Source organism: Scyliorhinus torazame, chromosome 7 (genome assembly GCF_047496885.1).
Source record: "Scyliorhinus torazame isolate Kashiwa2021f chromosome 7, sScyTor2.1, whole genome shotgun sequence".
NCBI classification, from domain to species: domain Eukaryota; kingdom Metazoa; phylum Chordata; class Chondrichthyes; order Carcharhiniformes; family Scyliorhinidae; genus Scyliorhinus; species Scyliorhinus torazame.
The window spans coordinates 85,384,903-85,456,991 of record NC_092713.1 but is presented as its reverse complement, the minus strand read 5'-3'; the positions used below and the strand labels follow the sequence as shown (position 1 = coordinate 85,456,991).

The 72,089-nt window shown below is 49.5% G+C and overlaps 1 long non-coding RNA gene across 1 annotated transcript; it reads left to right on the top strand.

Annotated features, from left to right (window-relative positions):
- Positions 1–47,569: 47,569 nt before the first annotated feature.
- On the top strand, positions 47,570–51,938 carry LOC140427298 (uncharacterized). Its single transcript, XR_011948449.1, has 3 exons — positions 47,570–47,627; positions 51,408–51,494; positions 51,723–51,938. It is a non-coding gene; the product is annotated as an uncharacterized lncRNA (long non-coding RNA).
- The last annotated feature ends 20,151 nt before the right edge of the window (positions 51,939–72,089 follow it).

The window sequence follows — 72,089 nt, the reverse complement described above, 5'->3', positions numbered from 1 at the left end:
TGCGGTCGGGGGCATACGCCTGTACGTTGCTTGACCACTAGTTTCTTGGTCGCCGCGAGGTCAAGCGTAGCCCTTTCTAAGAGGCGCTGGCGGATGTAGGCTGATCCTATGCCCGTAATGAACGCGTCCCTCATTAGCAGGTTAGAATGTTCAGCGGCCGAAATGGCCTGGCAATCACAGTCTCTCACCAGGGCGAGCAGGGCACACCAGAAATCTTCGACAGACTCACCGGGAAGTTGGTGCCGAGTGGACAGGAGGTGCCTGGCGTAGATCTTGTTCGTCTGCTGAGCGTAATTCTCCTTCAGTAGCATCATGGCCTCTGCGTAGGTCGGTGCATCCTGGATGAGGGGAAAGACATCGGAGGTCAGCCGCGTGTACAGAATCTGGAGCTTCTGTGATTCTGGGATTAGATCTGTCGCAGATCCGATGTATGCTTCAAAGCAAACTAGCCAATGTGCAAAGTCCTTTTTGGCGTTGTCTGCTTGAGGATGCAGCTGCAGGCGATCCGGCTTGTTGCGGAGATCCATCTTTGTAAAATCTCTGTGTAATAAATTGATGCACTATCAATTACGACGAGACGAGAGTAGAATGTAATCGAGGCTTTATTACACAGAGATGTGTGGCCTCCTACAGCTGCTGCCGAAATGGCGGCCGTTCGGAGAACACGCACATTTATACTCCGCCTACTGGGCGGAGCCAGCAGGCAGGGATCTACCCGCGTAACTATAGTGCAGGGGCCTTACCGTAATACCCTCATATGCAGTGCAGTATATACAATATAATACAACAGTGGTGGCTACCACAGTACCCGAACAGGCGCCATAGTCTGGTGCATAGGGGATTTTCACAGTAACTTCATTGCAGTGTTAATGTAAGCTGTGTGACATGAATAAAGATTATTATTACTTGCACCTTGTAGATGGTGGACAGACTCTGAGGAGTCAAGAGGTGAGTTAAGAATCCCCAGCCTCTGACCTTCTCCATCAACCTACAGCTGGTGTGTGATCATTGGCAGAGAATCATGCTGGAAATGGCCAATGTCCTGGTAACAATCATGATGCCTCCATTCTGCAGCAGTCCAGTGTGCCAGCTGTATTTCAGTATCCACCAGTGGTAGTTACTGGACAACAAGAGCTATCAGCCGAGGACAAGGGTAAGTCTCTAATTTGCAAACCGCACCCATATGTGTACCAGGCATATATTGAAAACCCTGAGTGATAGAGCAGACCATTGACATGCTGAAGCAATGGATTCACTTCCTGGACCACTCTGCAGAGCCCTGCAGTACTTGGTTGAGCAGTTGTCAAGCTGTATGCTGCATTAAGATTGATGATGGCCTTGGAGGATAACCTCCAGCAGTTCTGCAAGGCTTCAGACTGTACCATCTCAGCATGGAAGGGAACAGTCTGGACTGGATGGCTGACAGGACACAGCAAGGGCATTGGTAGAGGGTGAGAGATAGGAATGTTGTCATGCTGAGAAAGAGCAGCAGGGGCTTGTTCCATGAAGCCACGGAATGGTGCTTCAGCGATCCTGGCAGTGTTTTGGAAGACAGATTGTTAGACTACTGTGAGGCACTGTAGCTATGATGACAGCAAGCTAAGCTTACACAACAACAGTCTGAGCGCCCCTGCCACTTGCTGCTGGACTGCAATGGAAGCTGTGACATTCGCCACCAGATACGACATCAGATTGATTCCATGTATGTTGAGTCATTTGGCCACATGCTGGAATGGGACAAGCTCTGTCCAAAATCCTATGCTGGAGCCAGACTCACTCCATGTTCCTTGACATTGACTGCAGGCTTTCTGACAGGCCTGCCGATACGCCAAATGTTTTATTGGGTAAGTCTGTTGGCTTTCTCCTATCCATTGTGGAGCTCATCTCTGTCCTCTGCTGCAGACCCAGGTATGACCTCGTCCTCTGGCTGCAGCTGTGGCTCAGTCCACCGGCTGGAAAATGTGTATGTGTGTGTGTGGGGGGGGGGGGGGGGGGGGGGGTAGTACGCATTAGGGGTCATGTGGGACTGTGAAGCCATGATGTCATTGGCTGACAGATCCCGGGTCCTGGTTGGACGTTGACCTCTAGCTCCGCCCTGAAGGCGGAGTATAATTACCTGGAGTCCTCCCCCGCAGGCAGTCTACTACTGAACTGCGGGGGAACAGTCATGCTTAATAAAGCCTCATTGACTTCACTCTATTCGTCTTTGTGCGCTACAATTTATTAAGCGTGACTAAAGGACTATGGAGCTCAGGATCATCCCGGAATGCCTGAGGATCAGCCCCCACGCAGTGAACGCGGCAGCAGCTTTCAAGTACTGGCAGACTTGTTTCGAGGCCTACCTCAGAACGGCCACCGGCCGGGTCACAGAAGACCAAAAACTACAGGTCCTGCACTCGAGGTTAAGCACGGAGATTTTCTCTCTCATCGAAGACGCAGAGGATTTCCAGACGGCGTTCGCAGCACTAAAAAGCCTCTATGTCCGCCCAGTAAACCAGATCTACGCTCGCTATCAACTCGCCACGAGACGGCAAAGTCCCGGAGAATCGATAGATGAATTCTACGCCGCGCTACTAATTTTGGGACGAGCCTGCAGCTGCCCGTCGGTGAACGCAAATGAACACACGGACATGTTAATGCGCGATGCTTTTGTGGCAGGTATGAACTCCTCCCAAATCCGCCAAAGACTTGTAGAAAAAGAGTCGCTAGGACTCTCAGAGGCACGGGCCCTAGCAGCCTCCCTAGACGTGGCCGCGCGAAATACCCGCGCCTACGGCCCCGACCGCACGGCAGCCCATTGGGCTCCGTACGTACCCGTCGCGACAAACCCACCCCCCCCCCCCCGGACACCCCACAGGCTTGCGCAGTCCAAACGCCAAGTCGCACCGGGGGTGCCCGCTGCTATTTCTGCGGCCAGGCGAAACACCCCCGGCAGCGCTGCCCGGCCCGCGCAGCGATCTGTAAGAGCTGCGGGTAAAAGGGCCATTTCGCGGCTGTGTGCCGGTCCCGTGAGGTCGCCGCTGTCCCGGGAGAACAGGGAGCCCTGCACGCCGTTTACGCTCCCCAACCCCCCCAGCGCCCCATGTACGACCCGCAGGCGCAGCCACTCTGGGTCCCGACCACCGCTGTCCCGGGAGAACAGGGAGCCCTGCACGCCGTTTACGCTCCCCAACCCCCCCCCCCGCGCCCCATGTATGACCCGCCGGCGCTACCACTTTGGGTCCCGACCACCGCTCTCCCCGGAGAAGAGGGAGTTCTGCGCGTCTCTAACGCCCCCCAAACCCCCCCCCGCGCCCCACGTATGACCCGCCGGCGCTACCAATTTGGGTCCCGACCACCGCTGTCCCCAGAGAAGAGGGAGCCCCGCGCGTTCCTAACGCTCCCCAACCCCCCCAGCGCCCGTTGTGCGACCCGCAGACGCCGCCATTTTGGGTCCCGGCCACCACGAGGGGAGGAAGGGCGCCGCCATCTTGGACCACCCCAGACCTGTACGACGCATGGGGGCGGCCATTTTGTCCACCGCCGCCGCCATCTTGTGACCCCCCCAGCCATGTGCGATGCATGGGGGCAGCCATCTTGTTCACCCCCGATGCCATCTTGGACGGCAACAACGGACCCCAGTGTCGACGGCTCCACGGGGTTCGAAGAAGACGCTCAACCACTACAACCATGTCTCGCTTCAATGACGCTGGACCAAGCTCGGCCCCGGACACTCCAGACGACGACAACGGTGCTGATAAACGGGCACGAGACACCATGCCTAGTCGACTCCGGGAGCACAGAGAGCTTCATCCACCCCGACACGGTAAGACGCTGTTCTTTGACCATCCATCCCAGCGCACAAAAGATTTCCCTAGCTGCAGGATCCCACTCCGTACAGATCAAAGGCTTCTGCATAGTTACCCTAACGGTGCAAGGGAGGGAGTTCAAAAACTACATGCTCTACGTCCTTCCCCAACTCTGCGCCCCCACATTACTGGGATTAGACTTCCAGTGCAATCTACAGAGCCTAACCTTCAAATTCGGCGGCCCAATACCCCCACTCACTATCTGCGGCCTCGCTACTCTCAAGGTGCAACCCCCATCCTTGTTTGCAAACCTCACCCCGGATTGCAAACCCGTTGCCACTAGGAGCAGACGGTACAGCGCCCAGGACCAGACCTTCATTCGGTCCGAAGTCCAGCGGCTACTAAAGGAAGGCATAATCCAGGCCAGCAATAGTCCCTGGAGAGCACAGGTGGTAGTAGTAAGGACAGGGGAGAAGCAAAGGATGGTCATAGACTATAGCCAGACTATCAACAGGTACACACAACTAGACGCGTACCCTCTCCCCCGCATATCCGACATGGTCAATCGGATTGCCCAATATAAAGTCTTCTCCACCGTGGACCTCAAGTCCGCCTACCATCAGCTCCCCATCCGCCCAAGTGACCGCAAGTACACAGCCTTCGAGGCAGACGGGCGATTATACCATCTCCTAAGGGTCCCATTTGGCGTCACAAACGGGGTCTCGGTCTTCCAACGAGAGATGGACCGAATGGTTGATCAACACGGGTTGAGGGCCACGTTCCCGTATCTCGACCATGTAACCATCTGCGGCCACGATCAGCAGGACCACGACGCCAACCTCCAAAAATTCCTCCAGACCGCTAAAGCCTTGAACCTCACGTACAACGAGGACAAGTGCGTTTTTAGCACCAACCGGCTAGCCATCCTGGGCTACGTAGTGCGCAATGGGATAATAGGCCCCGACCCCGAACGTATGCGCGCCCTCATGGAATTTCCCCTCCCGCACTGCTCAAAAGCCCTAAAACGCTGCCTGGGCTTCTTTTCATACTACGCCCAGTGGGTCCCCCAGTACGCAGACAAGGCCCGCCCCCTAATACAGACCACGACCTTCCCTCTGTCGACAGAGGCTTGCCAGGCCTTCAGCCCCATCAAAGCGGATATCGCAAAGGCCACGATGCGCGCCATCGACGAGTCCCTCCCCTTCCAGGTCGAGAGCGACGCCTCCGACGTAGCTCTAGCGGCCACACTTAACCAAGCGGGCAGACCCGTGGCCTTTTTCTCCCAAACCCTCCACGCTTCAGAAATCCGCCACTCCTCAGTGGAAAAGGAAGCCCAAGCCATAGTGGAAGCTGTGCGACATTGGAGGCATTACCTGGCCGGCAGGAGATTCACTCTCCTCACGGACCAACGGTCGGTAGCCTTCATGTTCGATAAAGCACAGCGGGGCAAAATCAAAAACGACAAGATCTTAAGGTGGAGGATCGAGCTCTCCACCTTCAACTACGAGATCTTGTATCGTCCCGGAAAGCTGAACGAGCCGTCCGATGCCCTATCCCGTGGCACATGTGCCAACGCACAAATTAACCGCCTCCAAACCTTCCACGAGGACCTCTGCCACCCGGGGGTCACTCGGTTTTACCACTTTATCAAGTCCCGCAACCTCCCATACTCTTTAGAGGAGGTCCGTACAGTCACAAGGAACTGCCACATCTGCGCAGAGTGCAAACCGCATTTTTTCAGGCCGGATGGTGCGCACCTGATTAAGGCTTCCCGCCCCTTTGAACGCCTTAGTCTAGATTTCAAAGGACCCCTCCCCTCCACCGACCGCAACATATACTTCCTTAATGTGGTGGACGAGTACTCCCGCTTCCCATTCGCCATCCCCTGTTCTGACATGACCGCGGCCACAGTCATTAAAGCCCTGAACACCATATTCACACTGTTCGGTTGCCCCGCATACGTCCACAGCGACAGGGGGTCCTCCTTCATGAGTGACGAGCTGCGCCAGTTCCTGCTCAGCAACGGTATAGCCTCGAGCAGGACGACCAGCTACAACCCCCGGGGGAACGGGCAAGTAGAGAGAGAGAACGGCACGGTCTGGAAGACCGTCCTACTGGCCCTACGGTCCAGGGACCTCCCAGTTTCACGGTAGCAGGAGGTCCTCCCGGACGCCCTCCACTCCATCCGTTCACTACTGTGTACTAGCACTAACCAAACGCCTCATGAGCGCCTCCTTGTCTTCCCCAGGAAGTCCTCCTCTGGAACGTCGCTGCCGACCTGGCTGGCGGCCCCAGGACCCATCTTGCTCCGAAAGCATGTGCGGGCGCACAAGTCGGACCCGTTGGTCGAAAGGGTTCACCTCCTCCACGCGAACCCGCAGTACGCTTACGTGGAGTACCCCGACGGCCGACAGGACACGGTCTCCCTGTGAGATCTGGCGCCCGCCGGCAACACACACACCCCCCCGACACCAATCACCCAACCCCCCCCCCTTCCTGCCACCGCCGCACCCCACGACCGCCCCCTTCCCAGGAGGATCAGTCCGAGGGCCGAGGCGATCGACACGGACGACCAGACCGCCCGACCGACTCGTGGCGTCGATCTAACAGTACAATATGTGGACTTTTAACGAGAACATTTTGTCTTTTCCTGACGATGACTGTAAATAGTTTGAAACAAAAAAAAAACCTTGTACATACTGTAATAACATGCGAAGGTTTTCCTCCCAGGACCAGCCTTGTAAACCCTTACCACCATGCGAAGCATCACCCCGCCGGGTTCATTTTTAACAAGGGGTGAATGTGGTAGTATGCATTAGGGGTCATGTGGGACTGTGAAGCCATGATGTCATTGGCTGACAGATCCCGGGTCCTGGTTGGACGTTGTCCTCTAGCTCCGTCCTGAAGGCGGAGTATAAGTACCTGGAGTCCTCCCCCGCAGGCAGTCTACTACTGAGCTGCGGGGGAACAGTCACGCTTAATAAAGCCTCATCGACTTCACTCTCTTTGTCTCTCGGAGTCTTTGTGCGCTACAGTGTGCAAGCCAGCCTCAACCATTTCCTGAAGCCTTAATGCAATTGTATGCTCATCAGGCAGTTAACTGCCTGGTATCAGAACGTCTGTCACTTTAAAAGCAAGGATCCCACCTTCAAGAGCTACCAGATAATTGGAGGGATTGCAGCATTTCATTCCAGCAGCCTGTACCAGCAACTAAGTCGGAAGAGCTAGAATGGAGCCGGGTGTGTCTGTGTGCGAGTGGGTCTGTGTGCGTCTTACCGAGGCCAGTCAGACAGGACGCAGAGAGCCTGGGGGAGCCATTTTGGAAGGTGTGTGGGGGGGAGTGGTCAGGAACGCCGCCCCACTCCAAGCCCGCGAGGAAGCAGTTGCTTAGCATTTCTTACTTTTCTGAAAGGAAAAATGCCGAAGGAAGGCATGGTCTGAATGGGGGAATGTAAAAGGTGGGTAGACAATCTGCAACTTGTAACTCAGAAGAGATTGTGGAATGAGGAAGAAGATTAGGTATGACCATACCATCCTCTTCAGTTGATTCTGCCCCACCACTGGTCTTCCTGATAATTGCCAGTACTGTTGCCTCCATGGGAGTTACAACATGCAGCCACACCTCCCCCCTTCATGTAACGTTTTGCTGCCATTGGTTGTTTTTGTGACTGAAGTTAAGGACTCCACATGCAGCCAGACAGACAGGATACAACTAGATTTATTCTACTACTCCTCAATATAATACTCTCTCACTCTTCACTCCCCCTCAAGGTCTTCTTCCCCAACCTGTTCCCAGGTTGAGGTTTATATCCTACAGAGATACATACATAGAAGCTAGGAGCAGGAGGAGGCCTTTGGCCCTTCGAGCCTGCTCTGCCATTTATCACGATCATGGCTGATCATCCAACTCAATATCCTAATCCTGCTTTATCCCCATAACCTTTGATCCCATTCGCCCCAAGTGCTACATCCAGCCGCCACTTGAATACATTCAATGTTTTAGCATCAATTACTTCCTGTGATAATGAATTCCACAGGCTCACCACTCTTTGGATCCTGTGGGGAATCCTCCAATTGGGAAGAAGCTCTGCCCCATAATCACCTGGGGTGTTTGCTGTCCAAGGTTTAGGAGGGGAATCTGATATAATATAGGTTCAAACCCCCTGGGGGGTCGGAAAAAAGCAGCTCCCCTTTAAGAGCAGCAGATTAGCCTTAAGTCATGCTGGTGGTTACAATGTGTCCATGGTTGATGCATATAATCAATCATAATAATTAACAGGAAGATGCCATGCTGCCTTTATTATGTACATGGCGCATGGTGCAACTATACATTGCCCTTCCCGCACCCAGTTTTAGGGACTATCAACCTGGGCCCAAAGCGTCCACAAATTTGAGGTTGTTTTGTGGCGAGAGAAGATGCTGGTCGCGACTGTGAGAATTGAAGGGGCTGGTTTAGCACAGGGCTAAATAGCTGGCTTTTAAAGCAGGCCGAGGCAGGCCAGCAGCACGGTTCAATTCCCGTACCAGCCTCCCTGAACAGGCGCCGGAATGTGGCGACGAGGGGCTTTTCACAGCAACTTTATTGGAAGCCTACTTGTGACAATAAGCGATTTTCATTTCATTTTCATTTTTCATTTCAATCCAACCTAAGAAAGAGAAAGAATGACTGACCACGGGAGAGAGAGTTCACCCAAGACTTCTGATGCTGTTGGAGACCTTGGAGAAGAGGCGAGACATTCTGTAGCTGCAGGGAGCCAGGATGCCCTCCAGACCTGAGGTAATAAATGAGCTGATAACTCCAGAGGTGAATGTCAGGAGTGCAGCCCCGTAAACGGCAGTGCTGCAAGAAGTAGGAACGATTTGAATAAGCCAGGTTCAAATGGTTTTTATTTTCAATACAGAATTTTGAGCTGTAGGCCATGAGAGACTAGACGAGTGTGGGAAATGTCCCTCAGCAGGACTGATCGGGTTAGAAGTTAACATTTTTATTTATATTTACTGTACTTTGATTTTAAATGTATTATAATCCAGTTCTTTTCAGCTGTTGAACATTAGGAACTGTTTGAAGTTGCTTATTTGGTGTCTTCGCTGAAAGCTGGTTTGAGACAATAATAGGTCATTAACTGGTTACAAAAGAGTTGTAATTAACTATCCTCTGATTAACAGTTGGTTTCCTGTGGTGGTTGGGTTATCATGCAATTTAAGACAGTATGGGGGCAGTCTTTGTGTGTGGTGTAAATTAGGCATGTGATGGGCGAGCCATCTGCTCCACCTGCCGAATGCAGTTGGCAAGGGCCCTGTGTCGTTGGAGGCCAGGCCTAATTTAAATGCGATTGGTGGGCTGCCAGCACTAATCAAAATCCTTATTGGCAGCACACCAATTAGGAAGGCGGGAAATTCACCAGGGGGCTGCTACTTAAAAGCAACGCCCAGCAATTTAAAGGGGAGGTACGCTGCTGATCATGGATAGTGGACACCTATATTTTTGAGCAGCAAGAAGCATTGCTTCAATCAAGGCCCAAATTGCTGCAAGTCAACAGAATGAAGGGGGGGTCTTTCCAAACTTGCCAGACTGTAATTGTCAAAACGACACCGATAAAGAAAATGTGTGCATGGCCAAAATCTTCATAAAAGGCTGAAAGTTCCAAACGCACTATAACACTTTGAAATGGATTGAGTAACCATAAGCCAAAATGTAATGCAAACAAACTGCCCACCCAAACTTTCCAACACTTTTCTGCAACTACAAATACCTTTAAATATTATTGGAAATGGTTACATCCATTCATGGTTATGAATGGGAGTAGGAACTAATGAAGGAATAAATGCAAGACACAAATGTTGTCAGGGACCATTATGCTGTTTTTTGACTATCATTGGTAAATATTTATTAGGGTTCTGCACGTTTCTGGCAGGAACCCAGGTTGCCTAAAATGAGGCCTGCCCAAAATTTGGAACAGGTGGCCTATGAGCAGTAAGTTGGCAGTTCTGGGGCGTCATTCTCCGCTGGCGGGAGTCTCCGTTTGCCGGCGCCCGGGGGTTTCCCGACGGCGTGGGGCTGCCCCACAATGGGAAACCCCATTGACCGGCCGGTGTTACGGAGACTCCCGCCGGCCGGTCGGGGCAGAAATGTGGCGGGGCGGGTAGGAGAATTTCGCCCCTGAACTCTTGTTTTTCCTAAATTTATAAAAAATAAAATCTGAAAATTTGAAAATTTCCCAGACTATGTTCTTGAGCTTCCTCCACATGGTCCCTTTAAAGACCCTGGGTGGCACGGTAGCACAATGGTTAGCACTGTGGCTTCACAGCGCCAGGGTCCCAGATTGATTCCCGGCTTGGATCACTGTCTGTGCGGAGTCTGCACGTTCTCCTCATGCCTGCATGGATTTCCTCCGGGTGCTCCGGTTTCCTCCCACAAGTCCTGAAAGATGTGCTTGTTAGGTCAATTAGATATTCTGAATTATCCTCCGTGTACCGGAACAGGTGCAGGAATGTGGCAACTAGGGGCTTTTCATGGTAACTTCATTGCAGTGTTACTGTAAGCCCACTTGTGACAATAAAGATTATTTTTAAAAATTATTAGAAGACCATTAATTAGATTGGAGGTGACAGTTCTTGGCACAATTAGAAGAAGAGTTACAAAATAACGCCATCCATTTAGTGCTCAGAGTCTACAATTAGTGTAGGATACTTATTTGCACATCCAAGGAGCAGATGACACTTCAGTGTTGGGGCCACAGCTGTTCTCTTTATATATTAACGATCTAGATGACGGGACTGGGGGCATTCTGGCTAAGTTTGCCGATGATACAAAGATAGGTGGAGGGGCAGGTAGTATGGAGGAGGTGGGGAGGCTGCAGAAAGATTTAGACAGTTTAGGAGAGTGGTCCAAGAAATGGCTGATGAAATTCAACGTGGGCAAGTGCGAGGTCTTGCACTTTGGAAAAAAGAATAGAGGCATGGACTATTTTCTAAACGGTGACAAAATTCATAATGCTGAAGTGCAAAGGGACTTGGGAGTCCTAGTCCAGGATTCTCTAAAGGTAAACTTGCAGGTTGAGTCCGTAATTAAGAAAGCAAATGCAATGTTGTCATTCATCTCAAGAGGCTTGGAATATAAAAGCAGGGATGTACTTCTGAAGCTTTATAAAGCATTAGTTAGGCCCCATTTAGAATACTGTGAGCAATTTTGGGCCCCACACCTCAGGAAGGACATACTGGCACTGGAGCGGGTCCAGCGGAGATTCACACGGATGATCCCAGGAATGGTAGGCCTAACATACGATGAACGTCTGAGGATCCTGGGATTATATTCATTGGAGTTTAGGAGGTTGAGGGGAGATCTAATAGAAACTTACAAGATAATGAATGGCTTAGATAGGGTGGATGTAGGGAAGTTGTTTCCATTAGCAGGGGAGACTAGGACCTGGGGGCACAGCCTTAGAATAAAAGGGAGTCACTTTAGAACAGAGATGAGGAGAAATTTCTTCAGCCAGAGAGTGGTGGGTCTGTGGAATTCATTGCCACAGAGGGCGGTGGAGGCCGGGACGTTGAGTGTCTTTAAGACAGAAGTTGATAAATTCTTGATTTCTCAAGGAACTAAGGGCTATGGAGAGAGAGCGGTTAAATGGAGTTGAAATCAGCCATGATTGAATGGTGGAGTGGACTCGATGGGCCGAATGGCCTTACTTACACTCCTATGTCTTATGGTCTTATGGTCATGGGGACCTGCTTGAAACAAGTAAAAATTGCCCATGTTAACAAGTCATTGAGTCTACTTTCATTGCAATTAAGGTGAAGCAGATCAAAGAATAAAGAATAAAACAGCACAGGAATAGACCCTTCAGCCCTCCAAGCCGGTCATGTACTGGTCATGATATCACCCTTGGCCAAACCGTCAGCACATCCTAGTGCCATATCCCTCTATACCCATCCTATCCATGTATTTGACGAGACGCCTTTTTCACATTGTTAATGTATCTGCTTCGACAACCGCCCCTGGCAACACATTCCAAGCACTCACCACCCTCTGTGTAAAAATATCTGCCTCGCATGACTCCTCTAAACTTTGCCCCACGGACCTTAAATCTATGCCCTCTGGTGACTGACCCCTTCACCCTGGGAAAGAGTGTCTGCCCATCCACTCTATCTATGCACCTCATAATCTTGTAGACCTCTATCAAATCGCCCCTCAACAGACAGTCTGAGTCTATTCAGCCACTCCACATAGCTAACACCCTCCAAACCAGGCAACATCCTAGTGAACCTCCTCTGCACCCTCCCCAAAGCCTCCACATCCTTCTGATAGTGTCGCTACCAGAATTGTGCGCAATAGGCCAAGTGCAGTCTTACCAAGGTTCTATACAACTGTAGTATGACTTTTCAGTTTTTATACTTGATACCCCACAATATGCCTCACAATATGAATCTAACACATCAATATGAATCCAAGCAGAACTAGGGCTGTAGATAGGTCTTTGAACCAATTAAGGGGCAATTTAGTGTGGCCAACCCACCTACGCTGCACATCTTTGGATTGTGGGGGCGCAATCCACACAAACATGAGGAGAATGTGCAAACTCCACACGGACAGTGACCCAGAGCCGGGATCGAACCTGGGACCTCGGCGCCGTGAGGCAACAGGACTAACCCACTGTGCCACCGTGCTGCCCAGAAAGGGGACAACTATGAAAAGAGAGGTGGTCAATGCAGGACTGAGGGCGTTCTACCCAAATGTGCGCAGTATACGAAACAAGCCAAATGAGCTTGTTGCACCCATTGAAATTGACGGGTATGATGTTGTGGGCATCAGAGATGTGGCTGCAAGGGGATCAGGGCTGGGATCGAAATATACAAGGATATATGTCCTATCGAAAGGACACGCAGATGGGCAGGGGTTGCATTGTTAGTACGAATTGAACTTAAATTGAAAGCAGGAAGTAATGTAGGGTCAGAAGGCATAGAATCTGTGTGGGTAGAGTTGAGGAATTGCAATGGAAAAAAGACCCTGATGAGAGTTAAATACAGGTCCCCTAGCAGTGAATCATAGAATCCCTACAGTACAGAAAGAGGCCATTTGGCCCATCGAGTCGGCACTGACCATTAAAAAGACTACCCTACCTATGCCCCATTCCCCTATAACCTCACCCCAAGGGGCAATTTAGCTTCTCCAATTCACATAATCTGCACATCACTGCACTGTGGGAGGAAAACGGAGCACTCGAAGGAAACTCATGCAGGCACGGGGAGAATGTGCAAACACCACACACACAGTCACCCAGGTGGGAATCGAACCCTGTCCCTGGCACTATGAGGCTGCAGTGCTAGCCACTGTGACACCATGGTGCCCCAGTGATCAGGATATGGGGCAGAAAATAAATCAGGAGATACTAAAGGCATATAAGAAAGGCAATATTACAATAATCATGGCGGACTTCAAAATGAGGTGGACTGGGAAAATCACATTGGTCACGGATGCCAAGAAAAGGAATTTGTGGAATGTCTATGAGATGGGTTTTTGGAGCAGCTTGTGGCAGAGCCCACGAGGGAACAAGCAATTCTGGATTTGGTGATATGTAATCAGGCAGACTTGATCAGGGAACTTAAGGTGAAGGAGCCCTGAGGGGGCAGTGACCACAGTATGACAGAATTCATCGGGCAGTTTGAGGGAGAAGCTGGAATCAAATGAAACGGTTTTATAATTGAATAAAGGTAACTACAAAGACATGGAGGGAGGACCTGTCCAGAGTCATAGAATCATAGAATTTAGAGTGCAGAAGGAGGTCATTCGGCCCATCGAGTCTGCACCGGCCCTTGGAAAGAGCACCCTACTTAAGCCCACACCTCCACCCTATCCCCGTAACCCAGTCACCCCACCTAACCTTTTTGGACACTAAGGGCAATTTATTATGGCCAATCCACCTAAGGAGGGGAGAACGTGCAGACTCCGCACAGACAGTGACCCAAGCCGTGAATTGAACCTGGAACCCTGGAGCTGTGAAGCAACTGTGCTAACCACTGTGCTACCATGCTGCCCATCGATTGGAAGGGGAGCCTAGCAGGGAAGACAGTTGAGCAGCGATCCCAGAACGTCAAGAGAGTCAGGGGCAGAGATGAGTGTAGTGGCTATCACTAAGGAGAAGGTGCTGGGGAAACGGAAAGGTCTGTGGGTGGATAAATCACCCTAAAGAGTGATTTACACCCAAAGGTTGTGAAGGAGGTAGCTGAGGAGATTGTGGAGGCGTTGTTGGTGATCTTTCAGGAATCATTGGAGGCAGTGAGGGTCCAGAGGACTGGAAAATGGCTAATGTAACACCCCTGTTTAAGAAGGCGGAAGACAGGAATTTATGGACCGGTTAGTCTGACTTCAGTTTTTGGTAAGATTTTAGAGTCTATTATTTTTTTTTTTACAAACATTTTGTTGAGGCATTTATGGTTTTATAACAACAAAAGATACAAATACAAATGTAAACATAGTTCAGTGCGTAACACACCCCTCCATCCCCCACTGTTCCCGCCTAAGCTAGACAAAAATAACCTAACTCCCCCTGCCCCTCTTACTCCCTCACCCCATCCCCCTTTATTGAATCTGCGAACAGTTTAGTTTTCCCCAAAGAAGTTGATAAATGGCTGCCACCTCCGATCGAACCCTAACGTTGATCCTCTCAGGGCAAACTTAATTTTCTCAAGCCTGAGAAACCCAGCCATGTCGCTACCCCACACCGCTGATGTTGGGGGCTTCGAGTCCCTCCACGCTAGTAAGATCTGTCTCTGGGCTACCAAGGAGGCTGAAGCCAAAACGTCAGCCTCTCTCACCCCTTGGACTCCCGGGTCTTCTGACACTCCAAAAATAACCAGGCCAAATTTAAATTATGTAGCTGCTCCTATCCCTGTGCCGCCTGAATACCCAAGTAACAAAAACTCCCTTACACCACTTTAACCGGCAACTCCCCCAGTCTCCTCTCCTGCCCCCTTGCCTGGATCACAAAAACCTCGCTCTTACCCATATTCAATTTGTACTCCGAGAACCGGCCAAATTCCCCTAAGCTCCTCATAATCTCCCCCATCCCCCCTAACAGGTCAGAAATATACAGGAGTACATCATCTGCATATAACGAGACCCTGTGTTCCACCAACCCCCCCCCCCCAAACCCCCCTCCCGGACTAGCCCCTTCCAGTCCTTTGACGCTCTAAGCGCCATCGCCAATGGCTCTATAGCCAAGGCAAACTCCCAGTGGGGAGAGGGTCACCCCTGCCTTGTCCCCCGGTGCCGTCTAAAGTAGCCTGAACTCACCCGGTTCGTTCGCACACTCGCCACCAGTGCCTGGTACAGCAACCGAACTCAGTCAATAAAGCCCTGCCCAAACCCAAACCGTCCCAGGACCTCCCACAGATAATTCCATTCCACCCGGTCAAAGGCCTTCTCCGCATCCATAGCGACAACCACCTCCACCTCCCTCCCCTCGGAGGGCATCATGATTATATTCAAAAGCCTTCTAACATTGGCCACTACCCACTTCCTAATCATGCTATATTTGCCGCCCAGTAGTAGTTCCTAAGGTTCAGCAGTGCCAACCCTCCCCCCGCTCGGCTCCGCTCCAGCAGCACTTTCCTGACTCGCGGGGTTTTACCCGCCCACACAAACCCAGAGATCACCGCATTAACCCGCTTAAAAAGGCCTTTGGTATAAAAATAGGGAGGCACGGGAAAACAAACAAAAATCTCGGGAGAGCCGTCATTTTTACGGTCTGTACCCTCCCCTCCAGTGACAACAGGAGGGAATCTATTATTAAGGTTGAGATTACGGCGTACTTACAAGTGCATGGTTAAATAGAATTGAGTCAGCATGGATTCATCAAGGGGAGGTCATGCCTGACAAATCTGTTAGAATTCTTTGAGGAGGGAATGAGGAAGTTGGACAAAAGAGAACAAGTGGACTTGATCTATTTGGATTTCCAGAAGGCCTTTGACAAGGTTCCATAGAAGAGGCTGCTAAATAAGGGAAGAGCCCATGGTGTTCGGGGCAAAGTACTGGCATGCATAGAAGATTGGCTGACTGGCAAAAAGCAGAGAGTGGGAATAAAGGGGTCCTTTTCAGGATGGCAGCCGATGACTAGTGGTGTTCCGCAGGGGTCAGTGTTGGGACCACAGCTATTCATGATATACATTATTGATCTGGCAGAAGGAACTGAGGGCATTGTTGCTAAGTTTGCAGGTGAGAGGGACAGGTTATGTTGAGGAAGTAGGGGGGGCTGCAGAATGACCAAGACAGGATTTGAAAGTGGAAAAAGAAGTGGCTGCTGGAATACATTGTGGAAAAGTGTGAGGTTATACACTTTGGTCAGAAGAAGAGTGGCATAGACTATTTTCTAAATGGGAAAAGGCTTCAGAAATCAGAAGCACAAAGGGACTTGGAAGTCCTTGTTCAAGATTCTCTTAAGGTTAGCGTGCAGGTTCAGTTGGCAGTTAGGAAGGCAAATGCAATGTTAGTATTCATTTCGAGAGGGCTAGAATACAAGAGCAGGAATGCACTGCTGAGATTGTACACGGCTCAGGTCAGACCCTATTTGGAATATTGTAAGCAGTTTTAGGCCCCGTATCTAAGGAAGAATGTGATGTACTGGCCTTGGAGAGAGTCCAGAGGAGGTTCACAAGAATGATCCTCAGAATGAAGGACTTGATATATGAGGAGCAGTTGAGGACTCTGGGTCTGTAGTCGATGGAGTTAAGAAGGATGATGGGGATCTCATTGAAACTTACAGAATACTGAGAGGCATAGAGAGAGTGAACTAGAACCCAAGGGCAAAGCCTCAGACTGAAGGGAAGATCCTTTAAAACAGAGGTGAGGAGGAATTTCTTCAGCCAGAGGGTGGTGAATCTGTGGAACTCATTGCCGCGGAAGGCTGAGTGTCTTTAAGACAGAGATAGATAGGTTCTTGATTAATAAGGGTTCAGGGATTATGGGGAGAAGGCAGGAGAATGGGAATGAGAAACATATCAGGTGTGATTGAATGGCGGAGCAGACTCGTAGGGCCGATTGGCCTAATTCTGCTACTATGTCTTATGGTCTTATGAATCAGAATTTGATGTCAATGTTACACTTCAAAACAAGTGTTTGTGAGTTGAATTTACATCCCTCTATTTCTTCTGGCTGGGTCAATGAGTAGGAGTCATCAATTTAAAATAATTACCAGGGCAGTGAAGAGAGAATTTCTTAGGCACAGAGTTTCAGAGAATGCAATGCTTTAACACTGAGGCACCGACCATTGTGTCTTTTAAGGGAAAATTAGATAAATGTTACAAGATTGAAGCATATATGAGGAAAGGGCGCTGGTAGTTTTGGATTGCTCTGACATTGAGCCAGCCAGGCCAGAATGGATCAAATGATCGCCTTCTGTGCTATAAACATATTTGGATTCATGGATTGGCAGGAAAAGGGAGAACTTGATGGATAGTGTACTTAAAATTTGGATAGAAGGATAATCTGGGGGGGCAAATTTCCTTGGAGCCCTCCTGCTCCCCACTGTGACGCTGAAATGCTGTGAAAACCCTATTTATGCATGCAATGAAGTTTATGCCACGCTTCTGGAAATGGTATGTTGCGGCTGGGTGTTGGGGGAGTCGCGGAGTGATCAATGGCGGTGTTCCCACGGTGGTCCCGATTGCAGGAGAAGCGCTCACTGTCTACTACTGCCATTTTTGAATGGTATCTGCTACTGCCTTATGAGATTGAAAGGAGGTTGTATGCAGTCTTCTGGCCAGAGGCAGCAGCAGTGACGTCACATGTCCTGCACGCACACTTGACATTAAGCACCCTCTATGTACGTGCCTGGTCGTGGAGGAAAGCTGCTTCCATTTTCCAGTTGCTGGCAAGCAAGGCAAGAGGATTGTGAAGATTAATCATTTTCTTACAAGAAAGAGACGGCCAGAGCCACAAATAGGCAGGGTACCTACTGGACAGGATCTCACAATGGAATCTGCTGGAGAGAGCTGTTCAGGAGAGTCCAGGGCAGGACAGAGCAGTGCTAGTGTCAGCTCTGTACAGAGCTCCAGGGCTTCTGGCTGACAGCCTACAAAGAAGAAACTTAATTCAGGAATAAAGTGGCATAAAGATGATTCCTTGAATTATGATTTTGTCAATTGTAACAATGCAAATAAGGATGTAAAGCCCATGTGTGTTATATGCAGGGAAGTACTGGAAAATGAGAGGAGGAGAGGTGTCAGATTTTGAAAGAGACGTGGTGGGTGAAATATTCCCTTTGAGTTTGAGACCCCAGAGTCAGTTATTAACTTACAGCTGACTCCAAATGAAAAGACTATGCTGCTGCACCTTGCCTGTGACAGCACAATAAAAACACATCAAAGCTCACGAGGCTGCCAGCATTCTGGAGTAGAATCTCCCAAGAGCATCCAGTGCTGAGTAAAAAATCATTCCATTGCTATTGCCCTTCATGACAACTTACAGGTGCCAGGTTGGATTTTCCATTCACACAAAGGAACTGTCTGCACCTGATATGTGCATTGCCATCTCCTTCTGTGAACCTGATAGGATTGAGATTGTTGAGGACCAAGCAGGCTCCCCTTTCGCATTAAAGATAAGCAAATGTGGCATGGGTCACGAAGGTCAGCCAGCGTGGTCCGCAAAGGCCTGCCGATTGGCAAAAGTGGGTCCCAGGAAAATAAAAGTTTGAAAAACACCCTGTTTGTGTATTTGGACCTTCAGAAGAATAAAGAAGGAAAACTGAGCATTGGGAATTACAGCAGGATTAAACTCAATCTTGGTCATAGTGGTTAAATAGAGGCATGAATTTGTTTTCCAAGAAAATCAGATATGAATATAAAACATACAGTGCAAAAGGAGGCCATTCGGCCCATCGAGTCTGCATCGACCCACTTAAGCCCTCACTTCCACCCTATCCCTGTAACCCAATAACCCCTCCTAACCTTTTGGACACTAAGGGCAAATCAGCATGGCCAATCGACCTTACCTGCTCGTCGTTGGAAAAGACCTTGTGGGTGGAAACAAGAGCACCCGGAGGAAACCCACGCAGACACAGGGAGAACGTGCAGTCTCCGCACAGACAGTGACCCAGCGGGGAATCGAACCTGGGAACCTGGCGCTGTGAAGCCACAGTGCTAGCCACTTGTGCTACCGTGCTGCCCTGGAAAAGTCAAGAAAGCTCAGCATTTTCTTCAGGACAACTAGCAACTGCACTAGCAGGAGAGAAAATTAGGATTCACATTAGCTACAAGACACAATTTGGCAAGCAATCAGATGGAGAGCCAGGTAAACAGTCAGTAACATCATTCTTCAATAAGGTTTCCTTTAGTTTCTCCAATTTGTGGTTTCATTTAACCCAATGTGTGTGTCGGGGGGGGGGGGGGGGGGGTGGGGGGAGTGCACAGTTCCAGATACGACCTGCATTAGCTCTGACCTTGTTACGTTTTTCCCTTACACTTTCCAGACATTTTGCTGCAGTCCTCACTTTTCTCTAAACACTACTGGCAATAAATTTCAATGGTTGGACCAACTTCAGAGCCAGTTAAATGACTTACTGATGTTAATAGAATGGATATATCTACATATTGACTTCCAGATAACTGCTGAAAGTTTCATCAAGTCGGTCTTATTCATTATCTCTTAACCCTATCATTTTTAGACCTCTTGAAGTCAGGGGCCATTCTGCTAAAAGCCGACACAGAAATGACTCCATTAGTTATTTATTGTACATTACTGCAGCGATTTCTTAATAAACACGGTAGTGAAAAAAAGAAGCATTTTTAATGTTCAGAAAATCAGCCAGTGGAACTGATGAAAATGAAAACTGAAACCTTATCTGCGGAACCTTTAAAGAAAAGAACTGTCAGCTTTCAAGTGGATTGCAAGTTGAACATGGGCCAGACTAAGCTGTTATAGCAGTCGCATGATGAAGTCTACAATCATTCTGTCAGAGTTCATCATTGCAGAAAACGCCAAAATGAAATATTTAATTAACAGCAACAACTGCATAACTAAAAATGGCATGAGCTACAACGGTTTTTAAAAGTGATTGGCCAGAAATAAAGGAACAGGAGGAGGCCATTCAGGCCATCAAGCCTTCAATTGGATCATTTTCTCTTCCATTCTATGCTTACTAACCTCTTGCAGATATTGAACCAGGATCCATGGGGGAAAATAAACATTTATTACAGTATGAGTTTATTTTTTCAATACTTTATTATATTGTGTACTTATCATCTTTATTTATTTTTATCTATTGCTCTATCACTGAAATCTCTGAATTGAGATATTCATCAATGCATTCATTTGGAGCTCATACTATCACTCATTTAAACTTCACTGAAAGATGAAAAGAAATCAGGAGAATGGAGCAACCACTGGGCTACTGGGAGGTTTCATTGGAAATTTTACCACATTCTGGTGGGAAAGTAATTGGAGGAATTTACAAGTGGTGAATTATATCAGTTTCTCATTACTGCAAAACATTGGTGTCAATATTTGTTTGATGATGCATCTATGAAGCATGTTGGGATGTTCTTATTATGCTAAAGGTGCTATTTAAATGCAAGTTGTTGTTGCCTAACAAAGGTCTGAAGAGACTTTTACACTAAGGGCGCGATTCTCCAGAAAGGTTTTGATGTGTGGTAGCGAGCGGGAACACCCGCGAGCTTCCCGGTGTTTGGCCCGGCGAGGCCGGCAACACAATGTAACGTTAATTGGTTCACTTAATGAGGCCCCACAGGCTTCATGCCGCAAATGAAGACTCGCCAGCTGATTCACCAGGACCGCGCTCACCAGCCCCCTGCTAATGAGGTCGAGCAGCACTTAAACAGCACTTGCACTGCCAACCCCACCCAACTCACAGCCACGGCATCGAGACGATTGGCCCCAAGGTTTGGACTCGCGGACCTAAATGTGGTCGAAGCCAGAATGGATGTCCTGTTCCCCTGAGGGTCCCAGAGGGTGAGCCACAGGGCAGCCACAGAAGCCTGGGATTAACTGGCAGGGGCCGAAAGCTCTGACAGCGTTACCAGCAGGACTGGTCTCCACTGCCACAAGATTACCGGGCCACATGCGCAAGTTGACCCCCCCACCGAAACATTCCCACCACCACGTGACTAGCCCCCATCTCAACCCTCCAATAATCCCCCTCCCTTCAGCCCTCAACTCTTCCTTCACACCGCCCCCCACCATGGTGAACCACAATTGCCAGCTGAGGGCCAAGAGGGGTGCCGGACATAAGAATCCTCTCGACCTTCGAGGAACGGACCCTGAAGGTGATGGGGGTGGCTGAGGACAGAGCAGTCACCAATGCCGTGGGGATCCACTGGGACCCACCCGGAAGACCTGTCAAACGTGAGTTATTAATGCTATACAGACTGACCCATCCCTCCCACTGACCACATGTTAATTCTCCCGCAAGACCTCCAGCCAACAGCGCTGGCCCATCCAGGGTGGTACCCCCCACATGCCTACCATGAGACCACCTCGGAGGAGAGTTCCAATGATGCCACCAGCGATGCGTCACAGCTGTCATCTCCACCCTGCACAAGCAGAAGGACACTCACATCGATGGACAACATTAGTGGTCAGGCTTCTGGGGCACATTCTGATGCACATCAAGTGGAGGCAGTAACACCAGGACGAGATAGCAGCTGAAGGGCTACTGGATCCCAGGACCCAGCTGGGTCCCAATCAAATGCGAAGTCTCTGGAACAGGGTTATCCGGAGCAGATACAGATGTTAGGGATCGACTGGGACATTCAGAGGGAGACGTCAGTGACACACCAGCAGGTCCATTGCCCGTTGGAGGAGTCCCAGAGGCTACGGGTGCAGGAGATGTCACCGGCAATGCGTGGTACCGAGGCCCCACTGCTAGGGTGGTGACCTCAGTGGAGAGCCTGGTGTACAGTATCAGCAGCATTAGTGGAGGTATCCAAGGCATGGTGCAGTTGGTGACGGTCATGGCTGAGGGCCTCGGCAGAATATCCAACTTGTTGGGGGACATGACCTAGTACCAGACTGACCTTGATGAGATTCTGCGGGACACGTCCTGGTCTGAGATGAGAATGGCCAAGTCATTGCAGAGCTTGGCCCAGTCGCAGGTGGGCATTGCTGAGGCGCTGCTGAGCGTGGTCCAATCACTGAGGAGCATCGCTGAGGGCATCGCCACTGGGGGCCGCCAGGGCTGGCAGAGCCAGATGATGCAGGGGCAGCCCAGCTCAGTCCAGTTGCCCCTCCATTCCGAGGTGAACCCCAGGGCCCTATGGACATCAACCTGGAGGAGATAGCGCAGGGTGACAACCCAGACCCATTCTATGGACCGGCGACATTAGCCACCAGCTCCCCCGAGTTCCACCCCTCTGATAAAGCCACACCACGCAGTCAGCAACCGATACAGGCCAGCATAGCTGTGCATGTGCCACCATCAAATGTACATGGGCCCTCCGGCCCCAGCGGACACCCACCAGAGGCACCGAAGGCCACAGGATGTGGCAAGCAGCTGGCTGCCTCCACCTTTGATGTGCATCCTGGGGAGACACCTAGCCGTAGTGGCCGTGCAAGGAAGGCCCAACACATCAAGGGTGGTGTGCGCGGGAGAGGGCGAGGGTATCGGTATGATATGCGGCTGACCGCCGATCCCATGCCCCATCTCTCCCAGACATGGGGGCCTGCCCCCCCCCCCCCCCCCCCCGGGCCCACCCCACCCAACATGCCATGCCCATGCACACCCGGCCACTCCAGGAAGGGGACCCTGCTCACCCGACTGCACACTCTGCACTCCAGACACCCGAACAGATTGTCGTCAATCCCCTGGGTGTTCGGAAGTTGGCTGCTGCGCCTGTGGTGCTGCCTCCCACAGTGTTCAAGCACAGTGTCCAGGCATCAAGGTGTAATTGGGATGTTTGCCAATGAGCCCCACATGCTACATGGCCTGCCCACCCACTGGGATCCACTTGGGATGTGCAAAGTGCTCACTTAACCACAATTGCCAATTCCTTATTAGCAATAGCCTTTAGCTGCACGGCCAGAGGCCTCTGTGTTCAGTGGGAGTTATGGTTGGTTGTTGAGGGCAGACAGGCAAGGATTAGTTGCCCCCAGAATGGAAACACAAGATACAGGGTTGGCATGGGAAGCCTGCAGTTGACTCCCCCCCCCCAAAGCAGAGCCCCCCCAGCCCTCCATGGCGGCCCACCCCCAACTGGGGCTGCACCCCTCCCAGTTGCACCTCCCCCCTTTCTGAGCACAGGGGCAGCATGTCCAGTGCCCTGGGTTCATTGCTGCTCACCTTCTAGGGTCCCCGCAGCAGCCCTTCTGCCAGGTTCACATTATTAAAAAGGAGTGCTAATCGGCGCCAGCGTGACCACTCGCTGGGGAGGCGGCAGGATCACGGGAGGCAGTTGGATGAGAGTTTGCTCCCATTAAATGTATGGAAATAGGGCTTAAGTGGTGGTTATTGCTCCAACGAGATCCCGATTTCGCCTATGGGAGCAGGTCGGTTGCATCACAAACAGTTTGCCGCCTGGCGAGGTTCTGGTTTTTCGCCTCTCTCGCTATTCACCGGCTTCGTCGCGCTCTCGCTCAAGCAAAACGAGGGCACTGAATCGCGCCCTTGTTTCTTTGGTCAGCTTATTTCATTGCTCATTGGAATAGTGATTCGCACAAATCTCATGGAAAGCATGTGTATCAATGTGTGAGAATTAGAACGCAGCCTTTAAAAGGCCAGTTTATAGATGAAGGTGACAGCAGGTACGACTAGTAAACCTGGAGCTGTGCTTGGCTCCGGCGCTTACCCGTCAGCTTCTTTGCAGCCTCATGAATCTTTTTCTGCCACTTTTGAAGAATGTCAACCTAGGGGCAGCTGACACATGCAGTCAAAGAAGACAGCAGGTCTTGGCACACAGGCAGAGCAATCAATGCCAGGATTTCACAAATTATGACCCACAAACCCTCCGAGGAAATTGAGATAAGGAGACAAATTTTGATGGATCTTTGTGGCAGCAGACATTACCAGCAACACCTCTCATGCCATTGGAGTGAGGTGACACTGCTGAGTGCCTATATTCTCGTGTGGGCTGACCAAGAGGGCCGTGTCTCCAGCTCTTTATCCTTCGTTTTGAATCCTGCGCAACAATGCACTATTCGCCACTGCCTATACAACTAAACTTCACGACACATGCTGGTTCAGAGGGATATTCATTTAGGATCTTGCATTGTGAACATTGTCCTTGCATTATGGCTACTCATCTCCCTTAACTGCATGTACTTGCAGGCACAGCCGGAAAACCACTCCTTCCTTTACTTTAACAAGTTGAACACGCCATACCTCTTATTCCTGCTCTCCTGTGTCACTTGGCATATTGTTCTTTCTCTGGTGCTAGCTTGCCTCTAAATGAGTTGCCCTTGTCATTTCTTCCTGCTGTCCCATTCCCATCTGAGGCTTCCGAATCATCTCACAGGTCTCTTTTGCCTAATTACCCCCACTGAAGTCCATATTATCCATCATTTGGAGGTTTACGCAGGCTGACGTATAGTCAATTTTGAAGATTATCTTAATTTATTTGGGCCATGATGGAACAGCACAGACAATAAGCCCTCCTAGAGATTTAATCCGGTCTCCCATTTATAATCTTACTGAGAAAGGAACGTGAATGTGAAGAAAGGACAGGGCTGAATCATTCACATCTATCTCAGCCAGAAGTGCTGAGTGGGTAGTCCACTTTGGTCCCCTCCTGACGTTCCCAGGATCACAGATGCCAGTCATCAGCTAATTTGATTCACCACATGCGACATCTAGTAATGGTTGCACACACTGGATACAGCAACGGCCATGGGCCCCAGCAACATTCCGACTGTGGTGTTGAAGAAATGGGCTCCAGATCTAGCTGCACATTTAACCAAGCTTTTCCAGTTCAGCTACAACACTGGAATCTACCCGACAATGTGGAAAATTGCCCCGTGTGTCCTGTGCTCCTGCAGACTAAAAGCATGACAAATCTAATCTGGTCAATTATCACCCCATCAGACTAATCTCATTTAAAACGATGGAAGGCATCATCCATGATGCTATCAAACACCAGGTACTCATCAACACTCAATTTGGTTTGTGTCAGGACCACTTAGCTTGAGACCTCACTACAGTCTTGGTCCAAAGATGGACCAAAGAGCAAAATTCCAGAGATGACATGAGAATGAATGCCCTTGGCATCAAGACAGCATTTAACCAAGTATGGCATCAAGGAGCCCGAGTAAAGCTGAAGTCAATGGGGATCGGGGAGGAAAAATCTATTCACTGGTTATTCTGGTACCTAACACAAAGAAGGTTGGTTGTTGTTGCTGAAGGACAACCCTCTGAGACGTTACTATCAACCCGAAACATTGGCCGGAATTTTCCAGTATCAGAAAATTTGGAAAGCTACAATTCCATTGACTGTCGCTGCACCAGAAAACCCCGGCGGTGGGCACGACTGGAAAATCCCAGCCATTAATTCTGTAAATCTCTCCAGAGATGCCAGCTGATGTGCTGAATATTTCTAGCATTTTCTGTTTTTATTTAGTCTTCTGAGCTGCAAGAGTCATCACTGCAGGAATTCCTCGGGGTAGTGTCCTGGGTCAGACCTTCTTCAACTGCTTTCTTAATGACCTTCCACTTGTCACAAGGCCGGGAGTAACAATACACACTGAGGATTGCACAATTTTCAGTTCCGTTTGCATATAATTCATCACCTGATTCCCCCAAACCTTTCCTACAAGGCACAAGCCAAAAGTTTGATGAAATATTCTCCATTTGCCTGGAATGGATCATATCACCTAAAAGGATAAGGGCAGCAAGTATACCACACCTGCAAGTTCCCCTTCAACTTACAAAACATCCTAATTTGAAACTATATCACCATAATCACTGGGACAAAATCCTAATTGCACTGCGGTAGTAACTTCACCATACGGACTACAATGGTTCAAGAAAATGGTTTACCACCTTCTTCTGGAGCACAAGTGGAGATGGGGATAAATGTTGTTCTTCAAAGTTAGGTCTTAGTGCATTGAATCCAATGTTCAGACATTGTATCCACTAAGCAAATCCATGCTTTTCCTTTCATGAAACATTCTATGGATCGAGTGTAAAGTAATCTACATAATAATTTTCCATCAAACGTAAGGTTGTACATTGTTGTACATTTTATCATATGAATGATTTATTCAGTGTTTTAGTTTTTCATATCACTTAATATGGTATTTAGTAAGAAATGGAACATCTCCCCAACCTCTTTCGCTGGTAGGGGTGTGCGAATGCTGATCCATTTCTCCATCTGGACAAATAAATAGAAATTACAGGACACGACAAACAAGAACCTGGCCTCAAACCCAGCCCAACAGCTGCCTAGTTTCAAGCTTCCAGGCAAGAGTGGTCAACCCTCAACAGGTTCAAGACCAGCCAAGGCCCCTGCTTGGCCAACATCCACAGATGGGTCATTAGTGCCAGCCCCATATGTGCCTGTGGGAGAGACCAAACTATGCGTCACATCACAGAAGAATGTTCAATCCACAGACTCAGAGGAGGCCTATCTGCACACAACACAGCAGAACTGGAAGAAACTGCTTGGATTGGATTGGATTTGTTTATTGTCACGTGTACCGAGGTACACTGAAAAGTATTTTTCTGCGAGCAGCTCAACAGATCATTAAATACATGGGAAGAAAAGGGAAGAAAAGAAAATACATAATAGGGCAACACAACATATACAATGTAATTACATAAGCACCGGTATCGGCTGAAGCATACAGGGTGTAGTGTTAATCAGGTCAGTCCATAAGAGGGTCATTTAGGAGTCTGGTGACAGTGGGCAAGAAGCTGTTTTTGAGTCTGTTCGTGCGTGTTCTCAGACTTCTGTATCTCCTGCCCGATGGAAGAAGTTGGAAGAGTGAGTAAGCCGGGTGGGAGGGATCTTTGATTATGCTGCCCGCTTTCCCCAGGCAGCGGGAGGTGTAGATGGAGTCAATGGATGGGAGGCAGGTTCGTGTGATGGACTGGGCGGTGTTCACGACTCTCTGAAGTTTCTTGCGGGCCTGGGCCGAGTAGTTGCCATACCAGGCTGTGATGCAGCCTGATAGGATGCTTTCTATGGTGCATCTGTAAAAGTTGGTAAGGGTTAATGTGGACATGCCGAATTTCCTTAGTTTCCTGAGGAAGTATAGGCGCTGTTGTCCTTTCTTGTTGGTAGCGTCGACGTGGGTGGACCAGGACAGATTTTTGGAGATGTGCACCCCTAGGAATTTGAAACTGCTAACCATCTCCACCTCGGCCCCGTTGATGCTGACAGGGGTGTGTACAGTACTTTGCTTCCTGAAGTCAATGACCAGCTCTTTAGTTTTGCTGGCATTGAGGGAGAGATTGTTGTCGCTACACCACTCCACTAGGTTCTCTATCTCCCGCCTGTATTCTGACTCGTCGTTATTCGAGATCCGGCCCACTATGGTCGTATCGTCAGCAAACTTGTAGATGGAGTTGGGACCAAGTTTTGCCATGCAGTCGTGTGTGTACAGAGAGTAAAGTAGGGGGCTAAATACGCAGCCTTGCGGGGCCCCGGTGTTGAGGACTATTGTGGAGGAGGTATTGTTGTTCATTCTTACTGATTGTGGTCAAGGGACATTACATTCACAAAATAAATAAATAAAATTCCATATTTATTTCTCCTCAGTAGTTAACATGGGGAAATTGACTCCCACAAATCCAATGTATGTTTCTCAATTCTTTAAAATGTTAGTGACCTAATTGGGACGAAAGGGTATAGAAATAGAAGCGTATAGGTAATAGCACTGTGCATCACAATGGCTGCAGTTCTCTCGAGATAATGAGGATATCATGGCGGGATTACAACTAAAAAACTATTTATATATCACCTTTCATTACCAAAGCACTTCACAGCCAATGAAGTACTTTTGAAGTACACACACTGTTGCAATATAAGGAATGTGCCAACCAGCCAATTTCTCACTCCAAACTTCCTTAAACTGCAATGTAATAATGACCAGATAATCTGTTATTTGAGATGTTGACTAAGGAATAAATATTGGCCAGAACATTGGAGATAAGTCCCCTGTTCTTACTCGAAATATTGCCTTGGGATCTTTTATGCTTGCCCAAGAGCGAAGATCGGGCCTCGGTTTAACATCTCATCTGAAACACGGCACCTCTCATAGTGCCACACTTCCCCAGTACTGTACTGGAATGTCAACCGAGATATTTTTGTGCTCAAGTGTGGGTGTGGAACCTGAACTTACAACCTCGTGAATCTGAGGCAAGAATTCAACCAACAGAGCCTTGGCTGACTAATTAGGCTAATCAAATAATATTATGTAGTTACCTTTCTACCGGATATTTATCAAAGTTTTCTGGAGATGTTCATTAGTCTCTTCCATGAAATAAAATATTTTAAGACTTAATATAGAAATTGCACATGGTTTAACAGAAGAACCAGTCTCAATGGCCGATTGAATTGCTCTGTGATACTGGGAGATATTAACATCCTTCAAATTGCCCTTCTAACAAACAAGGGTTGGCTACAAGGCACCCTTGTAGCCAAGGCACCCACTGTTAAGAATGTGGTATCTGATGAAATTACAAGTATGATTGGCTAATTTCTGGGCACAGAAACCTGGGGAAAGACCTGGGGTTTCCTGAAGTTAACAAAGTACACAGGCAATTTTCAGCAAGCCGGCTGAGACGGCAGTCACGGAAAATGAAAGCTCCCTTCTTTGTTGAGTGATTTCCAAGAACTTGGTTTGTTAACACGAATAATGGTGTATAGCTTTCATATTTTCTGTTACAAGGAAAATGTATTTGTGCACAGAAGAAGGCCAATCACCTCCCCGCCCACCCCATCAACCTCACTGAGGCCTCCGACTGCCAACACCCCCCCACTTCACCAAATTTAACTCCTCTCACCCCACTCTTATGGGCAAGTTGCCCCCTGGCCTGACCCCTAGCATAGGCAACCTGCCATCTGGGCACCTTGGCACTGCTAGCCTAGAAACCTGGCAGTGCCCCTGCCAGCTTGGAAATACCCCCGCAAATCCAAGGTGCCCAGGGTGCCCAGGTGGCAGCTCCCAGGTAACAGGCTGGCAGTGCCAAGGTGTCAGGAGTGGCATGCCTGACCACCCAGGTTTCTCCAATGGCCTGAGAGACCCTTCCAGGTGCCATTGCAACTGATCCATGTTTGTGTGAACCAGTATTAAATGGCACCATGGCGAGGTCTCCCAATTGCGGCCGGTGAATCCCGGGCCCCAGAGGAATCCAGCGAATGTCGGATCCCAGCGAGAATGTGATCCAGATCACAACATCTCGCGAAACACCTATAAACGTTGTGAGACGTTTCGAGTGTCGCAAACATTGCGAGATCTCTCTCAAGATTCAAGATTCAATGGCCTCGTCATGACACCAAGTCAGATGCAACAAGACCTTTGAATCACGCCCAATATATGTTGTCCTGGGGTAAAAAATTGTTCATGCAGCACCGCTTGAAGTGACTACACAGACTATGTTGATAGCCTGGGGATAGCGCACAGCTCATACAGTGTTCGTTCGTGATATCAATGCGGAACATCATGCAGATAGTGGCTCGCCATGCTGTCTGCTCCTGGGTCATCAAGGTCTACATTGGACCACTTCAAAGTGGTGCTACAGGAACAAAGTTTGCCCAGCATATTTAAAAGTGAGTTGAAAAGAAACAGCAGTATAAGAGCTTGAGCTGTAGGAAGGAAAAATAAAAGATTGCCTCAACCAAGTTACCTCAAGCTCGACAAGGGTCAGTGGCAAGAATAGAAATAAAACGAGAAGAAGAGCGTTGTGGATATGAATAAAAACAACATAGGCAGGAATAAGGGAGTGAACAATGTAAGTTCAAGGACATGGAGGAAGAATATTAGTGCAGGACTGAGGACAAAGAAAAAAATCACCATGCTCTTGAACTGAAACACTGATTCACTTCAAGTGGCAAGACTATGAAAAAGATTACCTGTTATGTTATTTAATTGAATCTGATTCCAAATTTTCAAGAGGAATATAATATTGTTCATTTCATTTCGACTTTGAAATTGTTAGTATAAGCGCAAGGGCCAGTTGTCAGCAATCATTATATTTTCTCACCTCTACCGTGGAAGCAGAATGAAGGCTGATGTGGCTAAATGTGCTGCTGTTGGTGCTTATGGCAACACCTGAATTGTACAGGCAGAACTTTAAGAAATAAAGCAAGAATGTTTCAATATAATGAGAAATGGTTATTGAATTAAATGTATGGATGCTGCGGCTGGAAAACTGCAAAGATCATTGTCATCCATGGATTAAGAGGCAGATGTTTGGAAATATTTTCAGATTATTGCAGAATTTGGTTATTGGATCAGAATTATAAAACTCTCAAACAGCTGGGTAAACACCATTTACTGGTCTCCTGAGTGCAAGCAAGAAGTTGGTGGAGATTCCTCACAAACAAAATACTCAGTCACTCAGTGGTTCAGCCTGCACAAGAGTGAGGTCTGAACCAGTTTAAAATTAGGTACTACAAAGGTGGCAGCGTAGGTCACATTCCGTTGGTCTCTCAGAAAGCTGCGATACAAGCTGCGAAACCGAATGAACTTGTAAAGTATAAGCCAACTCTGTGGAGACCACAGGGATAAATATGTTAACTCCTTTCCTTCACTGGATACGGTGAACAAAATGCAGACAAAGGATTGGGGTTATCCTTCCATGGTAGAAAATATTGTGCATGATGTGGTTTATGTCAATTTTCAACAAACCCAGAAACCCTTTAATGACCAAGGAAGCCAGCGGAAGGAATAATAATGATTTATTTTAACGAACAATAAATCTGCCCGTGGCAATAACTATATACATATCACATTCACCATTGGGACAAGTAGCACGCCGGTCCCTGCTCTGGCTGGCTTTTATGCTCAGTTTTAGAGCCCCAGCTGAATGGGCCTCCTCCCACTACCGGGGAAAGTTTTACTCCAGGAGCCCCATGGGAAGATGGATTATGGTTTCCCTGTGGGGGTTATGACACCCTTCCCCCCCAACAGACCCCCCCTCCCCCCCGCAAATCCAAAAATTCCTCCTCTGTAGCAGTCCAAAGATTTCTCCTCTGCAGCCATCTGAAGAGGCCTTGTGCGTCACTTCGTCTGAGGCTGAGCTTCTGCCTACGGCCCTTCTGGGTCGGGTGGTGTGTCACGGTTGATCGACCGTCTTTACCTGGACCACCTCCAGAGGGCTATCACCGGGATCTCGGCCCCAGACATGACATCATCCATCTGCGTGGACGCCTCTGTGTCCATTTCCAAGCCAGTGCCATCGTCGTCCTGGTGGTGCGATCATTGGGCCAAGGTTGGGTGTGCTCCCTTGCAAAGGGGCGGTTCCTGGCAAGATGGAGGTATCAACGTCCTTGGTCAGGTGTCCTGTAGAGTGGATTCTCACTTCCTTCGATGCTTACGTAGGTCTTCCCTTGGACCATGACCTTGTATGAGAGGGACCCTGTTTTCTCTACTATGAATCTCCTGAGGTATGGTGATCCTCAGGTTAAATCATCACAAGTCAGCTCTCAACAAATGGGGCTATGGCGACTGCTGTTTGTCATTTTTATAAATGACCTGGAGGAGGGCGTAGAAGGATGGGTGAGTAAATTTGCAGATGACACTAAAGTCGGTGGAGTTGTGGACAGTGCGAAAGGATGCTACAAGTTACAGAGGGACATAGATAAGCTGCAGCGCTGGGCTGAGAGGTGGCAAATGGAGTTTAATGCTGAAAAGTGTGAGGTGATTCATTTTGGAAGGAATAACAGGAAGACAGAGTACTGGGCTAATGGTAAGATTCTTGGCAGTGTGAATGAGCAGAGAGATCTCGGTGTCCATGTACATAGATCCCTGAAAGTTGCCACCCAGGTTGAGAGGGTTGTTAAGAAGGCATACGGTGTGTTAGCTTTTATTGGTAGAAGGATTGAGTTTCGGAGCCATGAGGTCATGTTGCAGCTGTACAAAACTCTGGTGCGGCCGCATTTGGAGTATTGCGTGCAATTCTGGTCGCCGCATTGTAGGAAGGATGTGGAAGCATTGGAAAGGGTGCAGAGGAGATTTACCAGAATGTTGCCTGGTATGGAGGGAAGATCTTATGAGGAAAGGCTGAGGGACTTGAGGCTGTTTTCGTCAGAGAGGAGAAGGTTAAGAGGTGACTTAATTGAGGCATACAAGATGATCAGAGGATTGGATAGGGTGGACAGTGAGAACATTTTTCCTCGGATGGTGATGTCTTGCACGAGGGGACATACCATTAAATTGAGGGGAGATAGATATAGGACAGATGTCAGAGGTAGGTTCTTTACTCAAAGAGTAGTAAGGGCGTGGAATGCCCTGCCTGCAACAATAGTGGACTCGCCAACACTAAGAGCATTCAAATGGTCATTGGATAGACATATGGATGATAAGGGAATAGTGTAAATGGGCTTTCGAGTGGTTTCACAGGTCGGTGCAACATCGAGGGCCGAAGGGCCTGTACTGCGCTGTAATGTTCTCTGTTCTATGTTTACCAGTCCTGTAATTAAAAAGGAACCTTGCCAGTCCAAGCTGCCCGTGGTCTGCTTCCTCTAAGATGTCTGAACTGCCCATTCAGCCAAGCCATTAGAAGACAGATGATGCGGGGTGGCTCTGATGTGTCTGATTCCATTCATCTTCGTGAAAGTTGCAAACTCTTCACTTTTGAACGCCGTTCCGTTGTCGGTCACCAAGGCTTCAGGGATCTAGTGAGTGCTGAATGAGCATCTCAACTTCTCGATCGTGGCCCTTAATGTAATCGAGGCCATCCTGCAGACATTGAGCCATCTGGGCGGCATGGAGGCACAGTGGTTAGCCCTGTTGCTTCACAGCGCTAGAGACCCGGGTTAAATTCCCAGCATGGGTCACTGTCTGTGTGGAGTGTGCTCGTTCTCCCCGTGTCTGTATGGGTTCTTCCAGTTCTCCGGTTTCTCCCACAGTCCAAAGATGTGCGGTTTAGATCGATTGGTCACGCCAAATTGCCCCGCAGTGTCCAAAATTTAGGTGGGGTTGCTGGGTTGCGGGGATAGGGTGGAGGTGTGAGCTTAGGTAAACTGCTCTTTCCGGGGGCGGTGTGGGCTCGATGGGGCGAATGGCCTGCTGCTGCACTGTAAATTCTGTGACTAGACTAATTTGGAATGGGCGTCCACAATGATTTTTTAAAAAAAAATTATTATGGTTTTCATAAAATATCAATAGCAAAATGAAAAAATAATAAATTAACATTCACACCCCGACTTAACACAACAGGTATATACACCCCCTCAGACCCTTCAGTGTAAATAACCATAAGAGAAATAAACTAACCCCCCCCTCCCCCTCCCCCCCCCCTTCCCCTCCCCCCCCCCCCCCCCCCCCCCCCCCCCCACGAGTTGCTGCTGCCATTGACCAATGTCTACCGTTCTGCCAGGAAGTCTAAGAACGGTTGCCACCGCCTAAAGAACCCTTGCACCGCCCTCTCAAGGCAAATTTCACCCTCTCCAATTTAATGAACCCCGCCATATCGTTGATCCAGGATTCCACACTTGGGGGCCTCGCATCCCTCCACTGAAGGAGAATCCTTCGCCGGGCTACCAGGGACGCAAAGGCCAGAATACCGGCCTCTTTCGCCTCCTGCACTCCCGGCTCCTCTGCCACCCCAAATATTGCGAGCCCCCAGCCCGGTTTAACCCTGGATCCTACCACCTTCAACACAGTCCTCGCTACGCCCTTCCAAAATTCCTCCAGCGCTGGGCATGCCCAGAACATATGGGTGTGGTTTGCTGGGCTCCCTGTGCACCTAACACACCTGTCCTCACCCCCACAAAACCGGCTCATCCTTGTCCCGGTCATGTGTGCCCTGTGCAGCACCTTAAACTGTATGAGGCTGAGCCTCGTGCACGATGAGGAAGAGTTCACCCTCCCTAGGGCATCTGCCCACGTCCCTTCCTCAATCACCTCTCCCAACTCCTCCTCCCACTTACCTTTCACCTCCACCACCGAGGCCTCCTCCTCCTCCTGCATCACCTGGTAAGTTTCCGAGATCTTCCCCACTCCCCCCCCCCCCCGAGAGCACCCTGTCCTGTACTGTGTGTGGCAGTAGCCGCGGGAATTCCACCACCTGCCGTCTGGCAAACGCCCTTACCTGTAAGTACCTGAAGGTGCCCCCGGGGGGGGGGCCCGTACTTCTCCAGCTCACCCAGGCTCGCGAACTTACCGTCCACAAACAGGTCCCCCAACTTTTGTATCCCTGCCCTGTGCCACCCCGAAAACCCTCCACCTGTTCTCCCTGGGGCGAACCGGTGGTTCCCCCGTATTGGGGTACATACTGAGGCCCCAACTTCCCCCCATGCCGCCTCCACTGCCCCAAATTTTGAGGGCATCCGCCACCACCGGGCTCGTGGTATACCTCCTTGGAGGGAGCGGCAGCGGCACCGTTGCCAGCGCCCCCAGACTTGTACCCACACAAGACGCCTTCTCCAGCCTCTTCCATGCAGCCCCCTCCCCCTCCATCACCCACTTGCGCACCATCGTCGCATTGGTGGCCCAGTAGTACCCACAGAGGTTGGGCAGCGCCAGTCCCCCCCTATCTCTACTCGGCTCCAGGAACACCCTTCTCACCATCGGAGTCCCTCGCGCCCACACAAACCCCATTATACTCCTGTTAACCCGCCTAAAGAAAGCCTTTGGGATAAACACGGGGAGGAACTGGAACAGGAACAAGAACCTTGGGAGCACCTTCATTTTAATTGACTGCACCCTACCCGCCAAGGACAGCGGCAACGCGTCCCACCTCTTGAACTCCTCCTCCATTTGCTCCACCAGCCTTGTAAAATTAAGCCTATGCAGGGCCCCCCAGCTCCTGGCCACCTGGACCCCCAAATACCTGAAGCTCCTCTCCGCCCGTTTTAGTGGGAGCTCGCCAATCCCCCTCTCCTGGTCCCCTGGGTGAACCACGAACAGCTCGCTCTTCCCCATGTTGAGCTTGTACCCCGAAAAGTCCCCGAATTCCCTGAGAATCCTCATTACCTCCGGCATTCCCCCCACCGGGTCCGCCACATCTCGCAGCAAGTCGTCCCCATAGAGCGACACCCTATGCTCCTCCCCAGCCCGCACCAGCCCCCTCCAGTTCCTTGACTCCTTCAGTGCCATAGCCAGGGGTTCAATCACCAGTGTGAAGAGCAGGGGGGACAGGGGACACCCCTGCCTCATCCCTCGGTGCAACCAAAAGTATTCAGACCTCCTCCTGTTTGTGGCCACACTCGCCATCAGGACCTCATACAACAGCCTAACCCACCTGACAAACCCCTCCCCAAACCCGAACCTCTTCAGCACCTCCCACGGGTACCCCCACTCTACCCTATCGAAGGCTTTCTCAGCGTCCATCGCCACCACTATCTCCGCCTCCTCCTCCCTCTCTGGCATCATGATAACGTTCAAAAGCCTCCGCACATTCGCGTTCAACTGCCCCCCCTTCACAAACCCCGTCTGGTCTTCATGGATGATCTGCGACACACAATCCTCAATCCTCGTGGCTAAGACCTTCGCTAGCACCTTGGCATCTACATTTAGCAAGGAAATAGATCTGTAAGACCCACACTGCAGGGGATCCTTGTCCCGCTTCAGGATCAAGGAGATCAGTGCCCGGGACATCGTCGGGGGCAAAGCCGCCCCCTCCCTTTCCTCATTGAAGGTCCTGACTAGCAACGGGCCCAACAGGTCCATATATTTTTTATAGAATTCGACCGGGAAACCGTCCGGCCCTGGTCCCTTCCCTGCCTGCATGCTTCCTATCCCTTTGGTCAGCTCCTCCAGCCAAAAAGGGGCCCCCAATCCCACCACCAGTCTTCCACCTTTGGAAACCTCAATTGGTCCAGGAAGCGGCCCATCCCTCCCTCCTCCCGTGGGGGCTTGGATCGGTACAATTCCTCGTAAAAGTCCCTGAAGACCCCATTGATGCCAACCCAACTCCGCACCACACTCCCTCCCCTGTCCTGAATTCCCCCGATCTCCCAAGCTGCGTCCCGCTTCCGAAGCTGATGTTCCAGCATCCGGCTTGCCTTTTCCCTGATGCACGATCAATTAAACTCAAAGACGGGGTTGTGACATAACTGAAGGCTTTAATAGACTAGATCTGTTCCCCAGCAGCTTCGGTACGGAATGAGGCCTGCTGGGACGGCACCGGTTCTTATACACCACCTGTCAGGGCGGAGCTACATACCAAACAGCCAATGGTAAACTCCTAGGTTTACGCAATGGTCTACAGCCTCTCGGGAACTGCAATACCTGATAATACCACATTCACCCCATGTTAAAAAAAGAGTCCGGCGGGGGTGGTGGCCAGTGGTTACAATTGCATTTAACATGGTGTGATCAGATATGGAGGTACCGTGATACCTCCTTACAGTGTTGTCGAGAATATTTACAAGCGTGGAAGATATATACAGTCAGTGTTCATTTACAGTTACAGTGAAGCAATCAGTCGGTCGGGTGGCCTGGTCGTCCTCCTGGATCGTCTGAGCCTCGGTGGTGATTCTGGTGGGGGTCCGGGCGTCTGCGACTCCGGGAGCGAGGCCTCGGCCTCCATGGCAGCTTCGTCACCCCTAGACGGCGCTGGTGGGGCAAACGGTTGACATGAGAGGGGGGCGCCTGTAGGGAGCGTCGGTGGGTGGGAGGGCCTAGGCAGGAGCGGCGGGAGGACTGACCCCCCTGTGAGATGCTGTGGAGGGGGGGGGAGGGTGAGGGGTAATGGTTTGGGTGCGTGTGGGGTTCCGGCGGGCGCCAGGTCCCGGAGGGAGACAGTATCTTGCCGGCCGTCAGAGAACTCCACGTAGGCGTACTGGGGGTTAGCATGCAGCAGGTGGACCCTCTCGACCAACGGGTCCGACTTGTGCGCCCGCACGTGCTTCCGAAGCAGGATAGGTCCAGGTGTCGCTAGCCAGGTTGGGAGCGAGGTCCCGGAGGAGAACTTCCTGGGGAAGACAAGGAGGCGTTCATGAGGTGTCTGATTAGTAGTTGTACAGAGCAGCGACCGGATGGCGTGGAGGGCCTCCAGGAGGACTACTTGCCAGTGGGAGACATGGAGATTCCTGGACCGTAGGGCCAGTAGAACGGTCTTCTAGAACGTTCTGTTCTCCCTCTCTACCTGTCCGTTTCCCCGGGGGTTGTAGCTGGTCGACCTGCTCGAGGCGATGCCCTTGCTGAGCAGGAATTGACGCAGTTCGTCGCTCATAAAGGAGGACCCCCTATCACTGTGTATGTACGCGGGGAACCTGAACAGTGTAAAGATACCCTGGAGGGCCTTGATGACAGTATTTGCAGTCATGTCCGGACAGGGGATGGCGAATGGGAACAGGGAGTACTCGTCAATCACGTTCAGGAAATACGTGTTGCGGTCGGTGGAGGGGAGGGGGCCTTTGAAGTCCATGCTGAGGCATTCAAAGAGACGGGAAGCCTTTATCAGTTGCGCCCTCTCTGGCCGGTAGAAGTGCGGTTTGCACTCCGCGCAGATTTGGCAGTCCCTGACCTCCTCGATAGAGTAGGGCAGGTTGCGGGTCTTGACAAAATGGGAAAAAACGAGTGGCTCCCGGGTGGCAGAGGTCCTCGTGGAGGGCTCGGAGGCGGTCCACTTGTGCGGTGGCACATGTGCCGTGGGACAGGGCATCGGGAGGCTCGTTTATATTCCCAGGACGGTACAAGATCTCGTAGTTGTAGGTGGAGAGTTCTATCCTCCACCGTAAGATCTTGTCGTTCTTTATCTTGCCCCGCTGTGCATTATCAAACATGAATGCCATCGACCGTTGGTCAGTGAGGAGAGTGAATCTCCTGCCGGCCAGGTAATGCCTCCAATGTCGCACAGCTTCTACTATGGCTTGCGCCTCTTTTTCGACCGAGGAATGGCGAATTTCTGAAGCATGGAGGGTACGGGAGGAGAAGGCCACGGGTCTGCCCGCTTGGTTGAGGGTGGCGGCCAGAGCTACGTCGGACGCATCGCTCTCGACCTGGAAGGGGAGGGACTCGTCGATGGCATGCATCGTGGCCTTTGCAATGTCTGCTTTGATGCGGCAGAAGGCCTGGCGGGCCTCCGTCGACAGGGGGAAGGTTGTGGACTGGTTTAGGGGTCGGGCTTTGTCTGCGTAGTTAGGGACCCACTGGGCGTAATAACTGAACAACCCGAGGCAGCGCTTCAGGGCCTTGGGGCAGTGAGGGAGGGGGAATTCCATAAGGGTGCGCATACATTCAGGGTCAGGGCCTATACCTCCATTTCGCACTATGTAGCTGAGGATGGCTAGGCGGTCGGGGCTAAATACGTATTTATCCTTATTATACGTTAAGTTAATGATTTTCGCGGTCTGGAGAAATTTCCGGAGGTTGGTGTCGTGGTCCTGCTGGTCATGGCTGCAGATGGTGACGTTATCCAGATACGGGAACGTTGCGCGTAAGCCGTATCAGTCAACCATTCGGTCCATCTCGCGTTGGAAGACCGAGACCCCATTAGTGACACCAAAGGGAACCCTTAAAAATTGGTAGAGCCGCCCATCTGCTTCGAAGGCAGTGTACTTGCGATCATTAGTGCGGAGGGGTAGCTGATGGTAAGTGGACTTGAGATCCACCGTGGAGAAGACCTTGTATTGGGTGATCCTGTTCACCAGGTCGGATATGCGGGGGAGAGGGTACGCATCCAGCTGCGTAAACCTGTTGATGGTCTGACTGTAGTCAATGACCATCCTATGTTTCTCCCCGGTCTTCACCACCACTACTTGAGCTCTCCAGGGACTGTTGTTAGCGTCAATGACCCCTTCCCTCAGTAGCCTTTGGACGTCTGACCTGATGAAGGTCCGGTCCTGGGCACTGTACCGCCTGCTCCTGCTGGCGACGGGTTTGCAATCTGGGGTGAGGTTCGCAGACAGGGAAGACGGGTCGACCTTAAGGGTCGCGAGACCGCAGACAGTAAGGGGAGGTATAGGGCCACCGAATTTGAAGGTCAGGCTTTGCAAGTTACATTGGAAGTCCAACCCCAGGAGTGTAGCCGTGCAGAGGTGCGGCAGGACATAAAGGCAGAAATTGTTGAATCCCCTGCCTTGGACAGTGAGGTCTGCTAGGCAGAACCCCTTATCTCCACCGGGTGTGACCCGGAGGCCAGGGAGATTCTTTGGTTTACAGGGTGGGTAACAAGTGAACAGCGCCTTACCGTGTCGGGGTGTATAAAGCTCTCCGTGCTCCCAGAGTCGATCAGGCAAAATGTCTCGTGGCCGTTGATGAACACCGTTGTCGTTGCAGTTGCGAGTGTCCGAGGTCGATTTTGGTCCAGCGTCACCAAGGCCAGATGGAGCAGTTGCGGTTGTGATCGGGCAGCGTGTAGTCTGCCGTGCTGGGGGCCTGGGGCCCCATCCAAGATGGCGTCTCCCATGGATCGCACATGGTGGTCGGGGATGGACAAATTGGCGGCGGGGATGGACAAAATGGCGGCGCCCATCCGTCCAGCGTGGTGTCCGAGGGGCAAGATGGCCACGCCCATGGGTCGGACGTGGCCCTAGGATAGGGGGTTGGCGGTGAGTGCTGGCCGCCTGGGGCCCGAGGGGAAGATTGCTGCGGTGGTCCGGAGTCGCTGGAGACCGCGGCCACGGCTCGTGCTTGGCAGACCCCCACAAAATGGCCCTTCTTGCCGCAACCTTTGCAGGTGGAGGTGCGGGCCGGGCAGCGCGTGCGGGGATGCTTCGCCTGCCCGCAGAAAAAACAGCGGGGCCCGACGGAGTTAACGGGCCGTCTTACAGCACAGGCCTGTGGGGACACGGGGAAGGTCAGTGGGGCTGCCGCTGCGGGATGCCACGCAGCCCAGGGGGCCGCCACGCGGTCGGGCGCATAGGACGGCGCGTTATTGGAGGCAACATCCATGGACCCTGCCAGGGCCCGTGCCTCTCTCAGTCCCAGGGTGTCCTTTTCTAAGAGTCTTTGGCGGATCTCTGAGGAGCTCATACCTGCTATGAAGGCATCCCGGATTAGAAGTTCCATATGCTCGCTGCCAGAAACTTGAGGGCAGCCACAGTTTCTGCCCAGCACCAGTTGCGCACAGTAGAAGTCCTCCAGCGATTCCCCGGGGCTTTGCCGTCTAGTTGAAAGCAGGTGATGGTTTACAGGGCATTATTAATGTCCTTTTAACAGTTCGATTGCAGCATCGTAGTCCTCCACCTCCTTGATGTGGGTGAAGATTCCAGGGCTTACTCTCGAGTGCAGGATATACAGTTTCTCTTCTCCTGAGGGGATGCCTCCGGCCGTCTCGAGGTAGCCTTTAAAACATGTCAGCCAGTGCTTAAATATCGCCGCCGAGTTCTCCGCGTGGGGGCTGAGTTGTAGACACTCCGGCTTGATTCGGAGATCCATTCTTTCACCTTAAGAGTAGTCTATTAAATTGGTGCATGATCAATTAAACTCAAAGACGAGGTTGTGACATAACTGAAGGCTTTAATAGACTTGATCTGTTCCCCAGCAGCTTCGGTACAGAATGTGGGCTGCTGGGACGGTACTGGTTCTTATACCCCGCCTGTCAGGGCGGAGCTACTTGAAAAATAGCCAATGGTAAACTCCTAGGTTTACGCAATGGTCTACAGCTTCTCGGGTACTGCAATACCTGATAATACCACATTCCCCATACTCGTAAATCACCCCCTGGGCCTTTCTCCACTGCACCTCCGCCTTCCGGTGGTCACCAGGTCGAATTCGGCCTGGCGGCTGCGCCTCTTCCTCAACAATCCTTCCTCGGGCACCTCCGCATACCTCCTGTCTATCCTCACCATCTCCCCCACCAGCCACTCCCTCTCCCCCCGCTCCCTCCGCTCCTTGTGGGCCCCAATGGAGATCAGCTCTCCACTCACCACTGCCTTCAGCACCTCCCATACCATCCCCACTTGGACCTCCCTGTTGTCGTTGGTCTCCAAGTACCTCTCTATACTTCCTCGGACCCGCTCGCTCACCTCCCCGTCCGCCAACAGCCCCAACTCCAAGCGCCACAGCGGGCGCTGGTCCCTCTCCTCCCCCATTTCCAAGTCCACCCAATGCGGGGCGTGGTCTGAAATGGCTATTGCCAAATACTCAGTATCCTCTACTCTCGCTATCAGCGCCCTACTCAAAATGAAAAAGTCGATTCGGGAATAAGCCTTATGGACATGTGAATAGAATGAAAATTCCCTAGCCCCTGGCCTTGCAAATCTCCAAGGGTCCACCCCTCCCATCTGGTCCATAAACCCCCTCAGCACTCTAGCCACCGTTGGCTTCCTACCCGTCCTAGACCTGGAGCGATCCAGTGCCGGATCCAGCACCATGTTAAAGTCTCCCCCCATTATCAGGCCCCCCACTTCCAAGTCTGGGATCCGACCCAACATACGCCGCATAAAACCCGCATCGTCCCAATTCGCGGCATACACATTGACCAGTACCACCCTCTCTCCCTGCAACTTACCACTTACCATTACGTACCTACCGCCATTATCTGCCACAGTGCTCGACGCCTCGAATTACACCTTCTTTCCCACCAAGATCGCCACCCCTCGATTTTTGGCATCCAGCCCCGAGTGAAACACCTGACCTACCCACCCTTTCCTCAATCTTACCTGGTCTGCCACCTTCAGGTGTGTCTCCTGTAGCATAACCACATCCGCCTTGAGCCCCTTCAGGTGCGCGAACATGCGGGCCCGCTTAACCGGCCCATTCAGTCCCCTTACATTCCAAGTTATCAGCCGGATCAGGGGGCTACCCGCCCCCCTCCCCCGCCGACTAGCCATGACCCCTCCTCGGCCAGCCACGCGCCCGCACCCCACACCCGGCCCGTTCCCCACAGCGGCATACCCCCGTCTCGACCCCCCCCCCCACTCGCTCCTGCTACCCCTTGACCATAGCAGCAGCAACTCGACCCCCCCCCCGGGGCTAGGACCCATCCTAGCTGATTTACTCCCCCCATTGCACTTCCGCAAGTCAGCTGACTCCTGCTGACCCCGGCCACTCCCGCCTCTCCTTCGACTCCTCCCATTGTGTGGCACACCCTCCTCTCTCGTTCCCCATCCATAGGCTCTCCCCCTCCCCCTGCCATTCTAAGCACGGGAAACAACCCTTGTTTCCCCACCCCCACCCCCTCCAGTCTTCAGCGCGGGAAAAAGCCCGCGCTTTCCACCTCCCCAGCCCCGCCACATCTGGCGCAGCTCCTTTTACAGGCCCAGTCCCCTCACCCCCGACTCGGGCCTCCCCCTCCCCCTCCCCCGCAGGGCCCCATCTCACCGTCGTCCACCACCCCTGTTCTTTTTACCTACCCCCTCCAAGAGCCCCCCCCCCCCCGACCAACCCAACCAAAACAGTGCCCAACCCACCCCAACCATCCTCACCGACCCAAAAGAGAAAAACACAGAGGAAAAGAAACCAGGAGCAAAGCAAAGCCCCCCCCCCCCCCCCCCACTCAACAAAAAAAAAACATATCAACCGCAGTCCCCAATCGCCCATCCCGACCCTCAATCTGTGTCCAACTTCTCGGAGACTCAAAATAATGGTGCCGGTCCTTGTAGGTGACCCACAGTCGCGCTGGCTGCAACATGCCAAACTTCACCCCCTTCCTGTGCAGCACCGCCTTCGCTCGATTGTACCCGGCCCTCCTCTTCGCCACCTCCGCACTCCAGTCCAGGTATATTCGAACCTCCGCGTTCTCCCACCTGCTGCTCCTCTCCTTCTTGGCCCACCTGAGCACACACTCCCGATCGACGAACCGATGGAACCTCACCAGCACTGCCCGCGGAGGCCCGTTTGCCATGGGCCTCCTCGCCAGCACTCTATGGGCCCCTTCTAGCTCCAGGGGCCCCTGGAACACCCCGCTCCCATCAGCGAGTTCAACATGGTGACCACATAGGCCCCCACGTCCGACCCCTCCAGCCCCTCCGGGAGGCCCAGAATCCGCAGATTCTTCCGCCTCAACCGATTCTCCATCTCCGTGAACCGCTCCTGCCATTTCTTGTGGAGTGCCCCGTGCGCTTCCACCTTTACCACCAGGCCTACATCTCTTCCTCGTTGTCGGAGATCTTTTGTCGAGCCTCGCGGATCGCCACCCCCTGGGCCGTCTGTTTCTCCAGCAGCTTATCAATAGAAGCCTTCATCTGCTCTAGCAGGTCAGCTTTAATCTCTCTGAAGCAGCGCTGGATACCCTCCTGCTGCTCCTCCACCCACTGCATCCACGCTGCCTGATCTCCGCCCGCCGCCATTTTGTTCTTCTTCCCTCGCACCTTCTTCGGGTCCACCAACACCTTTTTAGTCGCCCCGCTCCTAGTAGAAGCCATATACTGACGGGGAGCTGTGATAATCTCCTTCCCACACCGGGAAACGTCGAAAAAGTGGCGTTGGGGGCCCTGAAAAGAGCCCAAAAGTCGGTTTTTGCGGGAGCCGCCATATGTGCGACTTAGCTCCGCATAGCCGCAACCGGAAGCCGAATCTTAACACCTTGATCAGTAAACTCTCATAAGTTATTTCTCCTCTTAACGTTTCTCCTAATTTTCCTTGTCGTTGAACCCATATCTTCATCTAACAACCTGCCGCGTCGATTTCCATTTATGTTTTTACTTCCCGTTTTATTCCTTTTGTATTACTGGGCCTATTCACTGAGCTCCCCTCAGTCACTGTTCCTTGTACTGTCGCCCTTTTTGATTTTTTTTTAAATTATTTTTTTTATTAAAGTTTTGCAAAGTTTTTCATAATAAATAGTAATAATCCTAACACAGCAAAATAGAGTGAACATTAACATAGTGCAAAAAGAGAATATAGAATAGCAATTGACTAGACGTGACCCCACGCGCCTCAGTCTTCCCACACCCTCCCAACGGAGCACTCACCCCCACTCCCCTACCGGTCGCTGCTGCTGCTGACGTTTTAATTTTCCCTGAGAAGCCATCGGACGGTATTATGCAGCTCTGTACACTTGGCAAAATTATTTACACACATAAGTAGGCGTCTGTTCGTGGTCTTGTCGTCCCTTGCTTCTCCCAGACGGAGTTCGCTGCCGTTGTTGTTTCGTTCCGCTTCTGCGCACTTCCGCTTCTGTCCCGTCTTCCCCGTTTTCTCTGTTCCTGTGGACGTTAAGTTTGTTAACGTTTCCCTGCCTCCCCCTCCCCCTCCTTAGCTCTCCTCTATTGTTCCGTCTTTTCCCTCTACCCCCCCTCTCCCCCGCTCCTGCCCCCCCCCCCTCCCCCCTGTGGCTCACCCTTCCTTCCTCTTAGATTTAGCTGTCCCCCTCCCCCCTCTCTCCCGGTCTATCTCTCCCTCTCATGCTTTGGCTACTCTCCCCTGTTTCTTGGCTACCTGGCTATTCTTCTGCTTGTTCGTTGGCCACAAACAGGTCCTGGAACAATTGTGTGAATGGCTCCCACGTTCTGTGGAAGCCGTCGTCTGACCCTCGGATGGCGAATTTGATTTTCTCCATTTTGGAGAGATTCCGAGAGGTCGGACAGCCAGTCTGCAGATTTGGGTGGTGCTGCTGACCACCAGCCAAACAGGATTCTACGGCGGGCGATCAGGGAGGCAAAGGCAAGGGCGTCCGCCCACCTCCCCAGGAATGGATCTGGCTGGTCTGATACACCGAAGAACGCCACTTTCGGGCATGGCTCCACCCTCATCCCCACCACCTTGGACATTGCCTCGAAGAAGGCTGTCCAGTACTCCACAAGTCTGGGGCAGGAGCAGAACATGTGAGCGTGGTTGGCCGGGCCTCCTTGGCACCTTTCACATCTGTCCTCCACCTCCGGGAAGAATCGACTCATACGGGTCCTTGTTAAGTGGGCTCTATGTACCACTTTTAGCTGCGTCAGGCTGAGGCTTGCGCACGTGGAGGTGGAGTTGACCCTATGCAGTGCTTCGCTCCAGAGTCCCCACCCTATTTCGACCCTCAGGTCCTCCTCCCACTTCATTCTTGTTGCGTCCAGTACGGCGTCGGCCCCTTCTACCAATCAGTCATACATGTCACTACAGTTTCCTTTATCTAGAATGCTTGCGTCCAGTAACTCTTCCAGTAGTGTCTGTCGTGGTGGTTGTGGGTATGTCCCTGTCTCCTTTCGTAGGAAGTTTTTTTAGTTGCAGGTACCTTAGCTCGTTCCCCCTGGCTAGCTGGAATTTCTCTGTCAGTTCGCCCAGTGTTGCGATCCTGCCGTCCGTGTATAGGTCCCTGACTGTCAGTGTCCTTCAGTCCTGTCCCCACCTTTTGAAGGTGGCGTCAGTCAGCGCTGGCGTGAACCTATGGTTGTTGCAGATGGGAGCTTTACCCAACATTCTGGTCAGGCCAAATTGTTGCCGTAGTTGGTTCCAGGACTGGAGGGTGGCTATTACCACCGGGCTGCTGGAGTGTTTTTTGGGTGGGGATGGGAGCGCCACCATGGCGAGGGCCTGTAGGGAGGTCCCCATACAGGAGGCCTCTTCCGCGCGCGCCCACTCGGCTTCTGGCTCCTTGATCCATCCCCTTATTCGCTCGGCCGTCGCTGCCCAGTGGTAAAGTTGTAGGTTTGGGAGGGCAAGCCCCCGCTGGATTTTGTTTTTTGTAAGACCTTCTTTGGGATCCTAGCATTCTTCCTGCCCCCATACGAACGCCGTGATTAGTTTGTCTAGTGCTTTGAAAAAAGCCTTGGGGATGTAGATCGGGATGGCTCGGAATAGGAAGAGGTACCTGGGCAGCACGTTCATTTTGATCGTCTGGACTCTCCCCGCGAGGGAGAGTGGGAGTGTGTTCCATCTTTGCAGGTCCTTTTTTACTTCCTCTGTCAGACTGGTGAGGTTCCATTTGTGGATCCTTTTCCAGTCATGGGCTATTTGGATCCCCAGGTAGCGGAATTTGTGTCGGGCTTGTTTAAACGGCAGTCCCATTAGTGCTGCCCCTCCCCCTTACGGGTTCACCGGGAAGATCTCGCTTTTGCTCATGTTGAGTTTGTAGCCGAGAAGGCGGCAAACTCTTTCAGGAGCGCGATGATTCCGTCCATGCTGCTCTGTGGATCCAAAATGTAGAAGAGCAGGTCATCTGCACAGAGTGAGACTCTGTGCTCTCTGCCTCCCCTTCGGATCCCCCTCCAGCTTTTTGCTGCTCTGAGCGCGATTGCTAGTGGTTCAATCGCTAGAGCGAACAGCAGCGGGGACAGTGGGCATCCTTGTCTGGTGCCCCTGTGCAGCTGGAAGTGCCCTTTTTGATTTTTGACTCTGGTTTCTCTGCCTTATACTTTCCCCCTTACTGCCTTTTGTTTCTGCCCTTGTTTTACTGCCTTCCGACTTCCTGCATTGTTTCCCATCCCCCTGCCACATTAGTTTAAACACTCTCCAACTGCTCTAGCGAATAGCAAACCCCTAGGACATCAGTTCCAGTCCTGGCCAGGTGTAACCCGTCCAGTTTGTACAGGTCCCACCTCCCCCAGAACCGGTCCCAATGCCCCAGGAATCTGAAACCCTCCCCCTGACACCATCCCTTCAGCCACATATTCCTCCTATATATCCTGTCATTTCTACTCTGACTAGCACGTGGCACCGGTAATAATCCTGAGATCACTACCTTCGAGGTCCGATTTCTTAACTTCCTTCCTAGCTCCCTGTATTCTGCTTTTAGGACCTCATCCCTTTTTTTGCCTATGTCTTTTGTATCGATGTGTACCACGACCACTGGCTGTTCATCCTCCCCCTCCAGAATGTCCTGTACCCGCTCCAAGACATCCTTGACCCTAGCACCAGGGAGGCAACATACCATCCTGGAGTCTCATTTGCGGCAACAGAAATGCCTGTCTATTCCGCTTACAATTGAATCCCCTATAACTACTGCACTGTCACACTTATCGCCCCTCCCCTCTGCAGCAGAACCAACTGTGGTGCCACAAGTTTGGCTGTTGCTGTTTTCCCCTGAGAGGCCATTCCCCCTCAACAGTATCCAAAGCGGTATATCTGTTCTGCAGGGGAATGGCCACAGGAGACTCCTGCACTACCTGCCTCGCTCTCTTGCTCTGTCTGGTAGTCACCCATTCCTTTCCTGCCTGCGGAGTCTGAGCCTGAGGTTTGACCATCTCTCTATACGTGCTACCATGATGCTCTCCGACTCGCGGATGCTCCACAGTGTCTCCAGCCGCCGCTCCAGCTCTGAAACTCGAGCTTCCAGGAGCTGTAACTGGAGACACTTACTGCACACATGCTGACCCTGGGGACTGGAACTGTCTCCAGCCTGCCACATGGAGCAAGAGGAGCAGACCATGCCTTGGAGCTGTCCTACCATGATTTATTCCTTTAAATTAAATTTTTGAAATTAAACTTTAGAAAGATGTTTTTGTGTCAGATTATATCCAATATCCTGTGTACTATTTAATTAGCTTTATCCCTGAGTACTTATCTTGCTTGATTTGACAACAAATTCAATAGTTATTTAAATTTTAATTAAAGTTTAAAAACTTTTTTTAATCAACTTTAAAATAGTAATTTAAATCAACCCAAAAGAGCTATTTAAGTGAGATTTAAAAATTTTAAAAAGGAATTCAAATCAACTTAAAAATTGTAATCTAAGTCAAATTTTAAAAAACTGTAATTCAAATCAACTTAAAAATAGTAATTTAAATCAAATTAAAACTAGTAACTCCACAAATATTCAAAATTAGCCCAGTCTGCCTTTCAGCCAATCAGGTCACAGTCTCCTGTGATGTCACTTTACCGGGTTTTTTTCAATTTGTAATAAACAAACAGACAAGCAGCTGTCCTACCCGCAGCGCAGTGTCCCGCGCAGGTCCACTCCTCTCTGCTCCCGGAAGGTAAGTGAAGGCCCCGAGCCTGGCGCTGCCTTTATCCTTTCGCCTGCAGCAGTGTCCCGCGCAGGTCCATTCCTCTCTGATCCTGGAAGGTAAGTTATAACTGGACCAAAAGATCTCAGAATGGAAACCTGGCTCAAGCGTAACTTTTACTTTTTTTTTTAGAAAACATAGTTAAACAGAGTCGCAGGACCACTAATTAATTTTAACAACAAGGAAAATAGATGTATTAAACATGAAAAATTTAATTATGATACAATACTTATTTACTCCCCCTTTAGCTTCACAAATATGCACAGAGTTTCAGGTAAACATGGGTTATAAAGCATGTCTTAGAGTATAATGGTAACACAAAGTCCTTTTAAATACACAAGCTGGCTATGGCAAGACACACTCTACTCAGAACCCAAGTGAATGTCTGTGGATTTCTCCTCAAAATCTCCCCAGAACATTCTTTTACCATGAGCCACCTTGTCTCACTGGACGCTGGCTTCTACACGAGTGTTTGCAAGTTCCACTTTCAAAAGACACTTTCAAATTTGTTTTTAAACAATGCTTGTTTGTATTAAAAAACGCCACCCTTGGTTTTCCAAACTATTCTTTTAAACAAAGCTTCCACTCCACTTTTGACAAGTAATCCAGCATCCAGGGGCGTCATTCTCCGACCCCCCGCCGGGTCGGAGAATGGCCGTTGGCCGCCGTGAATCCCGCCCCCTCCCCCGCCGAAGTCTCCGGTACTGGAGATTGGGCGGGGGCGGGAATCGGGCCGCGCCGGTTGGCAGGACCCCCCGTTCAATTCTCTGGCCCGGATGGGCCGAAGTCCCGCCCAGAAATTGCCTGTCCCGCCGGCGTAAATCAAACCTGGTATTTACCGGCGGAACCAGGCAGCGTGGGCGGGCTCTGGGATCCTGGGGGGGGGGGGGGGCGCGGGGCGATCTGCCCTCGGGGGGTGCCCCCAAGGTGGCCTGGCCCGCGATCGGGGCCCACCGATCCGCGGGCGGGCCTGTGCTGTGGGGGCACTCTTTCCCTTCCGCCTCCGCTACGGCCTCCACCATGGCGGAGGCGGAAGAGACTCTCCCCACTGCGTATGCGCGGGAAACTTTCAGCGACCGCTGACGATCCCGCGCATGCACCGGGAAACTGTCAGCGGCCGCTGACGCTCCCGCGCATGCGCCGCATTTCCGCGCCAGCTGGCGGGGCAACAAACGCCATTTCCGCCAGCTGGCGAGGCGGAAATCCCTCCGGCGTCGGCCTAGCCCCTCAATGTTGGGGCTAGGCCGCCAAAGATGCGGAGCATTCCGCACCTTTGGGCCGGTGCGATGCCCATCTGATTGGTGCCGTCTTTGGCGCCAGTCGGCGGACATCGCGCCGTTGGGGGAGAATTTCGCCCCAGGTTTTGCATCTTGCCCTGCAGGATTTCTTTGTCTTAACTGGTGCACCAATTCTTCACAATTGCTTTAACTATCGATTCCCGGATTGTATTAAGATGGCACCAAACGTTTGATTTACCTCTGAAGTCGGCCTTCCCACTTTAAATCTTGTTACTGGAGCTTTCTCTTCAATTCAGAACACTTTGGGTGGGATTCTCCAATCCCCCAGCCATGTGTTTCTTGGCAGCTCACTGTTCGCTGGTGGCAGGATTCTCTCATTCTGCTGCTGGTCAATTGGATTTCATATCCACGCCAGCAGGAAACCATGTTCAGGCGTGCACTGCCAGCAGGAAAAGATAACCCAAACAGCCAGAGAATTCCGACCTTAATCTGCTTTTCCCTGAAGAATACCTTGTTCAGCTTCTTGGTCTATGTTCTCCTAGCTTCAAACTCTTTGCTTCAATGTTCCCAAGATATGATGATGGATTTTCTGGACGCGCCCACCACAAGATTGCCACGGATGCGATAGGAACAATGTAAAGGTCATTTGACATCCGGGCTGGGATTCTCCGATCCCATGGCCAAGTTCTGGCGCCGGCGTCAAAAACGACCCGAGCCATTCCGGCGTCACCGGCCACCAGGCCCGGGAATTCATCCCTTCCTAGAGGACTGGTATGGCACCGGAGTGTTGTCCGCTGCTCTGGCGCTCAGAAGCTGGCATGCCATGGCTGGCACGGGTCTGCGCATGCGCGTGAGTTCCCATCTCCGCGCTGGCCCCCGGGCAATATGGCGGAGCCCTACAGGGACTCGGCGGGGAGGAACATAGGCCCCCCGCGGAACTAGCCCACTCGCCGATCGGTAGGCCCCGATTGTGGGCCAGGCCACAGTGGAGGCCCCACCCCGCCAGCCGCCCCCCCCCCACCCCCACTAGGATGGCCCCCGCAGCCAGAACTCCGAGATCCCGCCAGGTGGGACCATACGTAACCCACGCCGGTGGGACTCGGCCGAATTTGGCGGGCACTCGGCCCATCAATATCCGGTGAATCGCCGGGGGGGGGGGGGGGGCGCTTTCAACGGCCGCCGACCGGCATGGTGGCGATCCCGCGGGCACCTGAGAATCGGCGCTGGAGAATAGGCGGGGTGGCGTGGCGCGATTCTCGTGACCCCCCCCCCCCCCCCGGTGATTCTCCAACCCGTCACAGGGTCGGAAAATCCCGGCCCTCATCTATTCTGTCTCATTTCTCTGGTTGTCTAGACTGTATCTGCTTCTTTGGGATGTGTGCCTTTTCAGCCTCCTTGTCCTGTCCCGGTTTTATTCTGGCAGAGTTGAGAGATGTTTACTCCTGTGTCTTATCTCCAACTATAAACAAATTCAGCTAAAACTACATACAAAAAACGTTCTACCTTAAAGGACCTCCAGTTGTTAATCAATGACTCGAGCTTCTGCAAATGTATTTACTTTTCACGCCGTAACCCTCTCTAAGCACAACAGAAGCACCGCTGGAATTGAAATTAAAGCCTCACACATACAAACACCTTTGTACAACATGAATGTAACTATCGGTTTACCCTTCTTGCACAGAAACACTACCTTAAACCCTTTTAAAACTAAACCTTATTTATAATACTTACCAATACAACCATAAATCCCTTAAAGCTTCCTTTGTTTTCCTAACAATAAGAAAAAGGTTAAATACATCTCTGCCCCCAAATCCTCAAGAGTCACATATTTTGCGATTTCTCACTTGATGCAAGGTATTGTTGCAAGTCACGATTTGTCTGTTAACATTGCAGCCATTTTTTTGAGAAATGTATTTTTGCTCCTTGCCCTCCAGCTCAATACAGATTTAATCACCATATTCACCCACCTATCACTTCACCAGCACTGTTAATAGAAAGGTGGAAGGATCACACCTACAGCAAGTAAACTAAAAATTGAAAATTAAATTAACAATAAACACACAGCCTCATAATGCACTCACGTGTCAGTGTAAATGGTGGTCATGTGTTTGCTTTGTGCTGAACCGTATACTGGTCTCAGAAGCCACACCGCAACCTCCTCATTCATTCTCAGCTAATTAGGTGATGTATATCTTGTCAGCCTCAGTAATATACATTCATAATGAAGTATTTCTCGCGAGGTCATGCATACAAATGCAGTTTCACCTTTCAGGACATGGAACCATCTTTCCATGAAACTGCTACTGGTTTTAATGTTAATGTATTACACTGAAGTTTATTTCTTCTCTAACTTATTTTGCCTTCAATTTTATTTTTACCTTTTATCGTGGCAATCATGATACAATCAGCTATGAAAGTATCATCTCTAAAACCTCTCTAAAAATACAGATTTATTCTGATTCATTGTTATTCTTGTCTCATTCAATGGCCAGCACTCTTTTCTCACTTCCAGATACTATCACAGCAAAGAAGAGGGAGGATTGTGCTACTGAAGGCGAGTATAGGAAGAGAGGGATGTGTTGTGGGAGTGATTCAATGTGTAAGTTCGATGTTGAAGTTCTTTGCTTTCCAGTTATATCTTTGGGGGCTTTTCTGTCCTCTGACTCTCAATATTTATAGATGTTTGGCTATTTTTATATGTGAGTCAGCTCTCCACATCCTCAGAAGCATCTCCACTGGCTGAGAACTCGATGAGCTTTAAAACTGTGCCAAGGATGATGAATTAGAAGTCTTTCTTAACGACAGCATCTATTTTCTGCCTCCACAGGATTGTCCCCACATCTTCCTAGACACAACAGAACTCTATGAACAACAGAATATCACAATACCAGAGTCCTTCCTAGGCATTAACAGCAAAACAAATGTTTTGAACAGCAATAAATAATACATGAAAGTAATGGCATTATGTAGCTGTTACAATGTGCTAACTCCTTGAAATTAATAAATGGCTCTCAATCTCTACAAGAAGCTATGTATTTTATAATTAACTTTTGCATATGCTGCTATTTTCTGAAATTCTTACCAACTATAAGAGCCAACAGGCTTGATCTAATTTCTTCTAAGTTTCAGATTAACTCAAGTATTAAAATGCTTCGGGTCATACATGTTCAGCAGTTGCTAGGATTTACGTATTTGAATAACTATCAGCCAAGCTCGAGCAGCTGCCAGTCATCTACATAATTAAACAAATCACATAATATATATTGGTTTGAATGGTGGGCTGGCTCCACCCCCAAAGTGTCTGTGCAGCAACCAAACTGACTGGCAATCCTTCTATACTGAACAGGACTGGGATACAAATCAGAATGCAGTTCATTATTAACTGGTTAAGTGGGATTGAAATTTAAAGCAAAGCGACAATCAAGTTGAACTAGATTTTTTTTAAATGTTTCACTTTGAAAAATCCTCTTGGTCTGAAAGAGGTGCTACCTGACTTGCTGAGTATTTCCAGGATTTTTTGTTTTTACGTAAAAAGGTTTCATTTTTGTTTCAAACACCACTTCCATTACTACCACATAATGAAAATGTATCACACTGTATATTGTGAGAAACATAGCTATTAGCTTCAGATTTGAAAATTTTCATTATTTTCAGAACATTTTCATTTCTACTAAAATTATTCATGTCTGACTTAAACAGAAATTTCCATATTTCCATAATTATTTCAAAATACACCTTAAAATCACACTGTTTTATGTTAAACAATTACATTAAAAACATTTTATAATCTCAATGCAAATATAAATGTTCATCAAGGTTCTTAGTTCTGACTGAGATTGTCCATTTTGATAAATTGTAATTGTATAGGGTGTTGGTGAGGCCGCATCTGGAGTATTGTGTTCAGTTTTGGTCTCCTTACCTGAGAAAGGACATATTGGCACTGGAGGGAGTGCAGAGGAGATTCACTAGGTTGATCCCAGAGTTGAGGGGATTAGATTATGACGAGAGGTTGAGTAGACTGGGACTGTACTCATTGGAGTTTAGAAGGATGCGGGGGGATCTTATTGTGACATATAAAATTATGAAGGGAATAGATAGGATAGATGCGGGCAGGTTGTTTCCACTGGTCGGGGAAAGCAGAACTAGGGGGCATAGCCTCAAAATAAGGGGAAGTAGATTTAGGACGGAGTGTAGGAGGAACTTCGTCACCCAAAGGGTTGTGAATCTCTGGAATTCCTTGCCCAGTGAAGCAGTTGAGGCTCCTTCTTTAAACGTTTTTAAGAAAAAGATAGATACCTTTTTAAAGAATAAAGGGATTCGGGGATATGGTGTACGGGCCGGAGAGTGGAGCTGAGTCCACAAAGATCAGCCATGATCTCATTAACTGGCGGAGCAGGCTCGAGGGGCCAGATGGCCTACTCCAGTTCCTAGTTCTTATGTTCTTATGTTCTTATAACTTCATTTTCCCATTCTTTCTTCTTCAGTTGAAATTCAGCCTCCTAATTTAATCATTTTGTGCCTTGGAATCCGTCTCTCTCGCATTTAAAAAAGTGCAATAAATTTTAGGAAAAGACCATTTTGCACAACAAATCAATTCTCTCTAAACTGATTTCAATCTTCTGCTATCTATTTCACACAACCCTCAATCCTTTCTCTCTTCACATAGAGTTGTTCCATTTATATGATTCATTTCAATGGACGCCTCTGATAACATTACCCATGATCCTGCTAATACCTGGGCTGTCTTTGTACTTCAACTGCTTAATTGTAAACCCATCCACCCTTGTTTTGTGAAAAAAAAATCTTTTCCACTCCTAGGGATATTGATCGAGTGCAAGTAAATGAAGTTGTGGTACAGATAATCAGGCTCAAGGGACCAGATGGTGTTGTTCCTATTTTTCTGCTGTCGTCACCATTTGATTCTTCTGTTCTTGTTCTAATCAATGTCCGTTTCTGACATTTTGGGTTTCTTTTCCTCTATTAATGTGTCTTTTCCATCATATTCCGCTGATGAATGCATTCACCCTTTCTTAACATTTGATTGTTTTCTTTCTTCAAATAGAATCATAGAAATCAACTGCCTGACATTTTCCTTGTTTTCGGTGGTTACCATTGTTGTTTAATTAATTTTGCTCTCCTTTCGTATCTGTACATATATTCAACAAATTATTTCATTTCTACAGTATGGTTTACATCCAGTTTTCCCCTCTTATAACAACTTCCTCCAGCTCTTAAACACTTGTTGAAAATATCATCTCCCTTGTAGATTCACGAGTTTGATGCTCATTGTTGAGCATGCTCTTTGCTCCTGACTTGTCATCAGCAGGTGGAAATTACAGCCTGAGGTTCAAGCTCTGATAATATTCCATATGCATATACTGATCAACTTGACCAACAAACACTGTCTAAGCATGCACTAACTCAAATTGTGGGGAGAGGGGAGGGAATGTTCCATCCTTTTTGGGGAGGGGGAGGGGGGCAGAAATGGTGGAGAGGTGGGAAATCAAATGGGAGAGCCAAATTGGCTTTCATGCTGGTGGGATTTCCCTGTTCAATTGTCCCCACCCATGACGTAACAGAATTTGACTACATCTAAATATAACTATCAGGTCTTTATGCCTGGTTGCACCCTCAACGCCCCCCCCCCCCCCCCCCACCCCCATTAGATTGTTGATTCATGTCAGCGTGAGGGCACGCTGATGTAAATCACGACAGGTCCTCCATGATGTGCACTTGGCATGGGGCATTGCCAGGGTGCCAGGCTGGCAGTGTCAAGCTGGCATTTTCTGCACGCCAGTGATCAGGCCAGGGAGGGTGTGCCCTGTGTGGGTGTAGGGGATAAAGTGAGTTAGGGCTTAGGGCGTTTTTGGGGTCGCATTGGGGACTTGAGAGATTGGAACGCCATTTAACAATGGCATACCGATCTCCCCTGCACTGAGGATTTTCAGAAACCCGAGCTCCTCAGTGCAACCCCGTATCTAACCGGACCGTGTGAAATAGCATTGAGCTTTTCGGCGTGCAAGTGCCTGGAAATACGCAGCCAAACGGCCTCACTATAGGACATAGTTCCCATTTGGTTTGATCGTGCCCGATGTGTCAAAAAATATGGCAGGAAAAGCCTGCAGAGCAGCCAGTGGGCTACACCCTGTTTTTCTTGCCTGAGTTGACACTTAGCCATAAAATCAGAAAATTCCACCCAGATAGATGGAAAAAGCATATCATTGCTGCACAATTATATAATTTACCCACACAAAAACAGAAAATACTGGACAATCTCAGCAGGTCTGACAGCATCTGTGGAGACAAAAGAGAGCTAACGTTTTGAGTCTGGGCATTGACAAAAACTCATCCAGACTCGAAATGTTAGCTCCCTTTTGTCTCCACAAATGCTGTCAGAACTGCTGAGATTGTCCAGTATTTTCTGTTCTTGTTTCAGATTCCAGCACCCACAGTAATTTGCTTTTATATCACTTATCCACATGATATCTGGAAGCAAGGTGCACTCACTAGTCAGCTATGTGGCAAAGGCTTGTTTGAAATGCTGAGTTTTGCATCTTAATCTCAAGCCTGGAAAGCACTCCCTACTACATTGGTGTATCTTCTTTTCAATACCACCCATTTGTGTTTCCTGAACTAAGTCTTTTAAAATAAAGCAAAATGTTTTAAGGCAGTTTCGTACTCTAATCATTTTTGGAAAACTAAGCTGATGTATCATGTTGTAGCCTGTAATAGACATTAGACGTCAACTTAATTCCCTCATTGACCATGGACATTGCATTTCTGTTGTACAGATAAAGGTTGAATGCCTCAGTGTTTGGTAAGTGGAAAATAACCGAGTTGCACGTTGTTTGGTTGTTAGATGGAACACTCCCCAATATCAAGGAACATCCAAGAGTGCGAAGGAAAATACTTCAATTTGAATGTGAAAAAAGGCTTATTTCAGATTTCCAGCATCCATCGCATTTTGCTTTTGTGTGTAAACTATTATTTGACCCATCAAGCACTCTCTTCCAAAGACTTGCACAATTACTTTGTTATATGGTCAGCCCAACTACCAACTTCTCTTCAGGGGGAAAAGTTTTGTAAAGTGTCTTCACATCACCAAACTTCAGGACATCTTTTGAACTTGCAACCTATTTTATTCAACCATAACCAGTTGCCATTGTGCCCTACATAGCATTCAGTCAGCTTTAAGTGTGCTAAATCAGGTATTTCTTCTCTAAGAAGTGTGAATTGGAATACTATTAAATAGCATTAAATTCTTGACCTGTAAGTCTACTACACGTATACGCTACATCAATGTTAAACTATTGCTGAAGTAATCTTTCCTGAAACAACTTTTTTGAGAAACATTAATAGGGTCCACCTCACTTTCATAATACCACTGACACTTGCCAAAAATATCTGAAGCTCACCCTGGATATCAGTACATGAAAGAAATACGTTGTAACAAAATAAATTTCTAATCAGATCTGCGGGAAAACACACTAAAGGTTGGAAAACTAGAAATTCCTGGAATGGAACAATACAGGATACTGCCGTGCAAAACGGGTAGTGTCACCTGGATACTTTGGCAGTGCCTGGCTGACATCCAGGTGGCACTGTTAGGGTGCCAGGCTGGCAATGCCGGGATGCCCAGGTGGCACCAGCCATGCCAACATATCATCCTGCCCAAAGGGCCTCCGATACCCTGGGAGACTTCCACGAGTGCCATTCCGACTGGTCCCTGTTTGTGGACATGAGTACTGAACCACACTCGCCCGAGGTCTCCGAAGCTGTGGTGATATGCCTGTGGACAATGTTACATGCATTCAGCGGTGTGACCTCCAAACAACAGCTGGTGTCAGATATCAGTCATGTGACATCTGGATATCAGCAGAAGGTTGTAAGGCATACATCAGGTCAGTCGCACATAAGGATAGTTCCAGGAGAGTCCAATGTAGCTCTATGATAACTTGGTCTGTATAGCAATTCTGATTGTTACTTTACCACATATACATCAATAAAACATTATTCCAGTTAAGTCACCAACAGTTCTGTAGGTTCATTGCATAGACGATCACAGAACACAACAGAAGCGAGGGAGATTGATCCCATGCCTCGGGTAACTAAAGAATCTGCACATTGCAGGCCAGCTTTCTTGTTTTACTATGCAGATTTGCTCAAAAGTGATCCCGCCCACAATGGCGGGATTCACATCGTAACGTCTTGCAAGATCGCGTTAGATCTCACGAGGTGTTACGAGGCGGATAGATCCCGGGAGCGGGGTCTCCCAGCATTTATCGGCCATGCTGCGCTGTGGCGAGCTGCTTTGGGTGCAGCACGGCCATTAAATCGCGCCCAGGTTGTAAATCACTGTCTGACATTCTTGCACTATACCTCTGCCGAAGTTTCCTGGAGAACCAATTTGACAATGGTACAGAGAGCTCAAAGAATAATCATATGCTCCACTTGTGGCATAAGCAAAGACTTATCTTGCACATCCACCGTCTAAAGTTGAGAACAGAAATGATGGCCTGAACATTCTAAAAACAAAAAAGCAATGCCTTGTGAGTGACACACGCTGTTATTACTGTAGAAAATGGTCAGTGAATTTAGGTGATTAGGAGGTATGCTGTGACTTGCAAATTTGCAGAACAGGCTGCAAGTAAGTATCTCACCCTATGTCTCTCTGTTATTTTGAAGATCTTGTTGGATTTGCACATTAATTATCTATTCAACTCATGTGGCAAGTTAAGTCTAGTAATTAATAGAAAATGTACCCTTTCAGCAAGATGTAAGTTGTTAATGACTGCCAATCAAATCTTCTGGCCCCGAGAGTGAACACGTTAAACTGTGGAGATTCATTCCTTCAGCCAGTGAATTCACGGAGATTTTAAAAATGTAAAATTTTATTTTTTTAATTCTTCTTTTTTCACTCCCTTTATCCAAATTTTCTTTCTCTCTCTTTGGGCAAAATTTTCATGGCCCATTTGTTATGGACCCAAATCCCGTTATAGCCGCTAACTCTCAGAAGAGACCAAAAGCGGGATTTTCGCCAGCAAGAACACCAAACGTGACCTTCCCGTGCCCTTTCCACTGTCATATTCGGGTTCAGGTCCAGGAAGGGTGAGAACCTAATTTGAATGCCTTTGAATTAATTGTAATATATTTAGTGAGGTTAAAGTCAGATCTTGTGGCCTCTTGGAATTTTCCCACCAACCAGCATGTTGGCAATTCTTGCTGCTTTTAAAAAATGGGCACCAAGTGCCATGGAATCCCAAAGGTAGGAAGGAGGTGAGTATCCCTTTGCACATTGTACATCAGTTAACAAGAGGAAACTATCCACTGCCCAGCTGCAGTGGGGGGCCTTCAAGGGTCCTGGGGGTTGAGGGTAGTCAGGTTGGGGGTGAGGAGGGGCAGGTCAGGGGTCTGCCCTGGGTTGGGGGTCATGGCTGGTGTGTGTTGCCATGAAACCTGCTGTATGCCTGCTTTAAAACCCTTCCCAGCCCAGTGCTATTCTTCAGCCTGTCAGTTTCAAAGCCCTTTCACAGCACAGGGTGAACAAATGGGTATTTTGTTTACACAGCTACTGATTGTCCTGAGAAATTCTAGAGGAAGGCTTTTTTTTTGTGAAAACCTTTTTCGTTGCCACTAATGAATCTACAGCCTGTGTGCCACAAAAGTGAGAATGAACTCTCAGATAGCAATTTCCAATTGTCTGAGAGTGTGGGCCGAATGGGGGAGTGGGGCTCTTTATGTGGGGGAAGGAAGTGAGGAGAATGAAGGCTGTCTGCCTAAAATGCTGGTTGGATGAAACCCCAGGTAGAAAGCTAGACAGTAATGATTAGGTGTGGGGAATGGGGGGAGGGGGGGCGGTGCACATTTATTCAGAAATAATGCAGTAGCTGCCTGTGGTATTATAGGTATTACGGTACCTGAGAGGCTAAAGCACCATTGGTAAAACCTGTATGCTTGCTATTGGCTAGAGCGTATAATAACTCCGCCCTGATAGGCGGGGTATAAGAACCCGTGCCGACCCAGCAGCCCTCATTCTGTACCTGAGCTGCTGGGGGAAACATCTAGCTTATTAAAGCCTTCAGTTGGACTACAACCTTGTTTTAGTGGTCATTGATCGTGCATCAATTTAATAAGCTAGATTTTAAGAAGAAAGGATGGAGCTCCGAATCAAGCCGGAGTGTCTGCAACTGAGCCCCCACGCGGCGAACTCAGCGGCAATCTTTAAGCACTGGCTGGTGTGTTTTAAAGGGTATCTCGAGGCGGCCAACCCAGAGACTTCCCCCGTTCCCCCGCAGGCCTGCGCTGCAAGGCGGCCTGGCAACCCGGAGGGGCCCCGCTGCTACTTTTGTGGGCAGGCCAAGCACCCCCGCCAGCGCTGCCCGGCCCACGCATCCAACTGCAGGGGATGCGGCAAAAAGAACCATTTTGTGGGGGTATGTCAGGCCCGAGCGGTGGCCACGGTCTCCAGCGGCGAATCCGGACCGCCAACACAAACTTCTCCATGGGCCCCGTATGGCCAGCGGTCGCCGCCACCTTATCCTAGGGCCATGTGCGGATCTCGGGCTCCGCCATCTTGTTCCACGGACGCCACGTTTGAGGGATGGGCGCCGCCATTTTGTGCACCCCCGGCCACGTGCGACCAATGGGAGACGCCATCTTGGAAAAACCCCAGGACCCCAGCTCGGCCGACCACACACTGACTGAACAGAATTCCCAACTACTGCGATTGGCCTCGGTGACTCTGGATCAGTCTCGACCTCGAACACTCTCAACTGCTACGACGACCGTTTTCATCAACTGGCACGAGACGTCCTGCTTAATTGACTCAGGGAGCACGGAGAGCTTCATACACCCCGACATTGTTTCCTCCTCATCCACCCTGTTAATCCAAAAATCTCACTGGCCTCCGGTTCCCACTCAGTGGAGATAAAGGGGTTTTGTGTGGCAAACCTCACAGTCCAGGGAAGGGAGTTCATAAATTTCCGTCTCTACGTCCTTCCCCACCTCTGCGCGGTTACACTCCTGGGTTTAGACTTCCAGTGTAACCTTCAAAGTCTGACCTTCCAATTCGGCGGCCCTATACCCCCCCTTACTGTCTGCGGCCTCGTGACCCTTAAGGTCGACCCGCCTTCCCTATTTGCGAACCTCACCCCGGATTGCAAACCCTTCGCCACCAGGAGCAGACGCTACAGTGCCCAGGACCGGATCTTTATTAGGTCAGAGGTCCAAAGGCTATTGAGGGAAGGGGTCATTGAAGCCAGTAACAGCCCCTGGAGAGCTCAGGTAGTGGTGGTAAAGACCGGGGAGAAGCATAGGATGGTCATCAGCTACAGTCAGACCATCAACAGATTTACACAGATGAACGCGTACCCTCTCCCCCGCATATCCGACCTGGTAAACAGGATCGCGCATTATAGGGTCTTCTCCACGGTGGATCTCAAGTCCGCCTAGCACCAGCTCCCCATCCGCACTAGTGACCGCAAATACACTGCCTTCGAGGCAGACGGGCAGCTCTACCACTTCTTAAGGGTTCCCTTTGGTGTCACTAACGGGGTCTCGGTCCTCCAGCGCGAGATGGACCGAATGGTTGACCGGTACGGTTTACGGGCAACATTCCCGTATCTCAATAATGTCACCATCTGCGGCCCTGACCAGGACCACGACACCAACCTCCGAAAATTTCTCCAGACCGCGAAAATCCTTAACCTAACTTACAATAAGGATAAATGCATGTTTAGCACCGACCGTCTAGCCATTCTCGGCGACGTAGTGCGAAATGGATTTATAGGCCTCGGCCCTGAACGCATGCGCTCCCTTATGGAGTTCCCCCTCCCTCACTGCTCTAAGGCCCTAAAACACGGCCTAGGGTTTTTTAGCTACTACGTGTGGGTCCCCAACTATGCGGACAAGGCCCGTCCCCTGATTCAATCTACAGTTTTTCCCCTGTCGATAGAGGCCCGGCAGGCCTTCAGCCGCATCAAAGCAGACATTGCAAAGGCCATGATGCACGCCATCGACGAGTCCCTCCCCTTCCAGGTCGAGAGCGATGCGTCTGACGTAGCTCTGGTGGCAATCCTCAACCACGCGGGCAGACCCGTGGCCTTCTTCTCTGGTACCCTCCATGCTTCCAAAATCCGCCACTCCTCAGTCGAAAAGGAGGCCCAGGCCATAGTAGAAGCTGTGCAACATTGGAGGCATTACCTGGCCGGCAGGTGATTCACTCTCCTCACGGACCAACGGTCCGTGCTTTCATGTTCGATAATGCACAGCGGGGCAAGATAAAAAACGACAAGATCTTGTGGTAGAGAATCGAACTCTCCACCTACAACTACGAGATCTTGGATCGTCCCGGGAAGCTAAATGATCCTCCTGATGCCCTGTCCCGCGGCACATGTGCCACCGCACAAGTTGACCGCCTCCGAGCCCTCCACGAGGACCTCGGCCACCTGTGGGTCACTCGCTTTTTTCATTTCGTCAAGACCCGCAACCTGCCCTACTCCATCGAGGAGGTCAGGACAGCCACCAGGGACTGCCAAATCTACGGGGAGTGCAAACCGCACTTCTACCGGCCAGAAGAGCGCATCTGGTAAAGGCTTCCCGTCCCTTTGAACGCTTCAGCATGGACTTCAAAGGCCCCCTCCCTTCCACCGACCGCAACACGTACTTCCTGAACGTGATTGACGAGTACTCCCGGTTCCCATTCGCCATCCCCTGCCCCGACATGACCGCAACCACCGTCATCAAGGCCCTCCATAGCATCTTTACACTGTTCGGGTTCCCCACTTACATACAAAGTGATAGGGAGTCCTCCTTTATGAGCGACAAACTGCGTCAATTCCTGCTCAGCAAGGGCTTCGCCTCGAGCAGGACAACCAGTTACAACCCCCGGGGTAACGGACAGGTAGAGTGGGAGAACGGAACAGTCTGGAAGACCGTCCTACTGGCGCTACGGTCCAGGAACCTTCCAGTCTCCCGCTGGCAAGAAGTCCTCCCGGATGCCCTCCACTCCATCCGGGCACTACTTTGTACAACCACCAATCAGACACCTCACGAACGTCTCCTCGTCTTCCCTAGGAAGTCCTCCTCTGGGACCTCGCTCCCGACCTGGCTGGCAGCACTCGGACCCATCCTGCACTGAAAACACGTGCGGGCGCACAAGTCGGACCCGTTGGTCGAGAGGGTCCATCTGCTCCATGCTAACCCCCAGTACGCCTACGTGCCATTCCCCGACGGCCGACCAGATACGGTCTCCCTATGGGACCTGGCGCCCGCCGGAACCCCATGCACATTCCAGCCACCAGCCCCACCCTCCCCTCTACCGCAGCACCTTACAGGAGGATCGGTCCTTCTGCCACCCCTGCCTAGGCCCCCCCACCCACCGACGCCCCCTGCAGGCGCTCCCTCCCCAGGTCAGCCGTTTTCCCCACCAGCGCCGTCTAGGGGTGCCGAAGCTGCCATGGAGCTCGAAGCCACGCTCCCAGAGTCACAGACGCCCAAGCCTCCACTGGAGTCACCACCGAGGCTCCGATGATCACAGAGGACGACCAGGGCCCCCGATCGACTGATTGCTTCATTTGAACTGTAATCTGTAAATATAAAACACCAAATGTACATAGCTACCAGACTTGTAAATAGTTACTAAACACTGTACGGAGGTATTACGGCACCTCCATAACTAATTATACCACGTTGTTATGTTTCGTAGTTGCTGGCCACCACCCCCGCCGGACCTTTTTTTAACAGGGGGTGAATGTGGTATTATAGGTATTACGGTACCTGAGAGGCTAAAGTACCATTGGTAGAACCTGTATGCTTGCTATTGGTTGGAGCGTATAATACTCGGCCCTGATAGGTGGGGTATAAGAACCCGTGCCATCCCAGACGCCCTCATTCTGTACCTGAGCTGCTGGGGGAAACATCTAGCTTATTAAAGCCTTCAGTTGGACTACAACCTCGTTTTAGTGGTCATTGATCGTGCATCACTGCCCAAGTCTTAAGGCACGGCAGCAATTAGATCACAGGATAAGTATGAACGGTACCTATTAGTGTCACCTTTCTCATCCTCAGTCAGTAGTTGTGCTCTGTAACATTCCTGAGAGTCTTGTTCATCCAGCTAATTGGCCATCATCATTTAACACTCGCCAATGTCAGCTGCTCAGAGTCACAAGGTTAAGCATCTTATACCCTATGCTTATAGATAAAAATCACCTGAGGAAGGAGCAGCGCTCCGAAAGCTAGTGACATCGAAACAAACCTGTTGGACTTTAACCTGGTGTTGTAAGACTTCTTACTATAGTTAAAAAGTAATGGAAGCGTTGCAATTTTGAAATTCTATTTGACTTTATTGGCCGGGATTTTCTCCAATTTCGGGTGGGAAAAGCAGCGTTGAAACTGCTGACAGCAGTGGTGAAGTCACAGCTTCCCTGACCCATCACTGACCTCACCCACCCCGCCAACAACTGAGGCAGCCAAGGATTAGGGCGCCATTATTAAAGCCCCCCCCCCACCCCCAGTACATTGCCAGCAAACCAGTTCACCCTGGAACCACCCCCCCCCCCCCCGCCCCCAGCATGACACAGGTACTGCCCCCACCACCAAATAAAGTGCACTGACCTTTTATTCTCCCATTAACACATTTTGATATTTTACCTTTGTGCAACTGCCAGCACCTTCTCCTGCAATTAACACTTCCTCTGTCTCACGACCTACGTATCTTTGTTACAATTTCTCATTGCTCCCAGCAATCACTGACCTACTCTGTCCAGCTGCTGCACTCCTTCTTGTACAGTATATAAACTTATACGGTATATACACGATCGCATTCATGCCTCTCTTTATCTCTAAAGAAGAATCACACAGACTCAATACGTTGACTATTTTATCTCTCCACAGATGCTGCCAGATTTTCTCAGTGTTTCCAGCAATTCCTGTTTTTGTTTCAGATTCCAGCAACTGAAGTATTTTGCTTTTGATTGATGGACTGGACATGAGTATGGATAGCCGAAAACCATCTTCCCTGCCAGATCCTTTTTTCTCAAACAAAAATGGCCAACATTTTAGGGGAGAGCAAAAAGGCACATTGAAGCTCTCCTCAAAGCACAGTTGCATTGATATCAATGCCTGGAAGGAATTTTGCTCCCAATTGTTCAGAATGGTGGTAACTTGTCCATCAAGCGGCATCACACTTCGAATCCCAATGTCTTAATGATGATTAGAAGAGCAACAGCAGAGAATGAAAGAAAAGGAAGCAACTCCTGGACTCTTAATTCCACTACCAAAGAACAATGGCCAAGAATCAGTCTGTTCAGTCACATGAAGACCCATGGCAGTAACGCGCATCGAATCGAGGGACTGCAGCCAGCGATGGAAAGCGGGTAGATGAAGTTGAGGAGTACAGGAGTTGAGGCCGGCGATGGGGCAACATCAGGCTCATGCCGGCGGGTCTGCTGGCGCTGATGCTGGCGGGGCAACAGTCCAGCTGGGCAGGAGTACCGTTGGCACAACGAGGCCCGGACAGGATGGCAGGAAGTGAGACACAACAGCCAGACATCTTCACTCACCACGGAAGTGGCCCAGCTCCCCAGCAGCAGCAGCAGGCCAGGCCCGGGGGCCGGAGGGGAGGCAGTGGAGGAGCCAGGAACAGGGAGAAAACCTCCAAAGATGTCCAACAGCAGCAGCTGGAGGAGCAGAGGACAAACAAAAGAAAGCAGAAACCAAAGACGGTCATGCTGGACTAAGATGAAAAAAGGGGGAAAAAAACAACAACAGGCTACAGCTGGGTTTTTTAAATATTTTATTCTTTTTCCCAAGATGGTGCCGGAGCATGGCGACTCTCTACGAGCTCTCCCCTGCAGACCCTCTTCCGACATCTTCTGGAACTTATTTATTGGATGTTCTATGTTTTCATGTATGAAGCAATCTGCCTGAACTGGAAGCAGAACAATACTTTTCACTGTACCTCGATACACGTGACAAGAAATAAATCAAGTCAAATCAAACCACCTGTTGTTAGTTGAATGGTAGAAGAGTATGAGGGACTTGAAACACTTGTTCCTCTATTTTCAATTTCCTAGAAATTGTAATTGTGTCGAAGCTATCTATTACAGAGAAGATGATATCAAAAAGTCACTCAACAGTCTAAATAGAACTCATATTTGCCACCTAATAAATAACTGAGCATTACTGTTCTGCATTGTAATTCCTTGTATAATTGTGGGTTCCCTAATTGGGTTTTTCCCTCAGCATGGGATCATAGAATCATAGAATTTACAGTGCAGAAGGAGGCCTCTCGGCCCATCGAGTTTGCACCAGTCCTTGGAAAGAGCACCACACCCAAGCCCACAACCCCATCCCATCCCCATTACCCAGTAACCACACCCCATCTTTTTGGACACTAAGGGCAATTTAGCATGGCCAATCCACCTAACCTGCACATCTTTGGACTGTGGGAGGAAACCGGAGCACCCGGAGGAAACCCACGCAAACACGGGGAGAACGTGCAGACTCCTCACAGACAGTGACCCAAGCCGGGAATCGAACCTGGGACCCTGGAGCTTTGAAGCAACTGTGTTAACCACTGTGCTACCGTGCTGCAAATTAATAGAAGTATTTGGATGAACAACCCCTCCAAACAAAACAGTCCACAGAGAATTAACAACACATAACACTAATTAGAATTACCATACATACCTTTAATATTTTAAACTGGGTCCAATAACATTAAATCTGACAAACGCTCAAGATCAAAAGTGAGCCAGGGTCAAACAATTTATCCCCAAGCAGTATTCTCATAAAACTGCAGTGCTCCTCTATGCTTAGAATTACAGTAACAGCTGAGGAGTAAGAGTTTCCCCGAGACTGAGAATCCAATTGATCTTGCTGTCTATATGCCCTGCCTCTCTCTGACTGACTCAGTACACACTGGAGCAGCAAATCCTCAGCAGTTCTTTTCAGTGGCAGTGTTGCAAATTCATACAGCATCACCCGCAATTGTGAGAACGGGAAACAGTGTCTCATGTGACACAACCCCTTTTGAGAAAAAGCATTTGTATATTTTATGGGATACGAAGAAAAACGATGAGAGCACTGCAATCGGAAATTGAAATGTTGAAAATACACAATGAATCAGTCAGCGTCCGAAAGGTTTTGAGATTTTGAGTGCAGCCGTTTGTCAGAATGAGTGATTGACTTCATTTCTAGCATTTCCTGTTTATGTTTGTTCATCTATTACAGGCAAGAAGCAGAAGTGGACATGCAAAAATGATGATGGATTATAGGCAGTGAGTGGTAAAGGACTGGTTAGGTGTCATCCTGCTCAGAGGATTCCCGCCTTTGGGTCAATAATTTTAGGGAAGATGTAATTAATAAATCCCATTCTCCTGCCCTTTCCCATTTAATTTCCAAACATTTTCCCACTATCCTTATTTTTAAAAATTATGTATTTTGTTTCTATCATTGTTCTGGTAAAGTGGTGCTCGGACATAGATGCTCTATCGTTAAAAAGAAAATAGCAAGAGACCCGAAAACATTTGAAGTCAAATTAATATTTACAGCGACAGAATCAAACCTTTGCACTCTGGGGAAAGGAAGCTACAAAATTGTTCCTATGTAAAAGCAAATCAAGGAATAAAAGGCAAATTTTGTCAAGAGCCTGGCCTTGTGATAGTCTTGGGATTATGAAAGTCGAATTGGGCACTGTTTTTTCCTGTAAAGGCAGATTTACATCTGATGAGCTCAATATTATTTGAGGAATTAACACTTTTATTTCCTTGAGAATCTGTGAATTATAATTTCAACATCCAGCAAAGAAAACAGCTTCCTAATAACCATCAATCTTGTTCCATAACAATCCTTGATTAGGATTCAAGTTTCATTGTAACATTATTGCGGCTCCTTCCTAGAATCGAAAGAGTTTATGCCATGCCAGGTCCATTGGAATTAGGCTGCGTGGAAACTATAGAAGATACAGATAGTTATGTTCTTCATTTATAGCATAAAAGCTGGAGTATTCTTTTCAATTCACCTGACCGGGGTGGCACGATGGCACAGTGGTTAGTACTGCTGCCTCACAGCGCCAGGGACCCGGGTTCAATCCCAGCCTTGGTCACTGTCTGTGTGGTGTTTGCATGTTCTCCCCGTGTCTGTTGGATTTCCTCCGGGTGCTCCCGTTTCCCCCAGCAGTCCAAAGATGTGCAGGTTAGGTGGATTGGCCATGCTAAATTGCCCCTTTGTGTCCAAAAGGTTGAGTTGGGTTTTAGGGATAGGGTGGAGGCGTGGACTTAGTAGGGTGCTCTTCCCAAGGGCCGGTGGAGACTCGATGGGCTGATTGGCCTCCTTCTGCACTGTAAATTCTATTTAAAAAAAAAAAAATTTTCATTCAAACACAGTGAATCTTCATTTTTACTGTAAAGAATAGCTTTCAAATAATATGTTGTATCAAATAATTGCCCCCAACATTTTGCCACAGTTAACCACTTCAATCATTTCTTCCACCCATCCTCTTCAATCCCTCCCAAGCCATCCTAATCCAGTGCAACTCCATCGTTCCCATAACATGCCCATCCTGTTCCATCTATCCTTCTCAATTCCACTCATCCCATCCCCATCCCTCCCATTAATCCTATCCCATCCCTCATGGAAATAATCTCTCGAGCCAATATAATATTGTTATGGGCACCCTTTACTGTTCATCTCTGCCCCCATCCACCACCTCCCCACCACGTTCACAGTCACCATTGTCACCTGCACATCTGTCCTGAGGCCTAATCCTTCATGCACCTCCAGCCAGGACAGACAAAAATGAATAGATCCCCCTGACTTCTTCCTTCATCATTTTGATAATGGTCTTAAATGCATGGCCTCAATCAACTCACTGGGAATAGTTTTCAGCCTATCAACCTTATTGTTATAACCCACAAGTATCTTATGGGGTGAGAACAATTAACTTCCCGTGAACCGTGCCGAATACGAGCTTCCCCGTTAAGGGGGCGGGGGATTTAATGTCCCGTTGTATGAGATATGAAGCCGACCAGCAAGGCAGGCCCAGTTGGGATCTACCGTGTGATGTATAGTCATTGTAAATAAACCAGGTTTCTTTGAACTCGGTGTGGACTCCTTTGTGGCCTTATAAAACTCATTAAAGCTCCTCAACCAGATCTACTAGTAACCCTCTTATATGAAAAAAATCCAAGTTCCTTTTCTCCTCGAAACCAAATACTCTCATCTCTGCTATCATCCTAGTGACATTCATAGTGCTGTCTGCTGGGCATTAACATACTACCTAACATAAGGCAGCAGAAACTGAACACGTTGGGCAGGATTCTCTGACCCCCCACCGGGTCGGAGAATTGCCGGGGGGGCGGCATGAATCCTGCCCCGCCGCTCCGACGCCGGCTGCCGAATTCTCCGGCTCCGGTTTTTGGGCAGGGGCAGGGATCGCGCCGCGCCAGTCGGGGGCCGTTGGCAGTGGCCCCCCGGCGATTCTCCGGGTCCTGATGGGTCGAGCGGCCACCCGTTTTCAGCCAGTCCCGCCGGCGTGGATTAGACAAGGGCCATACCAGCGGGACCTGGCTTTGAGGGCGGCTTGCAGAGTCCTCGGGGGGGATCCGGCCCCAGGGTGGGGCCCCCACGGTGGCCTGGCCCGCGATTGGGGCCCACCGATCTGCAGGCGGGCCTGTGCCGTGGGGGCACTCTTTCCCTCCGCGCCGGTCTCTGTAAGGCTCCGCAATGGCCGGCGCGGAGAAGAATCCCCCTGCGCATGCGCAGGAATCATGCCAGCGGTTCTGCGCATGCGCCAACTCACGCCGGCTGGCGGAGGCCCTTCGGCGTCGGTTGGCGCGGCGCCAACCACTCCAGCGCCGGCCTAGCCCCTGGAAGTGCGGAGGATTCCGCACCCTCCGGGCGGCCCGACGCCGGAGTGGTTCAGACCACTCTTTGGCGCCGGTACAGCCCGCCCCTCCCACCGATTGCGGGAGAATCCCACCCAATATTCTAACGGTAGCCTAATCAATAATTTGTATAGTTTAACACTACCTCTTTGTTATTATGCTCGATGGATTTATTAAGCAAGGGTCTTATGAAAAGGAGGAATTGAAGGAAATTAGTATCACTAAAAAAAGCAGTGCTGGAGAAATTAGTGAGATAAACCCCCAGGTACTAATAATCTTCCTGTAGAGTGCTGAAGGAGGTAGCCATGTAAATAGTGGCTAGTGTAGATTCTGGAACAGTCCCAGCAGATTGGAGAGTGGCAAATGTAACCCCATTATTTAAAAAAAGGAAGGAGGGTGAAAACAGAATTACAGATGGGTTGACCTAACATCAGTAGTAGTGAAAATGATGGAGTCGATTACAAAGGATGTGATAACAGAACACCTCGAAGATATCAATGGGATTAGAAGAAGTCAACATGGATTTATGAAAGGAAAATCATGTTTGACAAAGTTACAGAAGTTTTCTATGGACATAACTAGCAGAATAGATAAGGAAGAACCAGTGGATGTGGTGTATTTGGATTTTCAGAGAACTTTTGATAAAGTCCCACATAAGAGATAATGTACAAAATTAAAGCGCATGGGGGTTGGGCTAATATACTAGCATGGATTTAGATTTGCTCAGCCGACAGAAAACTGAGAGTAAGAATAGATTTATGAATTTTTCAGAGTGGAAGGCTGTGATCAGTATGGTACCAAATGTAATATTTCCAAGTTTGCTGATGACACAAAACTAGGGGGAATTTTGAGGAAAAAGTAAAGACGCTTTAAGGCCAATTTAGACAAATTGAGTATTTGGGCAAATACATGGCAGATGCAGTAAAATGTGGATACGTTGGGTAATTGGGAAAATACATAGCAGACGCAGTATAGCATAGATAAATGTGAAGTTATCTACTTTGGTCGGAAAACAGAATGACAGAGTATAATTTAAATGGTAATAGATTGGGAAAGATGTACAAAGGGACCTAGGTGTCCTTGTACACCCATTATTGAAAGCACGCATGCAGGTGCTGCAAGCAGTTAGGAAGGCAAATGGAATTTTGGCCTTCATTGCAAGGAGATTTGAGTACAGGAGCACCTTTGTCTTACTGCAGCTATACAGGCCCTGGTGAGACCACACCTGGGGTACTGTGTGCTGTTTGGTCTCCTTAGCTAAGAAAAAATATACTTGCCATAGAGGTAATGCGGCGAAGGTCCACCAGACTGATTCCTGGGATCGCATGATTGTCTAATGAGGAGCGATTGGGTGAACTAGGCCGGTATTCACTGTAGTTTAGAAGAATGAGAAGGGACCTCATTGAAATGTATAAAATTCTGACAGTGCTGGACAGACTAAATGCGGGGATATTGTTTCCTCTGGCTGCGGGTCTAGAACAAGGAGGTCACAGTCTCAGGGTACTTGGTGGGTCATTTAAGACTAAGACAAGGAGACATTTCTTCACACAATGGGTGGTAAACCTATGGAATTTTCCACCACAGAACACTGAGGAGGCATGTATTTAAGAAAGAAAGAGTAGATTTCTAGAGACTAAAGATATCAAGGGGTATGGGGAGAGAGGGTGATTATGGCAATGAGATAGAGGATCAGCCATGATCCTATTGAATGGCAGAGTAGGCCCGATGGGTGATTGGCCTACTCCTGCTCTTATTTTCTATGGTCCTAAATATGTTATTCATAGCTTTGCAGTGAGATCAAAGAAAAGCAAAATTAAAGACATAAGCCACAATTTTCTGGTCCCAACACCGGCAGGCATATTTGCCGGTGGACTGGGAAAATTTGGAGGACTACTAAAAGTCTACAGCTCTCCAAATTTTGCAGTCCTGCTTGTGTGGATGCCGCCAGTATCGGCACCAGAAGATTCTCCCATCGGGTGAGCCTGCTGAAATAACAAAGGGATGAATGAGCCCAGTGTACTGAATGGTCATTTCTCATCTTTATGCCTTTCTTAAATTCTTATGCTGTAATGCATAATGCATTAGAAATCAATGATGGAAACCCATAATTTAGGTATGTATTTCTATATTTAACCATTATATGATGGTGTCTGTGTCTCACACTCTCCAGCTATTTTAACATGAAAACAGCTAGTAACATAATAATAGTTATTTTCAGTGCGGCAGAAGCTATCAACATAATTCCTCACCAGAAGTTTTCACTTTCATGGCCCTTTGAGAGGCCATAGAATTGGCAGAGGTCCACCTGGAGTAGCCATTAGCAAGTGGGGTTTATATGGAGAACCAAGCCAGGGTTGCAAAAAGAAACACAAATGAAGTTACTGTGAAAAGCCCCTAGTCGCCGCATTCCGGCGCCTGTTCAGGGTACCGGCCTCCCTGAACAGGCGTCGGAATGTGGCGACTAGGGGCTTTTCACAGTAACTTCATTTGAAGCCTACTTGTGACAATAAGCGATTTTCATTTCATTTTTTCATTTTCAATGTAAACTACATTCTGATAGTGGCTGTAGGGGCCCCAACCCCACTTGAGTATTGGCTACTTGGATTTATCTTTCAAAGAAGGCAGGCACTGCGATGACACCCCTAGTTGCAGCAATCTTTGCCGGGGAGATCAGGGGATATTCCCTGAGCTCACAATCTATGGCAGGATGTGTCTCCACCGCCATGGCATATTTCGAAGAAATTATGTACATGATGGATTTGTGTGTGGCTGATACATAATGGCAGCCAGGAGATTATCAAAGATACTTGCATTTATGTAATGTCTTTCGTGACCACTGGACATCGCAAAATGCTTTACAGCGAATAAAGTAATTTTGAAGTGTAGTCACTGTTGTAATGTATGAAACACGACAACCAATATGCTCACAGCAAACTGATAATGTGATAATGACCCGATCATCTATTTTTGTGAAGTTGATTGAGCAATAAACATTGATCAAGACAGCCAGAATAATTCCTTTGCTCTTCTTTGAAATTGTGTCCTTGGATCTTTGACTTCTGAGAAAACTGACAGTGCTTCGGTTTAATTTTACGGCATTATAGAATCAGTCTGGATTTTTGTGCTGGAGTCCTATAGTGTGACTTGATCCAATAGTCGCATGACTAAGAGGCTAGAATGCTACCAACTAAACCACAGGTGACATGGCTGAGAGGGAAATAAATAGTGGGGGAAATTCAGAGATCTCCTTCGGTTTTCAGGAGATTGTTTTAAACCATAATGGAGGAGGAAGACAGAATAATGGCAAT